Source organism: Marmota monax, unplaced genomic scaffold, assembly GCF_021218885.2.
Source record: "Marmota monax isolate L192 unplaced genomic scaffold, Marmota_monax_Labrador192_F-V1.1 WCK01_AAM20220418_F8-fsc00201, whole genome shotgun sequence".
In the NCBI taxonomy this organism is placed as follows: Eukaryota; Metazoa; Chordata; class Mammalia; order Rodentia; family Sciuridae; genus Marmota; species Marmota monax.
Genome location: NW_026695150.1, coordinates 1753239 through 1809372, shown reverse-complemented (window position 1 = coordinate 1809372; position 56134 = coordinate 1753239). Strand labels below are relative to the sequence as shown.

General features: G+C 39.8%; 2 protein-coding genes across 3 annotated transcripts; both read right to left on the bottom strand.

The window, feature by feature from the left end:
• Positions 1 to 3326: 3326 nt before the first annotated feature.
• Serpinb13 (serpin family B member 13) lies at positions 3327 to 16785 on the bottom strand. Of its 2 annotated transcripts, XM_046428211.2 has the most exons (8): positions 16572 to 16785; positions 14971 to 15158; positions 14392 to 14448; positions 7999 to 8127; positions 7511 to 7628; positions 6014 to 6156; positions 5654 to 5809; positions 3327 to 4308 (listed from the first exon to the last, which is right to left on the bottom strand). In XM_046428211.2, exons 2-8 carry the CDS (start codon positions 15133 to 15135, stop codon positions 3904 to 3906), a joined length of 1173 nt encoding a protein of 390 aa, XP_046284167.1. In that variant the 5' UTR covers positions 15136 to 15158; positions 16572 to 16785; the 3' UTR covers positions 3327 to 3903. The 2 variants fall into 2 exon arrangements, with proteins under 2 accessions (XP_046284167.1, XP_046284168.1); XM_046428212.2 differs by lacking the exons at positions 7999 to 8127; positions 14392 to 14448; positions 14971 to 15158; positions 16572 to 16785 and adding an exon at positions 6274 to 6486.
• A 9274-nt stretch (positions 16786 to 26059) lies between these two features.
• Positions 26060 to 44990, bottom strand: Serpinb12 (serpin family B member 12). Its single transcript, XM_046428216.2, has 8 exons — positions 44944 to 44990; positions 39070 to 39255; positions 38134 to 38265; positions 37244 to 37384; positions 35885 to 36002; positions 31979 to 32121; positions 30863 to 31030; positions 26060 to 29925 (listed from the first exon to the last, which is right to left on the bottom strand). Exons 2-8 carry the CDS (start codon positions 39235 to 39237, stop codon positions 29521 to 29523), a joined length of 1275 nt encoding a protein of 424 aa, XP_046284172.1. The 5' UTR covers positions 39238 to 39255; positions 44944 to 44990; the 3' UTR covers positions 26060 to 29520.
• Positions 44991 to 56134: the final 11144 nt, after the last annotated feature.

Below are 56134 nucleotides of genomic sequence, written 5' to 3'. Positions count from 1 at the left end.
TTTTTTATCTCCGCAGAGCCTCCATGCCATTTTCTACAATGACTGCATCCATCTACATTCACACCAACAATAACCCATGGTCTTTAAAGACACAACCTGTTTTAACTAACCATAGGTATTTAGGTGACTGGATTGTCGCAACCTGGCTGTGAAAACCCTTTCACCTGGATTCTTCATCTTTCCAGAACCACCTGTTTTTCTTCCACAGAGCAGATTGCAAACTCCTTCTGGTTTATTTTGGTACTGGGAATTCAACTCAGGGGTGCTTTACACCTGAACTTCATCCTCAGTGCTCTTTTTTGTTATTTTTTGTTTGTTTGTTTGTTTGAGACAGAGCTTTGTTAAGTTGCTGGCACTGTCTTCAAACCTGTAATCCTACTTCCTCACCCTCCCCAGTCACTGGGATTACAGGTGTGTGCCATTTGTTTACACACCTACCTAATGCATGGAAAAGCTGTCTTTCAAAACACTCCATTCTTTGTAGTAATCACGCTGCTTGGGACCAAGGTGCTGGGGTTCATAGAGGTGCTGCTGTGGTACTGGGTAGTCACACTAGCAACAGACTGGAGAAGGTTTTTTCAGAACTCACCTTGACAGCTTTCCATGAATTCCAAATCTTCAGCCCACAAGAGACCAGAAATTTAATCATCAAAATTATCAAAAAAGATCTGGAATCAACCATAAAACAAATTCATTATTCAATTAACTGTACATAGAAATGGAAGATGCCATTTATGACAGCCAAAAGGAAAAAATGCCCAGGTATAGGCTCAAAAGGGAACATCCAAAAGCCATATGAGAAATCAGAAAACATTCCTGAAAGACATAAAAGTAGATACAGATGAAATGACGTACTATGCTCCAGGACAGAAAAACTCAAAACCAGAAATACATCTGATCTCCCTAAATTAGTTTATAAATTTAATAAATCTCTCCAGAGGCGGGGTGGGGGAGGGAGAGAGGAGAAGGAGAAGGGATAAGGGGATAAGGGAAGGAGAAGTAAGGGAAGGGGAAGAGAAGGGAAGGGAAGGGAAGGGAAGGGAAGGGGAGAAAAATATGCAGAGAAACTGGAGTGCTGATACATTGCCCTGGGGTTGTAAAATGTTGCAGCTACACTGGAAGCAATTTAGCAGCTCCTCAAAATGAAACACATAAAAATAGCATATTACCCAGCAATTCCACTCCTAAGTGTAGACATTCTTACAAAAAGTTATACACAAAGTATTCTTAGCAGTATTATTCTTAAGAGCCAAAAAGTCAAACACAAATGTTTATTAACTGATGATCAAATACACACAATCTGACATATCTGCACAAAGTATTATTAGCAACAGTAAAAAATGACATACTGGGATGGGGTTGTGGCTCAGTGGTAGAGTACTTGCCCAGCAAGTGTGAGGCACTGGGTTCGATTCTCAGCACCACATATAAATAAATGAATAAAGTAAAGGTCCATCAACATCTAAAAATTATAAAATTAAAAAAGAATGACATATTAAGTCATACTACATCTTAGATGGACTTTGAATGTATTGTGCTAAATGAAAAATTATGACATTAATATAACATGTCCAGAATAGGCAAATCCAGAGAAATAGACAGTAGAATCATGATTTCCATGAGTTGGAGCAGGGAGGAACTGGGAATCATGGTTAGTGGATATGGAGTTTCTTTGTGGAGGATTAGAAATGTTTTAAAATTAGATAACAAATGTTTCTACTGCATGACTCTGTGAATGTACCCACCACTGAATTATGCACATTAAATTAGAAATTTTGTGATATGTAAATTATATCTTTAAAAACTATTATTATTATAAATAAAAATATTATTTATATTTTTAAATAATATGAAAAATAACATTTAATTTAATTTAATTTTTTAATTTAATTTAATATTAAAACTAAAAGAAACCACAGACTGTGAAGAAATATTTATACATCATAGATTTGATAAAGGACTTATAGCCAAAGTATATAAAAATGTCTTTAATTCAATAATACAGGAAGAAGACAAATTACTTAATTTTAAAATAAACAAATGATTAGATTATAAGAAGGCATACAACTGGCCAATAACTAACATAAAAATGATGAACTTGATTAATCACGGAAATATCAATCAATACCACCTTCACCCATTAGAAGGACTGTAATCATAAAAACACTGATGTTGGTAGGGATGTAGAGACACTAGAACTTCATACATTACTGGTGGGAATGTAAAGCAATACAAACACTGGAAAACAGTTTACAGTTTCTGTAAAGCTAAACAAATTTTCATATGACCCTACAGTGACACCCTTAGGAATAGACCCAAAAGAAACAAAAACCTACATTCACACAAAGACCTGTACACAAATGTTCATAACTCATAATGGCAATGAGTGGGACCAAGCCAAAGGTTCATGAGCTGGTGTCTAGATAAATAAATGCCTCTTTTCTACAAAACAGAACAATATTCAGCAATAAAAATGCATTAAGAATCGATGCATGCCACAATGAACTCCATTATTCTGTGTAGTTAAAATGTACTAATAATTTTTAAAAGCATCAATACCTGCTCAAAAAGGATAAAACTCAAACACATTATGCAAACGAAGGAAGACACACAAAATGTACGTTGTATAGTTCCATTTATATGAAATGTAGGAAAAAATTATAAACGTAGAAAACCAATAAGTAACTGCCTAGGGCTGGGAATGGAAACAGCCATGAGGAAAGTGCTTTAGGGGTAATGGAGATCTTCCAAACCTAGATTTGGTGATGGATGCACAACTCTGGGAATTTACCAAAAATCAGTTAGCTGTAGTTTACAATGTACATGAATTTTATGGTATGTAATTTATAGTTCAACAAGACTGTTGAAAAATAAGTCAGTAAGGTGATCTAACTAAAAACTGATAAAAGTAAAACAAGCTTACAATGAAGAGCACCAGGAAAAGATTCCAAGTTTTTTTAAAAGAATCTTAAAAAAAAAAAAAAAAAAAAACATTTGTTGACCAGGGATGGAGCCCAATGGTAGAGTGTTTACCTGTTATGTAAGAGGAGCTGGATTTAGTCCCCAGAACTACAAAAAAAAAAAAAAAAACATTGGGTAATACTTATGTCTCACTAAAAATATAACAGAGATACATAAATGGGGACAGCTAGTCTTCTAAAAGTTTTTTCAAGTTTTTACTTTCCAAAACCTAAAAAAAAAAAAAAAAAATGACAATGTAGGAGTACTGATGGCTGCAACATTTATCTCCTCAATTTATTACATGCATTTCCAATATCAAAATGTTTATGGAACATAACAGTGGATTATGTTTGACTGGAAGGTGAAAACAAGGGAATCCTCTCTCTCCCTCTCTCTCTCTCTCTCTCTCTCTCTCTCTCTCTCTCTCTCTCTGGAATATTATTTCATTTTGCTCTGGCTTTTGCATTTTAATTTACCTTTCCCTAATGTGTTTCTAAGTTCCCTCCGCTGTATGCAGTTTACACAATATCTGCTGAAAAGAAACAAGGAATGCACACATTGAATGATTGTCGTATTTTACTTGTATAATATGCCAAAATACTGGAACCAAAGAGAACCCTAAAATCCCAAGAAGAATCCACTCTCTTTATCCAAGATACCCCTTCTCCCCACTGATGCACAAGACTTTACAAGAAGTTCATTTACTTCCAAAGGAAACCCCTGGGAGTATCAAGGAGTTTGGGTCTGATTCACATTCTGCAGGGCACAAACAAAAGGACTTTCACCTTCAAGGAAAGTCATAAATACACATTATTACGTCATTAAATCACCGGTTTAATGTTCGGATTGGAAGGCCAGCAGCTCAAGACACAGACGGTTTCCAGGATCCTACCGCTGCCCCAACACTGCTTCCTGATCTCCAAGGTCTTGGCCGCGACTTTCTTAGGGAGAAGAAAATCTGCCAAAGAAGAGGACACTGTCGGACCCGCGGTGCCTGATGAAGAACAGGAAGGGGTGATCGCAGTGGACTTGCTCACAGCCCCCGGCCGATGAGACCATGTAACCTATGCCGGTGGCCGCCGTGGCCTCCGCGCCTTCCTCGGTGACCTGCACGAAGGACCGGTGCAGGAACCTCTGCGCCTGCAGCCCCGAGCGCGCGCACATCCCCGAGAAGTCGGCGTCGCTCTCGCTGAAGGCCGCGCGCAGCCCCAGGGCTGCCAGGACCGGCTCCAGCTCATAACTGCCCTCCACCACCAGCCTGGGCAAGCGCAAGTTCACGTTCCTGACCTCCATAAGCTCCGGCCTGGTCCACTCTATCAATTGCTCAGGAGTGACTTGATCTGTAATCTGTTTTTTAAGAGGGGGGAGGAAAGCAGATTGGCATGATTGTAGATAAAAATTTAAAACGGCAAGGTACTGATTTGTATCAGAAATGAATAGTTTTCATAATTAAATACAGGTGAAACTTCATTTTACCCTGCTGCTGTCACTATATAGCAGGCATTTCTATTTCTCTCCTTAAATTATCTGTGTATGTGGGAAAACTCAATACCATTTATTGAATTTTTAAAGATTAAAAATAAGTCATGTCTTATTCTAGCAACTTGATACGTATTTCATTTTTTACCAATTCCTCCAGTCCTTATATGTGCACATATATTTACACAGTTACAATCACAGTGAATGTCTACTTTATGTAATTTAAGTTTTTCACTCTATTGCATATCTCCCCTAAATACCTTCAAATTACTAGAAAATATTCCCATCAAACTGATACATTTCATCTCTTCATTCACTTTACAAACATTAGTATGTACCAGGCATTATGAAAGATGCTGATACATACTGCAAATATTAAAAATGGTAGGTACTATGAATTTCTACCTGGGTATCCTAATGTATTCAATGCTGAAATTACTGATTTGACTCAGAAGGGCAATTTTTATCTTGTGAATTATTTCCTTAGGGAAATTCTCATAACTGACATTTTTAAATATGAGAATGAATACTCTTAAAGAACTCATACATATTGCCACTTGGCTCTCCCAAAATATTTCCATCTTATAATGGTACTAGCAAAGTTTCACAGCACAGACTAAATCTGGTATTTAACCATGCAGCAGCTACCATTTATTGAGTGCTTTCTATACCCTCCACCCATTCAAGGCTCCATCTCCCTAATCATACAACATTACATATTAAGCACCATGAAGCCTGATTTATGCCTGGGAAAACATTGAGATTCAAGAAAGGTAAGAAGGGTCCGTGGTCAGAAAGCTACTAAAGGAATAGGGATTTGAAAGGAAGCCTTCCTGATGTCCAGAACTCAGGACATTAGCCACATTCACGTTTTACTGCAAAGTGGGTGAAAATTTGCTGTAAATGAGTGTATGTGATTTTTTTTTCCAAGAAAAGGATCCATGTCGTGGAATCTTTAGAACTCTTACTGAATCCTAAATGTTCATTTTAGCTCACCCCCAAAAAATCTGAATACTGGTTATTCCCAGTGAGCCTGATACCATTTAGTGTTCCCCTGCAGAGCTCCACTGTGGCTGCAGAGAGGGAGAAATGATCTAGTGTACACCACCAGGCACCAGCTGCTACTCAGACACCTGCTTCCAGACTCCTGGAGCACAAGTGTTGGGAGCAAAAACTTAGGAAAGGAAAGCACAGTAGGGACCAAGGGGTTTACCTTCTCCAGACCCTCTATGTCGTTGGGTAGAAGCACAAACATGCTGAGGTCATTGTTTTTATACGGAATCCCCACGATTTTGGCCTCCAAGTCCTCCAGGAAAACGAAACTAAAAGAATGGTGCTGTTCCATCATCCACACAGACTTACTTGTATTCTGCAACAAGTTAACAGAGCATAGGATGTCAAAAGGCATTAGACAAAGGCACAGGCAACAAGCTAGCTCACTGAAGTATTCAGATAATAATGATGCTAAAGATCAGTCACAGAAGGGCATTTGCCATCAGTGTATGTTTGCTCAAATATGACTTCAGATCTTATACTCCATGTGAAAGCACATCACGTAAATAAAGAACCATACCTTATTCAGCCAAAATTCTTCTTCCTTGGTATTTTCTTTATTAAATTCCCTATCCCACTGTCCTTTAAAATAAACTGTGTTTATCAGCACCAACTTGGTAGAGCTACTAAGAGAGCCATCTGGAAACAGGTCCTTGATTTTTTCTGCAAACAGAAAAAAAAAGGAAAGATTGGTCCATCTTCCAGATCAAAGATGGTATGTGTGGCAGATAGGAAGCAGACAGCCTTGACTGATTACTGAAAATTCAGCCAGGTCAGCACCTGAAGGCCTTGCCGACATGCGTTCTCTGCAGAATCGGTGGGGAGGTTGTCACTCTGCCCATCGCCTATTTATCCCACTGGATAAATTGAGGTTGATGGTTAAGAGTCCCGGCTCTGGGGTCAGATTGCCTCTGATGGCATCCAGTTCTGCCTCTTATCAGCTGAGGAATCTTGGGCAAGTTATTTAAGCTCTCTGTGCCTCAGTTTCCACATCTGTAAAATAGGAATAAAACCTGCCTCACAGGGTTGTTGGAAGGAGTCAGTGACTTAATATGTAGAAAGCCTCAAACACTATCTGGCACATCATAAGCACTTGGTGTGCAACTGTTCTTCCCTAGTCAATATGGCTCCCACCTGAGGTTGAGAGATTGTTTATTCTATGAAAAATGGAACTGATATTTTGGGCTCTGGGTTCAGTCCATCCCACACTACATTCTGAAAACACTGTTCAGCCAATCTTTTGAAAGACCCTTATATTCTGATTATTTTAAGTTTCTTTCTTTAAATGAAGCATGAAAAAGAGGCGCATTCTGTAATAACAGCAATCTCCCTGACAAATGGAATAAAAAATGCTAAATATCAGCTATTGTTTCCCAAAGTGAATCTCCACATTAACTTTTCTTTCCAGTATTTCTCGTGTTTTTGACCCATACTAGGGAATGAGAAGGGGATAATGGGGAGAGGAATTCATCCAATTCTCTGATGTAGATGGGACTGAGCATTGTATCATCCCTGAATGATGCCCAAGTGGAGATGAGGCCCAGGTGGCCCCAGCTGTAGGTAGCAGAGACAGGTCTTGATGGAGAGCTGTGTGCTTCTCATGTAACAAAGGGAAAGGGAACTCTCTGTGACATTTGCACTTGGGGACCCAGACACAAACAGAGATGTTCTGATATGCAGGAAAGAATATACTCAAGAGAGGCAGGAGCCCAGGTCCAGGAACCCCAATGGTACTCTAATACACAGCCGTGCGCAAAGAGTCCTCCAAGGGTCTCCACACAGCCGCTTCCTACGGTCCCCTCCTTGGTTCCCCTTGAGTCTCCCCATTTGCTGTGTCCATTTCACTATCTGCAGTGTCCTCCCCTTACGCCCAGCCCTGCCTGTTCAACCCTGCAAAACCCATCTCAAGCCCCTCCCAGAGTGTCCACCTGGCTCCCATGCAGAACCAAGCCCAGGGCTTCACTCACAGAAGACAGTCAAGAAGTCTTTGTATGACCAACGACCCCCCATACTCTACCATTTGTTTGACTTTCAACCCAGGAATTAATCTTCTTTCGACTTTCATCAGCTTCATTTATAAAATCAACAGGTTCCAGAGATGCATGGTAATATTTTTCAACATAATCTAAGTATTTCTTTAGGAAAAACAGGAAAGATATAGAGAGGAGTTTAATAGTCAATTTGTCAATTACCAACAGGTCTAAATAAAAGTACCAGTTGATTAGGATGATTAAGGTTAAAAAAAAAAAAAAAAAACATTGAATTCCCTGGAAAATCACTTTAAATGCCTCCACACACAATTTTATGCAGATGCAAGAGGATTAAGGCAAAAATCATGCTCAGAATGCCAGAGTTAAAAATAAATGTCTGGGGCACAGACCATCAATGATATGGGTAAAGCCAAGCAGCCAACTTAGGAGACACACCCCCAGGACCCACAGTCCTGATGGTCACTTGGCCATTCAAACTAACACTCACAGATGTGGTGGACACAGCAAAACTTACTTGAAGGAAGAGGAATGTTTTTTCTCCAAACAGCCTGTTGGCTAAGTTCAGTTCATAATCATTAGTGAGTTTGCTTATTTCAGTCAAAACCTGTTGGAATTGGTGATGGATCTCTTCTGTATTCTCAATCTTGAAAATCAAGACAAAAACTCAATAGGTTATCTGGGCAAAGGCAAACCTAGATTCTCCTTCAAGAGGATTCAGCTACTGGGTCTTCCCCTCAGGTGGGCACCCTTGAGTGCAATCTGTGGGTTCCCTGTGGCCCCTAGATGTCAGTTAGCTTCTACATGAATCATATGATTCTGTAAGTCATGACAAGTCTCAGCTCCACAGAGAAGCGTTGTCCACCAGCCCAACACCACAGGTCTTTCTTTTCTGACTCAGGTTGCATTTTTGGTCTCAATTGTCTACTATGTTTTATACACTGTTTTTATCTGCCCATGACACTCCAGGCACCTAAGAGAAGTAGATAATTCCCACCAGATAATTCTTATCTACCAGAGTTTAGAAATTTCTGTTCTAGACAGACAGTGGATAAGATGGAATAAGTAGCCATTTTTCAGAACTACACATAGAACTAAAATGAGATTTATCACTGTCTCTGGGAGACAATCAGCTTTTCTGGACATTTCCTACAGAATCCATCCATTTTCTGATTGAGGGTTGAAGTGTGTTCCATGGCAGGGCCAGCTAACCCCGAACACATCTCTGGAACAAAGAGGAGAATGGTCTCATTGCCTGTTTAGTGATATCTGTCTGCTTAAAATCACAGTGGATGCAAAGAGAGGGCATTTTAGTTTTGAAATGGATGACCTGTTTGCACCTGGGAACAGAAAGGCCAGTAGAGTCTGCAGTAGCACAGAAAGGCAGCACAGGGCGCTCCAACTAAAAAAAACAACAAACCTCTTACAGATTATGTCACAAGGTTGAGAAGTCCCCTGAAAATATTTGAGGGTCTCTAGAATCTCTAATTGAAGGAGGTACTCCATATACTAAAGCAGACCATAGGAGAGGTGGCTAATTTTTCAAATGCCAAAAACTAACAAAAGATAGCAAGGAATACAAAAAACAAGAGAGAAAAACTCAATCAATGAAACAATCTCCAAAAACTGACCTAGAAGATATAGAGATAGATGGGACTGGGGTTGTGGCTCAGGGGTAGAATACTTGCCTCGCCCGCATGAGTCCCTGGGTTCAATCCTCAGCACCACATATGAATAAACAAATAAAATAAAGGGATTATGTTCATCTACAACTGAAAAAAAAAGTTTTTTTTTAAGAAAAAGTTAGATGAATTACCTGACAGAATTTTCAAAATAACCAGCAGGAGGACACTCAATAAATTAGAACAGAGCACAGAGAGGCCACTAAACACAGTCAGGAAAACAGTGCATGGACCAAATGATAATATTGACAAAAAGATGGAAATGATGAAGAAAAACCAAACAAATGCTGGAACTGAAGAATACCAAAGCTGAATTGAAGAAAATCACTAGGGAAACTCAACAGCAGCCTTGACCAGGCAGAATAAAGAGCCTGTGAGCTGAAAGTCAGGTCATTCAAAATCACCAGTACAGAGGAGAGGTAGGGAAAATGAAGAAAAGTGAAGAGAGCCTAAGGCATTTATGGAACTTTATTAAGTGGAACAACACACACATCATGGGAGCCAAAGAAGGAAAAAAAAGAGAAAATTCCGTCAGTCTGTTGGTAGAAATAATGGCTACAAATCTGAAGAAACAAATGGATATATGAGTATGAAACTCAAAAAATTCCCACTATGGGCTGGGGTTGTGGCTCAGTGGTGGAGTGCTTGTCTTGCATGTTTGAGGCGCTGGGTTCGATTCTCAGCACTGCATATACTTAAATGAATAAAATAAAGGTCCATCAACAACTAAAAGAAAAATTAAAAAGAAAAAAAACTAAAAACTCCAACTAGGATGAAGCTTAAGAGATCTCTACTGCAGCACAACATGACCAAACTGTCAAAAGTCACAAAGGGAGAATCTTGAAGGCAGCAAAAGAAAAGCAACTTGCAACATATAAGGAAGCTTTGATTCAATTACGAGAGGATTTTTCAGCAAAACCTTCAAGACTATTAAGAAGTGAGATAATATATTTGATATTAAAAGAAATCAACCATAGTATCTCCAGCAAAACTGTCCTTCAAAAACCAATGAGAAATTAAGACATTCCCAGATAAACAAAATCTGGGGGACTTTATCACCACCAGACTTGGCCTACAAGAAATGCAGAATGGAGTCTTTCAAGTTTAAGCAAAAGGATGATAAAGAGCAACAAACCCTATGAAAACATAAAGTTTCCTGGTAAAAGTATATATATAAATGTAAGATCCTATAGCATCAAAATATATCTGCACAAACCACTTTTAAATGTGATGTGGAATTTTTTAAGCATAAAATTAATCATAAATCTGTTGATAAATATACAATATAAAAAGAGGTAAATTGTGTCATTGATACACTAAAGGAGAAAGAGACAGAGATGTAAAGTAACAGTTTTACATGTGATTGAAGTTAAGTGGTTATCAGCTTAAAATAATAGATTGTTGTATTATGTAATTGCAATGAGAACCATAAAGAAAATATAACCAATGTGATCCAGAATCTGTACACATGGAAAAATTAAGAATTCATACCCCATTTGAATCAAATGTATGATATATGATATGTCAAGATCATTGTAATGTTTTGAGCAACTAATAAAAAAAGAAACAATGCAAATATACATTAACGAATGAATGAATAAAGAAATGTGGTGTATCCATACAATAAAATATTACCCTTTAAAAAAAAGAAAATATCTATAAAATGCACAAAAAGAAAAATGAGAAGGGAATCAAAATATGTCTGATTAAAGAAATTCTCTAATTAAAAAAAAAACTAGGCCAAAGAGTTTTAATTCAAATTCTACCCAAGAAATTAGATGAATTTCTGAATTATATAATTTTTTTCAGAGAACAGAAAAAGAGGAAATAATCCACATTTTAAGAATCTAGTGTTACTTTGATACCAAAACTGAACAAGAACAATACAATAAAAATGTTGCCAAATGATGTCATTTATAAACTCCTAACAAAATGTTAGCAAGTTCAATCCAACAATGTATAATTTTTAAAATACCATGACCAAGTTGGTTATTTCACAACTGAACAAATGTCTTACCATTAGAAATTCTATTGATATAATTCACTTAATTAACAAAGCAAACGTCATATGAACACCAGTAGAGACAGATAATATAGATATATGTTACAGATGACTGGGAATTGTAAAGTCAGGAGGATTTTAAGTCACAATCGTATAAAATGAACTTGTATACCCTGCTGAGGAGTATAAGTATGGTACAATCCCCTTGGCAAACAATTTAGTAATATTTAATAAAACTAAACACTGTGCTGCTCAGGTTCACATTATATTCAATAGAAATATAGGGTAAGCCACAAAAGTGAGACACATATATGATCTTAAATTCTCTAGTAACCATGTTTTTGAAAGTAAGAAGAAACAGATGAATGGATAAATAATACACGGTATATATACACAGTGAAATAATATTAAGCCATAAAAAGAATGAAATTCTGTCACTCATGACAATATGAAAGAACCTGGAGACTATTATGTGAAATAAGACAAACACAGAAAGACAAATGCTGCATGATCTCACTCATATGTGGAATTCAAAAATGTTGCTCTCACAGAAGTAGAGAGTAGAATGGCTTAGGTGTTTAAGGGGAGGAAAGGAAAGAGGGATGTTGGCCAAAGGATATGTAATTATAGTTAGAGAGGAGGAATGTAAAAAAACAGAAAAAAGGAAAAAAAAAATGTCCTGAATAAGCAAATGTTTGAACACTGAAAGTAGATTAGTGACTGCCCAGGGTGGAGATTAGGTGATGGGGTGGGGGACCCATGGAGAACAACTACTCATGGTTTGGGCATTTCTTTCCTAGGTGACAAAAATGTTCCAAAACAGTACAAAATATCAATTACATATTGATTAATATATAATTACTAATTGTATATCAATTGCATATTGTCAATTACATGTAATTAATTATATGAAATTAATTGCATATTAATATATGATAAATATCATATGTTACTTTCAGATGATACATATATAAAATAATAATTCATTTCTCATACTAAGCTCTTCAAATCCCACATGTATTTTACACCTAGAGTTCATCTCAATTCAAACTAAATGCATTTCAAGTGTTCAACAGCCACTTGAATGGCCCCACTTCGGCTTAGCTTAGGACTAGACAAACCCTCACTCTGGCAAACTAGGGAGCTGACAAGGGTCACTTCAGCATCGTTTATAGTAAGAAGGAGGAAGGAAAGAAGGAAGGAAGGAAGTCAGTCCCCATCAGTAGAACAAATCAGTAAAGACCTGTGAAAATGAATCAACTGGGGCTACAAATATCCACCTAATATAGTCGAATCTTGTAAACATAATGCTGAATACAAAACAAGTTATTCAAAAGAATAATGAACAAAAAAGTCTACACGCAATGAAATCGCTAGTATATGGGAATGATGAACACCTAATTCAAGGCAGCAGAACTCCCCTCTCAGGAGACCAGGGGCTGTGCTCGGAGAAGGTACTTAGGAGGCACCAGGGAATTTAGTAATAGTATGTTTTTTATACTGGGAGGTGGAATTAGAGGGTGTTACTTGGATTATTCCCTATGCCTTTGTAAATATGTCTTCAGATTTTATCATCAGTGTTTAAAAGCAAGGTTCAGAATACTCTGACTTCACGTGGTAATCAAATGGTACACGTCAAGCCTGTCTCTGGGCAAATCACTTTGCTTATCTGTTTCTCCATCTATTCATGAGATCAGAGTCCATGGCCCCTACTATGTGTTCCTGTCTTAATATCCTTTTGATCAGCAATTCCACTCTTCCACATACCTCTGTGGCTCCCGAAATAATCCTGGAGAAGGGACAGAGCTGCCTCACAGGGTCGTATGGGTTGTGTCCACACAAACCTGGGATTCGACTCCCACCCGGCCACCAAGCCCTTCACCATGGAGAGGGGCATCTCTCAAGGCAACGTGTCTTTGCCTAATTGACATAAAGGTTCTCCAGGGACTGTGGTGCTTGGGAGGGAATGTGCTCTGGAAACAACTGCATGCCTCAGCTGAGTGCACAGCCTATCAGCCGCCTGACCTAACCCTATTGAGCAAACCCTGGAAGGAAGCCTGACTCTCCGTCCTTGCAAATGAGCCACACAATCAACCTACCTTTTGAGATTATGAAATGAACAGCTCATAGTGCTACTGATTTGAGTGGATTTTCCGAAGGCAGGGGGCTGGACTACCGACTGCCATCAGAGCAGTCGTGCCCTTCCTGATAGCTCTGATCATCCCTGACCTAATGGCCATCATCCTTCCCCATACTTGGGCAGACTGGGCAAGGCATGCTAGAATACTGAAGCTGGGGAGACTCCAGGAGATCAATGGTCCTGTGCTAATATTTTTTTTAAATAAGTTCCAAAACATGAATGAAATTCAGTGATAGTCTCACCTGCTACTACCACCACCACCGGTGAGTTCGCAGTGTTTTCCAGATCCTCTACTGCTACTACACAGAGGGCCAAAGAAGATAAATGACTCGTTCAAAGTAGCATAGTTCTTAAGTGCCTGAGCCAGCACTTGAACCCAAACGTGTTTAATTCCAAAACCCATCCATTCTGCTCTGAGGGCTCTTCAGCCCAATAGCGCTCACAGAGGTCATTGTTCATTAATGCTTCTTCTTAATATTAAGTGTTTATTGTTGTTGTATAATCTAGTGCTGGCTCTGAAGTGGTTTGTCCCCTAGGAGTTCACGAGCTGGAGGCTTAGTCCCCAGTGCAGTGATATTAAGAGGTGGTGGAACACTAAAGAGACCCAGTGAGAAGTGGTTAGACTGCTTGAGGCACTGCCCTCAGAAAAGATCAATGCTAGTCTCACAAAGCGAATTAGTACTCTTGAGAGTGGGTTGGTTATGAAGCAAGGTCAGCCTGCAAACTTGGTCCTTTCTGCATGCAACAGTTTCTATTCTCCTTATCCACCTCATTGTAATGCATAGAAGGGGTTATCACTAGAAGCCAAACAGATGGAGCCACCCAATGTGGATTTTCAGCTTCTAAAATTGTGAGCTAAATAAAGAAATTCCTTTCTTTATAACTTATTCAGCCTCAGTTATTTTGTTATAACCACAAAAAAATGGATGAATACAGCCAGCAACATCATTTACCTACAGTGATTATTATTGCTTGATAATAGTAAGTGTGAGATGTTTCCTCTTTCATGCTTTTCCCACGCCTTTTCCCCAGTGATCCCACACCTAATAAGTAACCAAACTGACGATTATAAAGCATGTGTCCCACCTCTTTTTCTTCAACCTCTTTTCTGGAGATTTCTGTGTCTTTTTCAGAATAAAATACCTGATGGGGAGAAAATATTGCAGTGGTCAGAACAGAGAAAACCTCACAAACAATCAGTCAGGGGAAAGTGGATGCTTGTTTAAAAGACCTCCATGGATACAGGTGACATTTATCCCCTTGCTAAGGTCATAAGAAGGTCTAGGTTGCCCCTGACCCCTTCAGAGCAGCCTTTGCACGTATTCGTTCATGCATTCGTCTTTGGTGTCATTTATGTCAGGTGATGATGATGTCACTTCTCCCAATAGTTTTTTGCTTTTCAGGTTCTATCTTGAATTATGAGAGTAGTGACTTGGACAGGCCACTCACGCAGCCCCCACCCAAAGGAATGTCAAGCATCAAGGAGCAGATGGCGTGATGGCATTTGGAGAGGGCAGAGAACTTCCCTGATGGACCTGAAATTCCTCCCTGTCTTCACGGGCTTTGCTCCTGGCTTACAGGTAGAGATGAGCGTGTTTTCAAGGTGATTCTCGAAGGCTGGTCCCCAGACACAACCTGTGCGTGGAAAGCAAAGGCAGCCCCTACCTTCTGTAACTGGGAGGCTGTGGCTCCTCGTGTCCCCAGGAGGAGCATGCCAATGGCAGTTGAGATGCCCACGGGGGAAAAGAAGATGTTGCCATCGTTTGTTTTCCTCATTTCTTTGAGAAGATCAAGCCCCAGATGAATGTTTGCGGCACTGAGCGACTCCATGGCGGTTTTGGTTTCCGTGAGATCTAGAACAGCAACAGCAGTCAGTGGACTGAACTGCTGGGTGCCACGGGAACTCTCCCTGCATTGACCCAGAAAATGGGGATTCTCACCCTCTGGGTCCAGGTCATGGCTGGCTACCTCTTACCCTTCTGTTGGCCTCTCCTGATGGAAGACGTGAGTCACCTGGAGTCTGACACCATCTAGTAGCTCGCAGTTAACGCCTTAATGGTTTAATTCTCTCTTGTTCTCTGTCAGAACCTGCCTGCTCTGCCCCCCACCGCCTCCTCCTCCTCCTCCCTCCTCCTGCTTGGCTTCTCCAGGCAAACCCAGCTCTGTCCTCCCAGGCCCAGCCTGTGCAGCAACACAGGGTCCAGGAGGCAGAGGAATCCCCACTGGCCTCAAGTCCAAGCAGCCTGGACCACAACGAAGCCAGGACTCCTGCCTGTAGCTGGTGCTGTCTGTCTCTCAACTGAGCCAGAATCCAGCCCAGAGAACAGCGACCTCTTAAACTCCAACCCCAGCTCCAGGAAAACTTGACTCTGGGTAAAATTTTCACGGAAGGTCAATGAAACATCTCTAGGAGTGGATTATTAGGTGGAGCGGGGAGGTTTTCTTTTTTTATTTGATTTTTTTCTGTATAGTTTCAGGCTTGTTTGGTAAATATTACTTTTGTTATCTCACTTATTTTTTTCAGAACTGGGGATTGAATCCTAGGGTACTCTGCCCTTTTTATTTTTATTTTGAGACAAGGTCTTGCTAAGTTTCCCAGCCTGGGCTCAAACTTGGGATCCTCCTGCCTCAGCCTCCTGAGTATAGGATTATGCATGTACCTCCATGCCCAGCACAAAAAATAATAAAAATTTCTAAAGATCAACTAATATTTCTCTAACAGAAAAGTAGAACATGCTTTTTTTTTTACATTTCTTAATCACCAGCAACTTTATAACTATTTAACAAAGGCTTTAAGAAGAATCCGAAAACAAGAATAAAATAAATGCAAAATAAATTAATGCACATATTTTGGGAAGCTGGGAGGTTTATCTCTGCTAAGACATCCTATGAAAACTGTTATGTCTTCAATATCAACCTCAGGTTTCCTATAGGAATTCCTCATAGGTTTTACTCAGAAATAAAATGAATTAATTTAGGTTAAACAAGATGAAGAGGGCTGGGATTGTGGTTCAGCAGTACAGCACTTGTCTAGCATGGTGAGGCCCTGGGTTCAATCCTCAGCACCACATAAAAATAAATAAATAAAATAAAAGTATTGTTAAAAAAAATAAGATGAAGATACATTGTTATGGTCATGCAGGCCAGAATTAAATAAAGCCGCCTAAAGAAAAGTCTATGCACAATAAAAAGTACTTCTTTCAAATTGATAAACATTCATATTCTCAAAACACAGAAGTCTTAAGTTAGCTAAAAGAAGAACTTACCTGGCTCTTGGAGAGACTGATGTGGTTGCACAAGGAACTAGGAAGCTTATGTGAAATGAGCAGCTCAGATCCTTCATTTATAGCTCTTGTCTCTGCCTCTCCCTAGTCATTACAGTTTGTATTTCCAGTGAAACAACATTTGGTTTCTCAATGATAATTTCCCTAATAAAAATATCATGCAAGGTTTATGACAAAACTGAGGATTTAATTCCTTATATCTTCATTCTTGGCCATGAAGTCATTCACTTGAAGTTGTGAGCAGCTGTGAATCAACTATAGTTCACAGAGTATGCACTTTAGACACAGAGGGAGTGAGTTGTTTAAATTCTAACTCCAAAATCCTTTAGGAAAAAAAAAAATTGGGGGAATGAGGGCAGGAGGTAGCTGGGGATTTAACCCAGTGGCCAACCTTTTTAGTTTTCATTTTGAGACAAGGTCTCACTGAGTTGTTTAGGGCCTCCTGACTCAGTTACTGAGACTGGCCTTGAACTTGCAATCTTCCTGTCTCAGCCTCCCGAGCAGCTGGGATTACAGGTAGAAGTTCTTTTTTTTGGAGCTTGAGCATAAAGAGATCCAAATTAACCACAGAACAAAACAAGAATTAAAGCAGGAGCTCGAAACCAAACAAGGACTAAGGGTAGAAATAGAATATCCAGGTCAAATGAATTATGACCCACGGGTGGAGGCTGGAGGGAGCCTTCATTCCTAGTGATACTGGGGACCCTCTGGAAATAACTGTTTAGAGCAGTCGTTTTGCACCTCGGAAGGACATTAAAATATCCCAGGGAACTTAAAAAAAAAAAAAACAGACTACCTGAGCTAGCATCTCTGGAATGGGAATATTTACAGGCATCCACATTTGTATCACCCCAGGTGACTGGGTTATGCAGCCAAGGTTGGGAACCACTGGTTTATATAGTCTGATGAAGACATGAATTAAAGGCATACTTGAGTTACCACAGATGAACAGAGTCATGTCCTGACAAGCCATTCTCCATGATAAAGCTAGTTTTTGCAGTTGCATTACTTTGGGATGCCATGTGCAAAGAAGAAAATGAAAAATGTCTTGCTAGAAAAGGACCAGAAAAAGGAGCATGTGGCTCTCATACACACACACACACACACACACACACCACACAAAACCACATTTGTTCTCATGTATTCTGTCCATTAATTTAAAACATTTATTTCAATTCATTCAATAAATATTTATTGAGTCTAGATGCACCACACCCTGTGTTACGTACCAATAATGTGTAAATATCCAAAAACCTCCCTAATTTTAGGAAAAGAATATTACTAAAGAACAAAACTTCACAGGAAATTACACCTCCAGATTCCAGTTTTTCCTGCCAACCCTGGGGCATCCCCACTGGCTCTGCTAGTTCATTAAAAGAAACAGCATTTGGATTAGTCTAGATCTCAGTAGGGTGTGAAGATTTATCATTGTTGCTAAACAACAAAAGCAAGGGCATCTCGCTCCCCCGTTGCCTGAAGAAGAGCAGCCTTAGGGGTGGATCCTGCTGGTGCCGCTCTCCATACTCAGTTTCCTTTCATTTTTTTTAGTAAACTCAATGCAGTATACAATTAGCTTTGTGGGGTTTTCTAGTTGTCACTAAGAAATATGCAAATTGAGTAAGGTGTAGAAAGAGTTAACACTTAGCTATAAAATAAACCCTGGATGCCAATGAAATAGAGACCTTAGTTTTATAAAACGGCATGAAATCCTTGCGTTGACAATAATGCTCCGTATTTTAACATTCCTATCAGTCTGTGTCTTCCCTGTCCTTTCTCTGTGGCCCTCTCTGTCTCATTGCATAGCTCTGTCCAGGCGCCCTCTGTTCTTTTCTGAAGCCTTTCCTCCTGGCCCTTTCTCACAGACAAACCTGGCCTTCCCCTGAGGACAACTATGTCCCACAAAGTCTTCTCTGGGAACAGCCACCACTACCTTGGGATGGGGAAGCAAGGTCCCCTTTCCTTGTCTGCCCCCTGCTCTTGCTTTTCCAAGCCTTTCTTCCTTGCATTGCCTCCATGTCCCCTTGGAGAGTTACACTTGTATTGCCCCTTCCCGAACTATAGGGCCAAGGGTGCTCCGCACCCGGCCTCCCTGTCCACCCTGAGTGCCACCAGCACCAGCCATGTGGATGGCCTCTCGCTTCCCTGACCTGGCCTTGCCTCTCCTGTGGCAGCCCACTCCAGGGGTCGTGCACTAGCTATTTTCATCACCAGGACCTGCTCCATCCTGCTGGGCACTGAAGCCCCTCCAGCCCGTCCCAGACCCCTTCCATATGCTCTCTGAGTCTAACTGTCAGAATCTTCACAACCCCAATCTTGGGCTCCCACTACCCTTCTATTTTATCTGTCTCTTCTTTCTGGTTGTAAAACTGCCCCAGTTGAAGAAAATATTAAATGCCTGAGGTGTCCCCTGGTTGAGGGGAGGAGTGGTGCGTGATTAAAACCATAAAAATAGTTCCTGTGCTTCTGAGTAAGGAAAGGAGATAGTCCCGGAAGCAGAGTTCTGACGATTTCCCCCCTGCCCCATAACTCCCTGTCCTGGTGCAACCTCTGCATGTCCGTTACTGATGCTGATTGTAGCATTTACTTCTTCAAGCCGGTAATGTGGTGTGTGTGTCTTTCCCAGCCCTGCACCTATCACCCTGCATCTGCCACCGTTGCTATTTAGGCTGATAGTACAGAGCTTCCTTTTCTGGGCCCAATGACTCTCAGCTAAAGGGACTTACCTGTCTGGAAGCCACGCACCACTCCTCCCCTCAACCAGGGGACACCTCAGGCACCACTGGTTGGCATGAGGGTATGAAAAGACCCCCTCACAGCAGGTGTGACTTGGTAGTGCAAAGTCTGCTCCCATGGGATCAGCCAGAAGCCGACTTCCAGCTGAAATCCCATGATCCATTCACATTTTTCCCTTGCCCTGTCCTGTTTTTCTCCAAGAAACATCTCCTCCTCCTAGAAAAATTATCTGAATAAAAACCATTGTCTTTGCTTTGTTTCTAGGGCACCTGACCTCAGGTAAAGCGTTTGGACATCTGGCCCAAGCCCCTCATTGTTTCTTGCTTTCCAAAATTCCTCCACAGTTCTTGTAATTATCCTCCCTTAGGTATACTTTTTCATGGCTTGTCAAGATCTTTGGACTTAAATTGTAGCCTTTTAGAATTAACCCATTAAGTGGGAAGATTGTTATTTTTATATATTGAACAAGAAACATATCATCTTATGCATCCTTAAATAGAGTTTATAAATAGAAATGAAGAGAGAAAAAAACTACTTTTCTCTTTGTGATCAAAAACATAGAGTCTGAGGATGTAGCTCAGTGGTAAAATGCCCAGGGTTCAATTCCCAATACTAAAAAAAAAAAAAAAAAAAAAATTAAAATTAAATATGAGTTTAAGAATTTCTGGAATGTAAGTTTATATGCATTAATTTTAATTGTATATGCAAATCTTGATCAAAATAAAATCTTGATTACAGTAATATTTTACTTCAAATAATTTAAAGTTAATACATTGAATCCAAAAGAAAGAATTGCAATCTTGGTTCGATTTTTGGCTGATAAATATTAATACACACATACAAAAAACAATATGCCCACTATTACTGCCTTCATTCAGAATTGAAGCAGGCATCCTAGCAAGCAAAATAAGGCAAATAATTAATTAAATAATTAGTTAATTCCCTAAAGACCTAGAAAGAGCATGCTACAGGGACACTGCTACATCGATGTTCATAGCAGCACAATTCACAATAGCTAGACTGTGGAACCAACCTAGATGCCCTTCAATGGATGAATGGATAAAAAAAATGTGGCATTTATACACAATGGAGTATTACTCTGCATTAAAAAATGACAAAATCATAGAATTTACAGGGAAATGGATGGCATTAGAGCAGATTATGCTAAGTGAAGCTAGCCAATCCCTAAAAAACAAATGCCAAATGTCTTCTTTGATATAAGGAGAGTAACTAAGAACAGAGTAGGGATGAAGAGCATGAGAAGAAGATTAACATTAAACAGGGATGAGAGGTGGGAGGGAAAGGGAGAGAGAAGGGAAAGTGCATGGAAATGGAAGGAGACCCTCAGGGTTATACAAAAGTACATACAAGAGGAATTGAGGGGAAAGGGAAAAATAATATAAGGGGGACAAACGAATGTCAGTAGAGGGGGCAGAGAGAGAAGAGGGGAGGGGAGGGGAGGGGAGGGGAGGGGAGGGGAGGGGGGATAGTAGAGGATAGGAAAGGCAGCAGAACACAACAGACACTAGTATGGCAATATGTAAATCAATGGATGTGTAACTGATGTGATTCTGCAATCTGTATATGGGGTAAAAATGGGAGCTCATAACCCATTTGAATCAAATTGTGAAATATGATATATCAAGAACTATGTAATGTTTTGAACAGCCAACAATAAAAAATTTAAAAAAATAAAAAAAAATAATTAGTTAATTGTTTAAAAGATAAAAGGATTCAAAAGGAAAAAGCAGACTATCATTCACAAAAGAATTGAGACATTTAGAGTTAAAAAGCCAGTTTAACAATATTATTTAATGCAAGATCAAAATAAAAATCAGATATTTTAATAAACTAGCAATATGTTTTAGAATTTTTAAAAATATACAATTTAAAAGTATCAAAAAGTTATATAAGATAATGTATGTGTTAATTAGCTATAATTAGTTATTACACACACACACACACTCACTCACAATCATGCTGTACCAAATAAATACATACAATTTAACGTGTCAATTTAAAACATAAAAAAAAAATCACATACTCTTGTATGTGATTTTGGAGGAATCTATTTTGTTTTAATTATGGTTTAGAAGATTCAATACTATAAAGATATCCATCTTCTCAAAATCACTCAATCTAAATCACAGGTTTCATTTTTCAAAAATTTAGCCACTGACTTCAAATTAATAAGAAATATTCAAAGGCCAGGAGTTACCAAGACACTTCTGAAGGAGGAGGAGGCGGAGGTAAGACCTGTTCTCTCAGATAGCAAGAGTTATTATTAAATAATTAAGTCAGTCTGGTTTTGACAAAGGATAGGCCAGAACAGAGACCCAGAAAAGCATCAGTACAGATGTGAATACTTGTTTAAAAAGAAAGAAAACAAGTGTTGCTACAGAACAACGAGAAAGGAGTGGCCTTTACACTAAATTGTGCTGATCCCATTGGACATCCACAGGAGAAAAAAGAAATCTGGACTCCTACTCTGCACCATAAATTTGCTAAATGGATTGAAGAGATAAATGGAATATATGAAAGCATTTGCAGTAACAGTAGAGATTAACAAATAGTACTACATAAAATTTATACACATTCACTAATCAAAAGACACTATCAAAATCGAAGATATATATACCGATGACCTGGTAATTCCACCTGAGGTATACACCCAAAGTAAATGTGAGCTCAGGGCCCCCAGAGGCATGTACACAAAGGTTTATAGCAGCATTATTCATGATAGCCCAACCCCAGAACCCAAATGTGCAGCAACGGTAAATGCAAATAAATTATGGAATGTTCACGTAGTTAAAACTCTACATAGCGATGACAACAAAACAGAAGAATTTTACAAACAAAATTGGAAAAAAAGAAGACAATTAGAAAAGAATACATACAGTATGGTTATACTTACAGAAATTTGGAAAGTGGGCATAACTAAATGAAAGGATTACAAGTCAGCATGCTGGTTACACTTTGAAGAGAAGGAAGAAAGTGATAATTAGAAAGGGACACAAGGTGGGTACTTTTGAGTGATGATAATATTCTCTTTCTTTATTTGTGAGGTGGTTGCAGTATATTCACTTCATGACAGTTTAGTAAACATATGTTCATATTTTAATATTTCCCTTTTAGCGTTATTCCAAAAATTTCTCACTAGGTTTGTTCATAGACATTTTATAGTTTTGGTGCTTCTGTGAATATGGGTTTGGGTTTTTCCACTCATTTACTTATTCAACAAATATTTTTTAAATATCTACTCTGAATCAGATGCTAGTTTAAGTAATGAAGTACATTCATGAATATGATAAAAGATTCTTATTTCTCTTTAAATATTCATTCTATTAGGGAGATGCTTACAATAAGTAAATAACAAGGTAACATTCAACAGAATTAAATGCTATAAATTAAAAAAATTATTTCATCTGTCAGTAGTTATTACTGAGCATTGGGGGTCAGATCTAGATAACCATGGTAAAGAATATTCTTTGGGTAAATTTTCTGCTAATCACTTGGATTTTCTAAAGATGATCCTAAAATCTCTGAACAGTGTCAGTATATTTTTACCAATATTTATTCCTTTGATAGAACTTTGCCAGAGTGTCACAGAAGCCACTTAATTTCAAACCTGTGAACACACAGATCAACAAGATAGCAAGTAAGGCACCATTTTTTTTAATTTCCCTGTGTAAGATCATATATATATATATTTTTTTCACCCATATTGTCACATGAAGATTTTTATGAATATTTATATTTCTCCATATTAATCTTTTTTGATTGTTTTTTAAAAATTTCTTGGTTTTTATTACATTTTTAAAATTTATTTTAATTAGGTATGTATGACAGTAGAATGTATTTTGATTCATTGTACACAACTGCAGCACAACTTTACATTTCTATGGTTGTACATGATGTAGCATCGCACCATAAGTGCAGTCATAAATGTACCTAGGGTAATGATGTCCATCTCATTTCACCATCTTTCCTACCCCTATGCCCCCTCCTCACCCCACCCTCCCCTTTGTCCCATCAAAGTTCCTCCATTTTTCCCATGCCCCCCCCCTTTATGGATCAGCATCCACTTATCAGAGAGATCATTCGGCCTTTGGTTTTTTGGGATTGGCTTACTTTACTCAGCATGATATTCTCCAACTCCAGCATTTACCTGCAAATGCCATAATTTTATTCTCTTTTAATGCTGAGTAATATTCCATGGTTTCTTTATTCATTCATCTATTGAAGGGCATCTAGTTTGCTTCCACAGTTTATCTATTGTGAACTGAGCTGCTATAAACAGGATTTGGGGGAAAAGGCACACTCATTTATTGCTGGTGGGACTGCGAATTGGTGTAACCAGTCTAGAAAGCAGTATTGAGATTCCTTAGAAAACTTGCACTGGAACCACCATTTGACCCAGCTATCCCATTCCTTGGTCTAAACCCAAAGGACTTAAAATCAGCACACTATGGTAACGCAGCTACATCCATGTTTATAGTACCATTTATTTTTTAAACTGCACTTAACTATTCCAACAGAAGAGGGCAATCTTGAACCAAGTAAACAAAAGGAGGCACAGAAAGTACCTTCACACAGCTGCCAGTCATTTTTAGTCGGGAAATGCTTTGTATGCACAGGAAAAATAAGTGCCAAAAAATATTCCCAATTACTATGAAAAGAAAACAGTGGAGCAACACCTTTCAGCTGAAGGAAATACTCCCCAATAAATCAATCATGAGGGGGCAAAGCTGCAACATAACACTACCCCATGGACTAAATATCATTTAAAAAGCAGCTATGACCCTGAAGAATACCACAAATCATAATTTCAGAGTGGACATAAATAGCACTCCCCCAAACACACACACACACACACACACACACACACACACACCACAATGGAATAACACCATTGGCTGCCCAGTCTTGGAGACTTGGAGTCATGCTCATATCAGGAGTCACACCACCACACACACACACACACACACACACACACACACACACACCTGCACTCACCTGGTGGTGCACTCACCTGGTGGTTAGCCTTCCGTCTTAGCCTGGACTATGCCACAGGCGGCTGTCCTGACTATCCAGCTGGCAGACGGCCATTGCTGGAACTTCTTAGCCTCCATAGTCACACATGGCAGTCCCTCATGAATTCTCTCTCTCTCTCTCTCTCTCTCTCTCTCTCTCTCTCTCTCTCTCTCTCTCTCTCTCCATCATTGCTAGCCATATCCCAGATTTTCTTCACCACTTCATTTTTAGGTTTTTTTGGACTGGAACTTCCAGACATTCCTTTAGGTTAAAGGTGACAGGTAGGAAACTTGAAGTCCTTGTTCATGCAAGTTGCTCTCACACTTGAATACCCACAACTTGTATGGGAAAGACAGTTGACTTTCATAATGTTTTCCTCAGAACTTTAAAATAAGGTTCTTTCTTCTTGTAGGACCAAAGAGAAACCAGAGCTCAATCTGATTCTCATTCCATTTTATAAATTCTATTTCTTGTAACTCACGAGCTTTTAGAATACTTTCTTTTTTCTTTGATCCTCTATAATTTTGCCAGGGTGGAAATATGATTGTTTTTAATTTCGTACGTATTAAGGAACTTCATTCCCTCAATTCTTTCTCTTCTTATCTCTGAAATGTCCATTAATGAATGTTGGAACTTCATATACTACTTCAAATGGCTCTTAACCTTTTTAAGTACTTTCTATTGCTTTACCTTTTTATTCTTTTTTTTCCCAGAACTCCAAAACTCAATCTTCCAGCTGACCTTCAGCTGTGTGCACTCTGATACTCAGTCTATTTACCGATCATTTGTAATAACTAAGTTAATCCCAGAAGCTATAAATGAATCTCTTAATTCCCTGGCCTTATTTGATGGATGTTATTAATCTTATTATTTACATGTTTAAAGTCTCTTGTTTGACCTAGTAACTCAGCTGAGGTTGATTTCCTCACTATGTTGTATTCTTCACTCATTTGGAAGGCTTATTTTTTCATTCAATCTCCTCATTAGGGGGCCAGTGCATGCCCTTTAGGGGTTTTCCACGGCTGGCCTTCACAGTTTGGGAATGGGAGAGACTGGGTGTGCTCTTAGACAAGTGGACCATGGCTTCAAACCTTGCATGGAAACTTCTCTCTAATATTGCCTGGCTGCTGCTATTGCCACCTTATAAACAGCAGCTTCCTGAGTCCTCTATCCACAATCTTTAAGAACCAGCATTCTCTAAGACTCTACTCCACCACCCAGAACTTTACCTTGAATAAGTTTTTAGCTTCACAGTTCGCATATGTAGAATTAAAAAAAAAAATGGAAGCAAATAATCCTTTGTGTTCTTTACTTCTATTTGGAAAGATAAAGTAGTGGTTATCTCTCAACTGTAAGACATCCAGCCAGACAGCCTGGTTCAAATCCAGGGTTAACTATTTGCTTCCTGTGTGACTTTAAGGCAATTACTTATCATCAGTTCACCGTGAACAATAATAAAAACTTACTTCTCCGAATAACTGAGAGGATTAAATGTGTTATTGCCTATGAAGGTCTTTGACCAATTTTGGCACTCAACAAGACCATAGCATTAGGTGTTACCACTGTTCCAACTCAGAGATTTCAGGGCTGGAGTTTATTCAGAGTATTGAAACTCATCCCATGCCTGGATCCAACATTAAAAAAGAAAGAAAGAAAGAAAGAAAGAAAATCAGTGCTAACAGAAAGAGTTACCGCTTCCAAAAAATTTTAGGCATAGTGAGAATTTTAAATAAGAAATTTATCTTTTTTTACTTTGATTATAAACTGAGGTCATATTTTTACTGAAGGGATTTTGATGCTGGATTTTTGAGTCTTGGCTGTATTAGATTCACTCAAAGCAACATGCATTTAATTTTAGTTTCTGTGATGTTTCCAGCATGGTGCCAGGTATTGGGAATTTAAATATAACAACACTCACACAGAGAAGTATGTCTGAAAACAATTTTCTTTTGTATTTTCACACAGACCAATTTGACCAATATGAAATTGTTTAATCATGTATTTTCCCTTCATACCTGTAGACTAGGTTTCATTGTGTTCAGAAACTTAACCAAAAACAAAAACAAAAAAGTGTTTGAGTTCTATCTGCTATTTTTTTATCCTTTACACATAAACTATTTTCTTTTCTCCTTAGGTACTGATAGGATTATTTTCTCAATCATTTGTTTTACAATTTTCTTGGCATGTCCATTTTTTATTACTTTTCTTGGAAATCAATAGGTGTAATCAGACAACCAAGAAGGTTTTCTTACATTATGTCTTTGATTATTGAATCCATGCCAGTAATCCGCTTTCTTCCTCAGAAATACCATAATTCTTGGGTTTACTTTCTATTCTTTCTTTGTGTCTACAAACTTCCCTCCTGTTATTTCTTGTATGTTCTAAGAACTTGAATGTGCCCTATTCATCACTAAATTTTCCAGTGAGCCAGTTTTGCTCCTTGACTGCCTTTAAAACCTATTTAAATTCTTCTTGTGTTTTTGATTCCCCTGGCAGTCTTCTAATATTTCAAGAGCATTTATCTAATCTAATCCCATAGATGCCTGGTCTATTGAAATACTATTAAGCATGCCAAAAATTTTTCTAAAATTTTATTCTGCTTCTTGCTATAAATCATTCTTATGAAGTCTCCTTTTTGTGTCTATATCATAATGTATTTTTTCTTACCACTATTTTTTTTTCATAATCCTATATTTTTCCCCATATTTTTCAACTGGATTATGAGATGATCTACTCAGAATGTTTGTGTGTCAATAATGGGTATATGGATTTCTCTCAACACCACTGTTGTTCATCTGAATGCTTTTGAAATCTTTTTTACCCGTCTGTAGCTAAAACTTTGATGCACATGATAGATAACGTTACTTAGAAGGAAAACCTGTTGTATTAGAATGTGACAACTTGCAAATTGAGTCTATAGATTTAATATCCTCAGTTAGAAATATGCATGTATGGGAATTTATTTTGTTATTTTTATTGAGTAAGAAGAAAAAGATTTGGATTATTTAGATTGAGTGCAAAGACTAGGATAAGAAAATGGACTTGGGGAACCAAAAGCCTAACATGAAGAATGAGGATGAAGAATTCACGTGGAATTCATCTTCATTCTTCATGGAGCAAAGAATCCACTGAGACAGCTGCACAGATTCCTCGTTCTGCTGTCCCAGTTGGACCTCTGTTTCATGTTAATGATGTTGTGATTTTGAAGATTCCATGCATGCAAAAGAAGTAAACAGCAATTAGGAATGGAGCAACATGTTCTGGCTTGCCCCAGCTCAAGGGAAAAAGTGGGGAGGAGTTTGAGGGGAGAATATTTATTCAACAGTGTAGGAAATCACAAGGAGGACTTGGGTCAAGATAAAAGAGAACACAGAGTCTGTTTACTGGGATTTTAGGGATTCTGGTCTGTTTGCACAGTGTCAGTGGGCCTGTGGGGGCCTATCCACCCATGGTCCCCTTCCCAGAATAGTCATAGCAATAAGAAAGCGATAGTTTTGTCATCTTCATTACCTTGTTTGTTTTATCAGTCAACATTGCTGGACGGAGGGGACCTTAAACTGAAAAGCAGAGGAGTTTGTCCACCTCATGATTTTCATCTAGTGGGTTTTCTAGCAATCACAGCAACCTACCAACTTGGTGCTCTTTCTGCCTCCAGCTGCCGTATTGCAAGGTCAATCTTGCTAGCACAAAAAAAGCAAAGAAAAGAAGTTCCTTCCTGCCTCGCACCGCCCCACATCACCAGTGACAGATTGTTCTACTCCATCATTAAGTTTCCACAAAGAGAACACTGCAGGGAGAGAATGGAGTTTGTCTCTCAGAGCACAAAGAAGTCCCAAGGTGCCTCAGTCTGGCTGGGCAAATAACTGGGAGGTGACAAGCAACTTGTCAGCATCGGGTCATGTAAAGGTGATCTTCCTGCTCCTAAGTTAACTGCCACAGCCACCCTTAACCAGCACAGGGGCAGCTGGGAGCAGGAGAGTCACAGGCACAGAAGTAAAACTGGACCACAACCCAAATCACAAAAGAGATTGACAAATCACTAGAGTTGCACATGGCAGTGGTCATTCAGGGCCTTTCGCTAAGGGATATCATGAACTCAGAGAGCTCTTCAGAAGAACAGAGCTGGGGGGTCTGGGGTCTGAACACTCAGGTGTCATACTTCCAGTGATCTAGACCTCAGTACGAAGCCACCAGACATCCTGGGAAGGATTCCACATGTGTCAGCCCAGTCACTGGACTTTTCCTACCAGTAGCATCACCAGGCATAAGGCCCCCTGGAAGGGCAAATAGGTCCCTACTGCCAGAGAGCAGGGAGTGGGGAGCCCAGCTGCCCACTACAACACACTGGGCATTTGGCAGCAATGAGCAACAGATGGGAATTCTCTAAGGAAGGGCACAAAGAAGAGACAGGGGAAGTGCTTCATGATACTCCAGCAGTTTTGATAAGAAAAACTGAGACCAAACTTTCAAAATCCTCTTATCACTTTCCTGGGTCAGTGTCAAATTCACAATACAAATATTCTCCCACTATATGCAGAGTGAATGCTGGCTGGGGATTCACACATCCTTGAACTATGGTTTAAATACACCCCCAGATGCCATTTTCTCCCAAGTGAAAAGACCTTCCAGGACATCTTCCATGCAGTGGAAGAAGTAAGAGGAGGAGGCAGGGCCTCTTGCCCAGCAAGGGCCAGGACCATAACTGCTCTAGAACAGAGCTGAGTTTCCCAAACACATTCCAAATGTTTACTCTTGCTATCCCCATGTTGAAGTGGCTTCTGAGTTTTCCATCTCTGAAAGGTACTCTGTCAATGAGCTTTCAGAATTCCTTCATAAGGAGGTAGGTATCTTACATAAAATTAATACCATTCGAAACTGCATTGACCAGGTCACAGAGGGTGAATTTATATGCTTGAAAGTTGCAGGTAGAAGGGGAGAGGGAGGCAGCAAGGGCCCTTCATTAGGAATAAACAGATGAAAATCAGCTTCAGGGTGAAAAAGATCAGGACAAACTTCGGCTGATGGCTGGGGGAGGCAGCTCGGGGCTGGAACAGGATGCAATCAGCTCTGGATAGCAGCAAATGCACAGGTGCCCTCATTACACAGGGGAAGGAAGACCACTGCCACTTTCCTCCCACACCCCAGTGCTGGACAGTGGGTCCCTTCAAGGACTGCAGACCCTGCCACAAAAAAGAATGGTCTGGGTTTTGTTGTGTCTGATGAAAAAGAGAAAAGGCCTGTTGGCGTTGAACTCCACCCAGGACGGCAGTGACTTTTCCATGCCAACCACCCCACTGGCTGCAGCAGCCTGGGTGCCATTTTCATCCACCTCCACGAAGGTCTTGTGCACAATCTTGGACAAGTACAGATTGGTGCTGGGAGAGATTCCCGAGAGGTCAGCCTTCGTCTCATCAAAGATATCCGTAATACCCATGTCTTGCAGAATGGAGTTGAGGTCATAGCTGTCTTCCAGGGTGAACTGGGGGAAGGAGATGGCTACCTTTGCTTCTGACATGTTTTCTGAGCTAGTCCAGGCCCTGAGTTTTTCATAACTTATTTTCCTTTCAAGCTACAAGAGTAAAAAAATAACGTTAAGGATCAGCCTGTAAACCTGCAAAGAATACCCCAATTACTTCAAAGTGCCTAAGACCATTTGACAGTCAGTTACATACAAACTTCAAGGTCTTTCTATAACCCTCAAATGGTCTGATTTCATTTAAAACTCCTCCAAGGAAACCTCTTTCCTCTCTAAAAGTTACAGGACAATTTGGGTTCCACTGTGCTCTGGTGCTTGACAGACTCATGTTCAAAGACCAGCAAAGCTCAGCTGGGTGAGCCTGAGCAAGCCCTAACATTTCAAAGTTAAATTTCTTCTTCTATAAAACAGAGATAAGACATTTATGCTCTCTCAAGGATTGAGCAAAATAACATATGTGAAGTATTTAACAAAGTGCTGGCACATAGTAAATTCTGAATAATCATTGTTACTGTTATTGTGATTACTATAGTGGTATTTCTCTCTCACCTTTTCCCTCATCTATCTTTTTACCCCAGGATAGCCTCCCCAGCCTGCATTAATTCCTTCCTTAAAGTATTTTTGTCAAAGTGTTTGCATTCAAAAACACAATGCAGTTAGAGAGTCTTTAGTTGAACTACAGCAAAGTAGTCTAAGGAAGAGACCAGAAGTCAGCATACTCAGTGAAAAACGGAAAGCTATTTCATTTGTAACAATTCTCAAGTGACTCAGCACTCAGATTCCTTGGTCAGGAAAAATGATTGCAGAAGGCTATGAATTAAGAGATGACACTTCTATTTCAATAGTTTCGGTATGCATTCTTTTGGCTTAAACAAATAAGAAAAGTTATCTAATCTAATTCAAATTGTTGTAAGTCTTCAATATCTCTGGTAGCTAAGATACCATTCTTTCTGAGGTTGGTGGATAATAACAGTATTGTTCTCCAAGGATCTGCAGGTGAACTCAGTACAGACATGAAATGAAGACTCACCTCTTTCAGGCCCTTCCTGTTGTCTGCGGAGCGAGGTGGCAGCAGGACGAACATGCTGACCTTCCCCGTGGTGTACTTCATCTCCAGGACCTGTGCCTGCAGCTCCTCTATGAAGCCGATTCTAAACGTGCCCTTTTGCTTCATCATCTTTACAGTCTTCTCTTCATTCTGTGGGTGACGAGGCAGGAAGTCACAGTTGGCCATGTGAGCTCACAAACCCCATGGTCCCAACTTCCCTGAGAACACGGCTTCTTCAAGATGAGAAGAGTCTGTGCCAGAAGTCCCAAACCATGGTAGCAGCCCCTCCTAGGAGAGCCTCTGTCCATTGAGCAGTCAGTCTTTCCTCCGCCAACAAGGTCTTCCTGTGTTTTTAGTCAGTTCTCAAGACTTTTGTTGGTAGGCTTCCTATCCAGACACCTCCCACAGCCTCGTCAGCCAAAGCAAGCCCAGCAAGCTCCCCTTCTCCTAGGCCTGCTCCAACCCAGTCCCTTGGTCTCGTGCCACCATCTCCTCTGGCCTGGTCGACCCCTCCACGGCACCCAGAGGACCCATGGCTAAATGGTAATCACCCACATATTAAATAACAGCCCCAGGTCCATAGTTTCCTTCAGAAGAAAGGGCACTACCCAGAGCACCCGAGCCTCCCAATAACCTTGAGGTGGGGAAGTCAGCAATCTAGGACACAGAGGGGAAAAAACTGTCCCCAATAACAAAGCAAAACAGCTTACCGGTGGCCGGCTGCCTAGTCTCATCCCAGTGGCTTAGAACATGGGTTTGGGGGTAAACACAGAAGTAACTCCTAATGCATGGCTGAGTAACTTGGCCTTTGCATTTTTCCTTCAACTCCTACATTGTAATAATAGCATCCACTTCATAACGTCATTTTGGAGGACAGAAAAAATGATGAACAGAAAGCAGACAGTGCAGCACCTGGCACAGAATGCCCAAGGAACTTCAGGTGCTGACTTTGGCTCAGCCCTAAGTGCTAGGATCGTAAATGTGAGCTGCAACTCCGAGACCTGCAAACCATTGTTAGGGGACCACATACTGCAAACCATTGTCAGGGGAAAATCACGAATGGAATATCTAATAATCTACAGGCTGTCGTACAAGTACCTCATTCAGAAAGAAAGGTTCATCAACTGTGTTGTCACAGTCAAAACGTTGTTCCCATTTGGCCTTGAAGTACACGGCGTTCACCAACACCAGCACAGTCTTGTCATTGATGGTGTCCTTGCTGAAGAGTTCCTTGATTTTACCTAATAGAGATGCACCGGAGAATATCCTGAGTGTGAATTATGTCATAAGTCTTCATCAAGTCAAGGATTTTTTAATGCATCTTAACATCCCCAGAGTTAGAGTGTCTCGTTTAAGAGCTGACAAGAAAACAAAGTGAGGGTGCTGCAGGTGGAGAAGCAATACAGGTAAAGGGGGGTGAAGAGGAGAGGAACCCCCACTTTGCCCTGAAGGAGGATCCAATCAGACACTGGAACTAAGGGACTCTCCTCCAACTCTCCACTCCACTTTTAATTGGGATTGTCATCAGGTAGCTAGTACCATGGTTCATCTTTCAAGTTAGAGATCCGACCACCTGACTATTTTGGAGTCTCCTTGAGAAAATAGCTATGGTATTAACTGCCTCTTTCAAGCTCTCGTCGTGGCGCAGTATATACAGTCACACACAAACAAATACACACAAAAACGAACTAGGCCTTGATATAAAGCCTCTTTTGTGGGGACTTTCACAAGCCTTCTTTCAGTTCACCCCACATAAGCCATGAGAGGCAGGTACCATTGTCTCTTCTTTATGGAACACAGACTGCGGCAATGAGAGGTGATGCCCAACAGCCAAGAAGCAGCAAGGCCACCTAGGCTCAGCCCTGACGTCTTCCCTCTATTGACCCACAGTACACAGCACTGGGGATGACCAGAAAAGCCCCACATTATCAGGAGCAGCCCCCCCGGGGTGCATCCTTCCACCCCGGTGTACCAAATGACCACTTACTAGAACACAGGCTGAGGTTTGAGAAGGGAAGACCCTTCTACCTCAGGAAGCTTGGGACTTAAATCCCTGAGAAATACCAGAGGTAAGCTGGGCCTGGGGCTGCGTGAGGAAGACTAGAGACAGGAAGCAGAAGCCTGCTGATGGAAGAGAGGGGCACAGGGCATTGCATCAGGTAACAAAGACAACTGAAATAAGTCCACTGCTGTTCCCAGGCTGCGGTCACTAAGAATGTGGGCAGATGCCCAGGGTTACCATCTTACTGTGAAGGCAGAAGTAGCCCTCTACCTTTATCTCAGGTATATGAACATTTTCCTCAACCCCACATGGGCAAGCAAAAAAATGCCTTGGTCTGTGTTCAGCAGTTTGCCTCGGCCCTGTATGCTAAAACCCTTTTGGCCTGAGGGGTTGAGTTCCTTGGGCTTTGCAACCCCGGGGTGCACTGGAAGAAGGGAGCACTGTCTAGGCCGCACCTAGAGCAACATGGGGCTGGTCTCCAGCCTCCTTTCCCAGGGACTGCCAATAAGACCTCAGACTGCTTCCCTGTGGGAGGTTTGAGTCTCTGACCTGGGGCTAGTGGGGGATAAATCTAGGAGGAAATGGAGTGGAGAGACAAGACCACTGTAAGTAACCAAGAAATAGGAAAAAAGACCTGGAGAAGTTGAGTCCTCTCAATGCTGCTGAGTCCAGAAGCAAGTTCACAATGAAGTGAACTTTACCTTTTATAAATGTACTTTTTAATTGGTGATTAATAATTGTACATATTTATCATGTACCATATAACATTTTAAAATATGTAGACATTACAGAATGGCTAAATCAATCCAGCGAACATATATACACATTATGAACAAAACTAATCTTTAAATAGTAATGACTACAATAAATAAGACCTCAAACCTAAGAACATAAACTGTTGGTGAATATTTTATCATTTTGAGGGGGTACTAGGTATTGAATTCAAGGGTACTTTACACTAAGGTACATCTTCAGTTCTTTTTAATTTTTATTTTGAGACAGGGTCTTGCTGGGTTGCTAAGGCTGACCTTGAACTTGCATACTTCCTGCCTCAGCCTCCCAAATGACTGGGATTACAGATATAATTACATGTACAGATTGCATTCCACGATGCCCTTAAAAACAATTTTTAAAAAACAAGATCATGGATAGGGCATATTTCCCTATAGTAAAATCCTTAATTTTTTGAAAATTTTCATTAAAATAATGGACACATGTTATAGGACACATGAATAGGGTGGCAGTTAGGCAATTTCTTCATTTGGGTATATTAAAATATTCAGATCAGAGCATTATGAGTCACTCTCTAGCTCTTACCAAACAATCCTTCACCTACCTAAGTGGTTGATAAAAATCCTTCTGCTCCACCTCATAGTACTTCTCCAATCCATCCTCCTCTTGCCACCTCCTCTGCCACCAACTGGTCCCAGCCACCAGCTCCTCTTCTTCTGTCTTTGTGCCCTGACCATCTACATTCACATCTCCTTCTGTCCACTTCTGATCTGTTCTCCATTCCACAATCAGAGTCGTCTTTTAAAAACACACCCCTGCCTTAAACCCTTTCTAGCTCACTTTTACTCTTAGTTCATCATGTAAAACAAAACAAAATACTGAAAATTTCTATGCTTGGGTGGATCCTTATTAAGTCAATGCAAACTTATGTATTAATTATAAGTAAATATTAGATACTATAAACATTTCTGTAACTTTGAAATACTCAGTAGCTCAAAGAATATTTTTAAATGTGCCATATTATTTTTGTTATGTGATGTTGTAAGCCCAAGAAATGGAGCTCTCAGTAATGCTAATATAACAGATAAACTTCTATCTCAATGGATACCTTACGGGGAAGATTATGGGTAAATGAACATTCAGTGCTGAGGACACTGGTATGATTCCAAAAGTGCTAGAGACCCATATATACCAGCAGAGGGAAACTCCATAATAAAGCAGTAGAAGCATCAAAAAATATATATATAATGACAGCCTATAGAACTGATTTAGAATATGAGACTATGGTTCTACTTACTAAAGAAACATCATTTTTAGAGAATCATGGATTTTAAGGAAGCAAGAGACCTTCCAGTTTTTACCCTACAGCCACGGCCACTGAGAACCAGCATGGTGGTCAACACTAATTTAGCTGCTTTCAGACATAGTTTCATTTTGTTTTGTTTCTAATGCAATTATCTCTAGAATGAAGAACATCTTACTCAAGAAAAGTATAAGTATTCCACAAAGGATGATATTATTTCAAAGCAGCACTATTTATGTGCTTCTTGGAATAGCCACATATCTGAGTGACTTTAAGAAAATTTGTCAGGAGGACAGTTAAAAGAGCAGGACATAGTAGATAAGTGTCCTTGGTGGGAGGCTCCATGATGGATACACGTGGCGGCCTGGAAAGTGTGGTTGATACATGGGTTTGTGAGTAAGGACACTGGGGCATATTTTAAACATGACTGGGAGGAATGGCCAGTTTAGACGCTCTGCATTCCTACAGACTCTCTTCCACTTAAAGACCTCCATTTGGCTGGGAGCTGGGCAGGAAGAGTTCTATAACAGAAGAGCCTCCCATTTACACGGGCCTCAAAGTGTCAACACTTGTCACTGTCTCTACATTCTCCTTCACTCAGGAAACATTTTTACACATAGTGAAAAGGTGATAAGTACAAGGGTTTTATTATTTCCATGTCCCTCTGAATAACTTCATAATCTTAACTTTTTACTAATTCATGGAAAGAGTTGACCTCCTGCCAGCCCTAGGCTTGGTTGACAGGCATTTCATCTTTATTTATGTTCAAGCAAAAGAGCAATAACAAGTAACCAAAATATCTAAGCATTTGAAACATTTGATGCTCATTCCAAACAAGTTTTGAACACAGTCTACAATAGTGAGCATCTGTCCCCAAAAGGTCAACAATCTGAAAAGCTGGGCTTGCCAATGAGTCTTCTCTGAAACAGAAAGGAATAGCAGCTACGTTGCGTTTGGTCCTCCTTACCTTGGCATTGAGATTCAACCCAGAAGTTGATCTTTTGTCTGGACTGTTCAGTGTCTTTCCGGAAATCAACACTTTCAATCGTCGTGTGGTAAAACTGAATCACACCATCTAAGTACTCCTGTGCAATTGGAATAGAGGGGAAAGAGCACAATAAAAACATGTGGAGATGCCAGGAGTTTAGAGCGAAGCAGTCACGGGAAGTCTAAGGGGAAAGATGTCCTCCTCGTCACCTAACACTGGGGGAGCAGGCCTGTCGGGCTCTCTCTACCCCAGTCTTGGCTAGCCACCATGGCAGAACAGGACACAACGCTCATGAAGCTGTCTGAAGTTACAATGGCAGACGGCTTTCCTGCCAGACAGTGTTTTATCAGAACAATCCACATGTGGAGACATCACAAAGTAAATATAGAGTAACTTAAGAGGCTTAGCTGTAAAATGCTTCTGTTTTTAAGAATTAAAGTCCTCCTTAATGCCTACAGAGTTTTCATTTGGGGTAATAAAAAAGTTCCCCAAGTCTATAGGGTAATGGCTACACAACACTGTGAATGGAACTAAGGCCACTGAATGATGCACTTAAAAATGGTTAAAATGGCAAATTTTGTGTTATGTGTATTTTTACTGTGATTTTTAAATGAACAATGTAATATACCAAAACTGTTGATTTGTATACTTTTAATAGATGAATTGTATCATATCTGAATTTATATCCCCAAAATTTATTTTTTAAGGAATAATCGGTCATTCCCACTGTAAAAGAAAGCACTTATTTTGGTCAAAAGTAGGCTCTCTCCTTCCCCCTATAGTCCAGCTCTAAACAGCTGTGACACATATGTGCCACTGGTCACACCCCTCATGTCTGTGCTTAGTATGTGGCTCCTCCTGGAGACTGGAGGGCGACCAGAGCCCGAGTTGAGATACATTCTGCCAGGTAGAAGCTGCTGAGTCACAGAGACCAGATCTACGTCTCTGGCTCCCAGAACGCCACTTCCACTGGGACTGCCTGATCATGGCACCAAAGGGGACTTTAGAGAAGTGCCTTGAAGGCAGCCCAAATCTACCAGGGCTCTGGATTGGGAAAGAAGGTCACTAGAATGTCATTACCAAGCCCACGCACACTCCCAAGGCGGCTGTGCACATGACCCTTTCGCCACCCACTCTGCACACTTACAACAGAACTTGTAAACTTGAGTTGAGAGGTGGGTGTGGGACAGGAGGTGGTGGACCTGGACACCCACCAGTCCACAGCACATCCTCCCTTGAAAGAACTCTGTATGCCCGGTGGCAGGTGAACTATCCAGCTTCTTGCTTTTGAAGTAGCACACTCTGTGATGGCTTTTGTCCCCATCACGCTCTACTCACCGGGCAGATTGGGTATTCCTGCTCTCCATAGAGCCTGTTGGCCATACTCATGGTGTAGTGAACTTTGACCCTGCCTAACTTGGAGAGAAGATTTCCAAAGTAGCAGCTGAGCAGCTCGTTCTTACCACTGGAGGACTTGGCCTAACAAAAGAAGAGACAAATCACGACCTCAAACAGGACTATCAGAAGAGCTAAACACCCCTGAAGGACAGGTATTTTTCACAGAGACCAGTCAGAGTTGCTGGGTGTTCTCTGAGGTGAAGAAGAGAGAAAGGAGGTGAGAGGGGTCCCTGGGAAACCATGGCTCCCACAGTGGAGTCAAGACCACTCAGGAAAAGTGTGTCTAGGACCCAGCGATGCACAGGGGCACCCTGGCTTCCTCAGTATTCAAAAGGACACAAAAAAATTCAATTGTCTTCCACCTCCTAAATTTCGAGGGAGGGAGAGCCTGGAGAATGTCCTTCCTACCCCTGGGCTGAGCTGAGCACGGCAGCGTTGTGTGTCAGGGCATCTCTCAGCACCAAACAGAGCTGCAGAGGTGGAGGGAGGCAGATTCCACTGCACCTTGACCCCTGGCTCCCCTTCACCTTCAACCACACTCCATCCTGGGAGCCTGTGGTCTGCGGAGGCAGGCGAGTAATGGAGATGTAGGCTAAGTGATTTTTTTTTTTAATCCTGAGCAGAAGATACCAGGTCTTACTCATTAAGAAACTAACTCAGGGCCAAGGATGTATAAAAAGCATAATTACAAAGGAATCATAGGTCACATGAGGTTATTGCTGTTCACAGCAGCCAGGACCAAATGTCTGGGGATGAGTAACCCTCTCCAGTTGCAGTCGAGAACCAGCAGTCTGCAAAGAAGAGGGCAGGAGTTCAGGGCGACAGCTCACCTGCACATCCAGAGGCTCCGTGGTTTCTTTCTGCCCTTCCAGAGAACTGTCAACCTCTACGGCTTTTTTGCTTTTCAAACAGGGGTCAGGTTCTTTGCTTTCACTCTGGGAAAGTTCATTGAAGTGTAGTACCTGCGTGATGAGGGGGGAGGGTCTTTCAGACAATATGAACAGGAGGAAGCATCAAGAGAGAGCTTCAGTCACATTTTTATAATGTAACAATGATTATGCAGTCGAACGAAGTAATCAACCATCATTCACAGAAATAAAGGCTTCTTTCCTTAGATCTGGGGTTGAATGCAGAGGAAGTAACTGAATGTTTCCTCTGTCCAGGATAGCATTTAGGGACTTAAAAGGCTCTCGGGCTGCTGTGTTGAGAAGAGATGGCCGATGGGAACAGCTTCAGGAGACTGTCCATAGTGCCATGTTAGAAGAGATTGTAAGGTTCAGGCCTCAGGGAGATGGCAAGAAGCATCTGGATTCTGGTTATATTTGGAAAGAAAAGTGATCAGAATCTTCCGACCCACATGGTGTGAAGTGAGAGAGAAAAAGAAGGGTTAAGGAGGACACTGAGAACTTAGCTGCTGGACAAATACCTGGGCTTAATAAATATTTAGTTAATGGAATAAGCAAGAGACAAAGCACGCATATTAAAAATCACCAGCTAATACTGTTACCAATAATTATAGAGAGACAGACTTGTAGACAGAGATAGAGACAAAGAAGATGAGTGGGAAAAGCTGTCTGCTGGGGGGAGGCTGGGGAGGCTCCATAAGGAGATGGAGTTAGAACCTTGAAGACGGGTAGAATTGAAAAGAAGGTGAGGACTCAAGCAATCCCACCGTGCAGTGGATCAGCTCAGCAGAGGATCAGCATCTGACTTTGAATGTGCACCCGGAGTCCAGGACCCCATGCAGCACCTTCATGGATACACACCTCATCAATCTGACGAGCACTGTCATTTCTAGCCCCCAGGCGGACCATGCCCAGGGCAGCTGAGAGGCTCAGAGGAGAGTAAAAGATATTTTTTTGACTCTCATCTTTGGTTATCTCTCGGAAAAGATCCAAAGAAAATTTGGTATTTGCTTCAATCAGAGACTCCATTGTAAAACTGACAACTGCCTAAAACAAAAAAAAAAAAAGAGAGAGAGAGAGAGAAAAAAAGTGGTGATTGGAGAACATTGGCAAATAGACAAACAAATCATTCTTATTTTTAATACTCAAGATAAAATCATAGACAATTATTCAATGTGTGATTAATAATAAATAATTAATAAACTGGAAAACTAAGGTCACCCAACATTATATATCCAAACAATGGTGTCAGTATTATACCCATAGAGAAAGAAATCTATTTTTGTTCAGTGGTATGAATTAGTTTCCCAGAGCTGCCTTACAAGTTACCACAAACTGAGTGCCTTAAACAGCAGGAATTTATTCTCCTGCAGTTCTGGCAGATAGATGTCCAAAATCAAGGTGTTGGCAGAATCAGTTCTTTCTAGAGGCTCTCAGGGAACATCTTCTCTTCCAGCTTCTGGTGGCTGCCAGCAATCTTGACATTTCTTGGCTTATAGACACATCACTCCACTCTCTGCCTCCATCTGCACATGATGCCCATGACTATATGTGTGTGTGTGTGTGTGAGTGCGTGAGTGTGTGCCCAAATTTCCCCTTTATAGACACCAGTCATTGAATTAGAGGCCTAAATCAGTATAACCTCATTTAATTTAGTCCTCCATGACCCTGTTTTATTAAGTTCACATTCACAGCTGCAGAGATTAGGACTTAAACAGATCTTTTGGTGACACAACAATGCTACTCATTTCTTTGGGGAGCCTCCTTTATTCAGGTACAGTATGGTCAAAGGTTGCCATTCCCCACAATCAAATCAGCAGCCAAGAAAACCTCGTGCTACCTCCTCCTCTTCCTCCACAGGCTGTGCCTGTTTCTGCTTAAGTCTTTTGCCTTCTCCCCTCAGTGGTCTGTGCCTGAGGATTTGCCCAGCAAACAGTCCCAGGTCATGACCCTGGCCAGCATTCTTACCTCCATTGACTCATTGCATATGCAGCCTCCAGAACTTGAAGCACTTGAGCAGTCATTAATATTGTTCAAGAGGAAACAGATCTTCAAAGGTCATGAGTGTATAGAAGTCAATTCTTTCAACATCCTTTTCAAGAGAGTGACTTTCCTAAGAATAGATTTCTGGTCCCTGACCCCAAGCTACTCTAGAAGAAGCAAGAAAGTTCCCTGGAGATCTTACCTTGGACCTGTGGCTTGCAAATTAAATGTCTTTTCTTTGGTCTCTTTGCTTATGGATAGTGCATATTTCCAAGATGAAAACATATGCCCCTTTATTTGCAGTTTTGTCATTAGGTATGTGCCACACAGTAAGCATGAAATAAGTTAGTTTACTGAGCTGAACAGTACACTTTGACGTTAGCATCTTTCCAGTTTAATACACGTTTTTATAACTAATAAATTCTAATTTAAAAACATAATCTTAGACAACTTTTTTAAAAATTTATACCTGATATGATCTGAATAGTTTACATATATTAGCTTTAACCCCACATTTCTGCAGGGTAGATATTATAGCTCCCCTTTCACAAGATGAGAAAACTGAAGAATCAAATCACATATATACTTAATTCCAAACTAACTACTCTTCCTACTATATCCACTATGGCTACAATACCTGCTCTCAACTCAGGATAAGCTGGTCCTACATACCCCACACCTAGTCACATTTTCCCTCCTTGTTCAGTTTCGTTTATTTTTATCCTTAAATTCTTTCTACCAGATGTGTACTTGCTTTGAATTTCCAATTTTGTGCCTGGGAAGCTAGATTTGAGATATGCTCTGTATTTTAAAACAATCTGTGGGTAATTATAGGTCATCTTTTTCCAGGAGCCATCTGCCCTAATAGGTGGGTGGTTTTCAGGTAATGTGCATCCTGGGTGCGTCTGGCAATTCAGTTTGCTTCTTACACTGGAAAGTCACCTTTGCGTTTGTTGGGAAATACTTCACATCCAACACATTTTCTCTACAGCATGGTTCACATGGCCCACTTAGTAGCACAGGTCTACCAAGGAAGTAAAGAAAACAAATACATTAAAGACAGCCATGGGTGAGGGGATTCCACAGGCTTTGGTTTTCATAAAACTTTATAGAAAAGGCAGTCTAATATTTTTAAAGCTGTGGTTGTAGGACAGAGGCTGATATTTGATGAAAATCTTCAGCATCAAGAGAGGAGAAGGTAAGGGCCACCCTGGCTATTTGTCCAGAGGCTGGCAATTTTGAAGGAAAGAAGGGTGTGCATGCAAAGACAGAATGGTCCTGACCGGCGTCCGTAAGCTCCAGCTCAACTTTGCCTTCGCTCCTTTCTGTGGATGTGCCCCTGGCACAGAGGGGAGGGTGTTTCTCTCTGGCACGAGTGCCTCCAGAACAGAGTGACCCGCATCTCATGTACTTCAGAAAGGCGTGGCTGCTTGTGGGCCTACTCCCTTCTTCTCAAGATACACAACACTGAAGCCAGGTGAAGTGAAGTGATTTGCACACCATCCTGCGGCAGGCCAGAAGAAAGCTAAGATCTCTCGGTGCCTGGCCTGCTCTCCTGGTTTAGGCACTTGTTTCTAATTCTTGCAGTACCCTTACTCACTCTGAGAGCCGCAGAACACCTCCAAATTCTGCACGTTTCTACCTAAAACTTCTTCAAATTTGTAAACTACTTTTCATGAGTCTCCTGAGATGGACTGCAATTACTATGATGTTGTCACCGCAGCCAAGTCTCCTTTTCTGAGAGTCACCTGGTTACACACCACAGACCAGCTCTAAGCTTCCATTATAGGTCTGTGCTGCCTTCACGCTGCCTGACTCACCAAAAAAGAGGTGAGAAAGACAGTTGGTAGAAAAATGACTGAAAGAAACTACCTGAAGGTTGCAGTAACTATTACCTGACTGGATGTGCACACGTATAGTAGCAAGATCCTTCCTGGCTTCATACAAAGTTTAAAAGGTGGGAAGTGGGGAGATCATTTAATAACTTGATTAAAATATCATCTAATAACCATCTTCTGATGGATTGTTTGTTTGTCTTGGGGACTGGTTTTTAAATTAGGAACTGTCTAAATCTTACAGCAACCCAACTCTTGAATGATCATGCATAAAATTCTCTCACTGGGTCAGTCCCTGTGTAAAAAAAGGATAAGCGGATGAGATGCGGTTTCTGACTTTAAGAAATCCATGATCTAACAAAGCAGGAAAAGTCCCAGAATTGGCAAAACTCATCTGCAGCCTTGGAAGTCAGGAGGGTGGTTGTCATTGGGGGTGGTTAGCCACATAAGAACAGTGAGGGACTATTAATAAACTGACTCCCTAAAAATAACAAACAAACAAACAAAAACCATGACTTCTAGAGCTTGCCATTTCCAAGGTGTAAATATTGTCACTATGGTCAATTTCAACTAGCAGATAAGCAGACAAAACATAAGACCTATAAAACATCCCCTTATCCATAGTTGGGAAAAGATGAACAGAATCTGCCCTGGTGGGCCTGCAGGGGCCAACTCAAGGACATCAGGCCTGAGCACGTGTCCTGTCTGGGTCTGGGCCACACAGGAAACATACACTTGTGTCCGATGCACTTGTGTGTGCCCAGGTGATCACTTGGTTTCACTTCAGATGTGCCTTCCTGTTTGTCCTTTTAATGCCTATACAATTAGATGGCTCTATCTAAATTTTTAAACTGATATCTTCTTGTTGGGCATTTTTATTAGTTTCTGATTTTCCCTATTGTGAATTGTACAATGAACATCTTAATAAGTACAGACAGCTTCTATCTTCATTCGCATTATTTCTTCAGGATATCGTCAATGTGGAATTTCTGGGTTAAATATTAAAAGACTGGTTGACTTGCACACTCTGAAGCCAAGCTTACACATGAAGCAGCTGCTTCATTGTCTCACCATCTTCAGGTAATGTCATTATTATTTTTGATAATTTAAAAGTAAGAAAAAAAAGTTGTAGTATTTTTTAATTTGCATTTCATTGATACTCACTAACATTTGAACATTTGGCCATGTATTCTTTTCTGTTTATATATTCTGTTAAGTGTCCCTCATTATACTCCTTTTTAAAAATTATCTATTAGAGTTATGATCATTTACTTATTAACTTTTCATGTTATATACACATTTTGTTTCTAAGGATTGTTTTACACATATTATCCCTAGATGCTGTAGCTTCTTTGTTTCCTAGTGTTGTTTTAGAATTATTTTTACTTTTATTTACTTAAAATTGTCAATATTTTTGGTTTTACCCTCCATCACTTCAAAACTTTGAAAACAAAGTGTTTTGATTTTAATATTAAAATTCCATCTAGTTCCAATTTTTATAAGAAAAGTTAGAAAGTGTTATCTAAAGTTCCTAGTTTTAAAAATTTCTAATATTAGTTATCTTAAATTTGTAACAGTTTTCCTTTATTTTTTTCTTTTTGATGTTTTGTCCATTTATCTGCTAGTTTTTTTGCAGTGCTGGGGTTTTACAGGGCCTGGAGCATGTTGGGAAAGCTCTCTACCACTGAACCACACCCCCAGCCCATTTTAATGGGTTCTAAGGAATCCACACACATTCTCCTTTGGTTGATTCTTTGTTTTCTGGCTTAATTACTCATGTGAGACCCTCTTTGACTTTTCTCCACTTTTTCCTCCCACCACTATGTATTTAATAACCACACTACATTTATGTTTCTCTTTCTTTCCTTATTATACTGTAATGTACCTGTTTTTTATGTTTCTTTCTTTACTTATAAAACATAATGCTTGAGTGTAAGTTCAATTTTTTTATTCATCTTTGTATCTCATCAGTAAATAAAACAATGGCAGCACATAGGAGCATTTCTTTAGTATTTAAGGATTGATTTACTATTACTACCCCTTTTTTATTGTAGAAAATCTAATGTCATATTAGATGATATTATTCAAACATTATACATTCTGCAGGCAGCTGTAATAGAGATGTTGCATGGTGGAATTAGTTTTTGATTAATTTTCTACTCTATTAGAATAGTTCTTTTAATTAAAATATTATTTCCTTTATAGTGAAAATTAAAAGTTTAGACTAGATAGATGTTCTAACAACCAAATATATTCTAGGTGAAATTGTTCTTTCTATATGCAGCAGGAAGAAAAACTTTTATATTCCAAAAATATTTCTGGGCTTATAATTTCCACAAAACTACTAATAATCCAAGAATGAAATTCCAATTTTACCCAGGTAAAATTCCAATTTTACCCATGCTGTTCTACTGGAATAAATATAACCAGATTATAACAAATTAAATAATAAACAATATCTAAAAACAAGGAAATACTTATGACAGATGCAATCTAAAGTGTTTTCCAAACAGTAGGAAAGAGGCATCTAAACTCACATTACTTACAATATGGATAACCTAAATACCATTCCATTTTATATTGCAGAAATAATTCATTAAAAGATGAAATACAATCTGTCAAGTATATGAAGGCAAAAAAAAGTTATTCAAACATTCATATTGTTTTAAAAAGTTAATCAGATACATCGACTGTCTGACCAGATGGTTGGAGGCTGAGAAAGATGATTGATCATCCAGTGAGTATTGCCACACCTGCAGAAAATTCAAACCATCATAACATAAACTTTTTTAAAGGCTTAATAAAAATAACCTATCATTCAACTTTAATCATATCTCCTTTTGGTTTCTATTATTTTAGACAATCTTCCAATGCAGTGTTCATATTGAAAACCATACCAGGCAATGTGAGAATTTACCTTCTTGCCTTCGGAGTTGCTGCTGACAACTGGCCAGGTAAGTTTCCATCCACACCCTGTCAGGGATGGGAATTTATCAGCTCAGCTCCTCCCACAGTGGCACTTTCCATGTGTCATTAATCTAGGGTAAATTTGTAATTGATTGATTAAAGGGAAAAGAAAATTGTGGCAGGTACTTTTAAAAACAAATTTGTATTCTTGATTCTTTCAATTAAATTAAATATTTAACCTATTATGCTTATATTTTCTTTGCTCTTTCCAAGTGGGTCTTTTCATAGAGCCCTCAATGTAGTGCTCCATCCACATTTTTCTTCCCAAATCTCTATTCTAGATTTTAAAAATGAAGACGAATGGAGATCTATTTTACTTCATATACTTATTGTCATGGATGATCTCTTATATTTGAATGTTTATTATTCTAAAATTTTTATGTACAACTTCTATAATAGGGACTTGAAAATGTGTTTTCAGCTATTTTCAGTTGTTGCTGTGGTTGTTGTTTTCCCTGAAGCAGTGCTGGTGTGGCGGAGGGGATTACTATCCATCTACCAGAATAACTGGATACCAATCAAAGCACAGAAACTATCTCAATAAAAACCAAAAAACTGGTCTAGATGTCTCTAGAAAAGATGCCCAATTTAGCCTCCTGAGGCCTATGGCCTGCCTACCTATTTTTCTTATTTGTTTCATCAAGAGTTTTAAGGCCCAAGACACCCCAACTTTTTTTTTCTTAAACTTCTGAAAAACCTTTCATAGGAGAAACATGTTCAGCCATTGGGGGAGGGGGAGTTTTTAAACAAAGCCAAATAAGATTCTGATGTTATCTGTTGTCCTAACCCACCAAGATTCTGACATGCCTGAGCATTTGGGGTCAGTTACAAAGGCTATAACAACTTGGAGGTATATCTGAGGAGAGCCAGAACTCTGGGAATTTATTGATATGAGGATTCCTCCCTGGCTTGATGTCCTCTCTAACCCATGCATATTTCTTTTCTAACTTATTGTCACATAACAATGACATCTGAGTGTAGTCCCACAATACGAGGATATTAGATATAAGGAAATTCAAAAGCAAAAAACTCTACAAAAGGAATGTTGCCTTTATGGAGAATAAAAATGACTTAAGTAACTAAATCACAAATGAATAAGTTAAAAACTTATTTTTTATAAAATAAGATATTGACCAATGGAAATTAGTGCCTAGACATCAAGAGGTTTTCTCAAATCTCAACAGTAAGCAAAGAAAACAACTGTGCTATTCGTTGTCTTCACTCCATGACCACTGGGAAACCCTTGTGTGTTTTTACTCTAAACGCTTCCACAAAATTCTAAACACCAGTCTCGCCATTGGTCACAATTTGCAAAATGTTAGAAAATTTCAGATGCAAAGCAGTCAGTTCCTCATGCCAGTTGCTCACTAACTACTTCATGCAGTCATGGCCTATCATAGCCTTTCTGAAAAGGGTGCTATTTACAGGTAGAGCAGGATGATTTTGCCTGGCCACCTGGATTTACAATTGTCACATTTGTTATTGCTGGCTGTTGATATAACAAATTGCACTGGGTACCTGAGCAGATTCAAAGCCTGTCTGATTATCTTTAATCTAGGATTGCGTCTGATTATCCTCTCAATCCAACCAAGATCTAACTATGGATGACTGTGCCCTACAATCCTAAAAATTTGGCGTGGTGTGATTGCTCAACCAATGATGGTAATATCTGCCACTCCATGTAACTACATGTGAAGGAAACTTGATAAATCACTAAAGAGGGAATGAGCACTTATTAAGCACTCCATATACCAACCACCATTTGGAACTTAGGACATAAAATCTCATTCAAGGTTGGTGAATGAAAGTCAATCTCTTCAATGTTGGTGACTTCAGGGAATTACACTTCAGTTTGAAGACATTTTGGAGGTCAACCAGCCTGACAGTGCTAGCCAAGATAGTCTGGAAAATGCTCCTGTGTCAATAGACCATAAAAATGGTGTCTGTTCAACCAAGTGTAGACTTATATGATTCCTCCTAGATGTTACAACTCATCGTGAGTTATAGGCAATCAATTAGCCTTTCAGTGACTAGACTTTTTCTACCTGGAATAAAACAATCCAGCAATGCCAGAATGACTCACCAGCCAACATCTTTGCCAGCTTCTGATACAACACCATGTGATTAAAAGACTCCTGTTGGTAAAAGCAGTATTTTTTAAATATTGTGAAGAAAATCTTTACAACTAATTTTACAATCTCAATACTGAAGAAACAAAATGTTTATAAGAAAAACATCAGCACACTTTTTATCTAGTGAAAATGTATCTTTATCTGAAATAGATGGTTTACTGACATCCATGATTTTATACTCCAAACTTCAAAGCCTGATTACAAAAAAAATCCAAAATTAGAGGGAAAAAATCCATTAAGACAACAAATAGCAATAATAAAGACAGTAAGCAAAGAAAACAAGTGTGCTATTCGTTATCTTCATTCCATGACCACTCGGAAACGCTTGTGTGTTTTTACACACAAAATACACACACAAAAAAAAACTTGTTTTAAAACTTATAGTCACCCTTGAGATATCACCCTTCATGTAAAAGCCCTCAGTTCTTTCAGAACAACACTAAAGCTTCCAAGATTGAAAATAATGCCAACTGCCAACTCGAATATGACAGAGGCATGGGACACAGAGACAGGCAGAGCAATAAGACAGCAGAGGACACACCACAGGAAGAACAGAACATGGACAACCAGGGACCCAGATCTCGAGTCCCTCTAGCCTGAGACCTAAAGCAATTGTCTCATTCATTAAAAAATAAATAGAAATAATAATAGCTGTTTCTGCTCTGTATTGAAATATAACTGCATAGAATTTGTACTGTATTAACTTTTGTTTCCTACCCATCTTTGTGAAATATATTTCTTTCTCAAATTGTAAATCAGGCTTCATCCTTCAAAAAAGTGTTCATGAATTAGAGCTGCTGGGGCCAAATTTAACCCATTGCCTGTTTTCTTCAATAAAGTTTTATTGGAAAGCAGCATATTGTTCACCTGCTGCTGCCTGTGGCTGCTTTGGCTCTACAACGAGAGTTCAACGGTTGTGAAGAAACATGGCCGACAGAGCAGAAAACACTCCTTGGTCCTCTGCTGAAGTTTGCGGATCCATGCTTTAAGTGATGAAACATCATGATTTTTAAGGACTATGAAGTTGTTATATCCTTAAATATACAACCATTCCTTACACAAAACTAATGTGTGATACACTGATAAGAAATACACTAAGACATTTTTAATTTCTTAAACTAAAATATGTGCTTTGGTTTTATGTTAACCCAAGATTCTAATCCCCTACTGTATTGCAACAAAATTGTGGAACACCCATTCATCAGGTGCTCACTCTGGGTGCACAGTGAACAAAAGCACACGTTGTCCCCCACATTCATGACATCTAGTGCAATAGGAGTTTGCAATCCAGGCTCTATTACCTGCATCTAGATATAATAAGCATTTATTGGGGACCAAATATGTGCAGGCCCTTTCAAACCTATTATCTCATTCAGTAGTGAGGCAGAAAGGGAGACATCATTATTCCAGTGTAATTAATGAGAAAACTAGGATTCAGAGAAGCAGGGTTGTTCAGTTGTGACCCTAGAAAGCAACAGAATGATCAATAATTTGATCAACCCCTCCCCTAACTCTCTGATCCGAATAATAAAGATGTGCAACACCTAGGGCTTCAAGAACAGGATAACTGACTCCAAAAGCCCTGGCCATCCACAGTAGCTTGTCCATCTCTCAGCACACACCAAAAAGCCAGAGAGTGCAGTCCCAGCTAAGGTCTGAACTCTGATGCAGCCAAGGAGGAAACAGCCAACAGTAAGGAGAGGTGCTGAGCAAGTTCTGTGGCATTAAAGTTCATGAATCAGGATCTTTTCAAGCCGACCTGCTGCTACTTATTTTCAGGATGCCACAGATGAGGAGCTAGAGCCTTCAATAAGCAGCTGCTAAGAAGCCTGAGCTGTGCATCTCTTTTCCTTGTTCTCCCTAAACAACTTACAGAGCCCTTCAAGCGCTGAGCTATACCATGAGTTCATCATCTGTAAATGGAATACATGGCATTCGGGAGGAGGGTTTTCATGTCCCTTCCCTATGCACCAACCGTGAATGAACAGAGCAGGGACAGGGCTGTGGGTTCTGGGCCAAGCATGAGACTGCACTTCCCAGGCACAGTGGACTTGTCCCCCAGTTTCTGTTCCCTGCTCATCATGGCCACAGCTCCACGGCAACCAGGACAATTCCCTAAGCATCCTCACCGTCCATTCTTATCCTTCTAGCATCTCAGTCTTTACTAACAAATACAGCACATCTCCCCCTCCTTCCCTGCTCTCCTGGTTCCTTCTCTTCATCTTGGTCTTCCTCAGCTCCGCCATGCCCTACCCCTGGGATCCAGTACATCCCTTTCTCCCCTGTCTCTCCCTCCCTCGGCAAGGCCATTTCAGATGGACTGACTCACCTGCATAGCTTACCAGATGTTAGCCATCATCGTGAAACATCAGCTCTTTTCCAAAACATGGTGAATGTTGTGTTAAGGAAAATAACACATCCTCTAAGGGGGGGGGAGCTATTGAGAGGTCCTTCAGTGTGATTTGCAGTCTTGGAGCAAAGCTCCACCTTTGGATTTTTACAAAAGGCTCTTCCTCATTAACTAATTTCAGCACAGCTCTCTCCAGGTATCTGGAAACGCATCCTAGACCATGACCCAGTGAGGATTGTCCTCTGGGAAGCACACACTGTAGTTATATTAAAAAATTCAGACCATACTCCATTCCATGAGAAAACTCATGGGTCTATGGGGTGTTCAAGTTGTAACTGCCTAACCTAGACGATCCAAAAGCACATGGAGTATCATGTGACTTGCAAATAAGGAATGGCGTTCCAACCAGCCAGATTTAATCCATAGAATAATAATATGATTTAGAGTATAACTGTGAAAGCAATAAGAATTTTGAATGAAGGAGATGGTAGACAAATTGGAGATAGTAGAGCATAAATGAATTCTAAATAAATTGTGTCATTTGAGAAAATTTAAAATATTGAGAAATGTAAAAAAAAAGATAATTTATAGGCCCATCAAAAGCTATGATATCCTTTTTTTCTATGTGCTTTTTTACATAGTGAAGCTCGTAATGAATTTGCAATTTTAAACCTTTCTCTTTCTATGGTAATGAATTTGCAATTTTAAACCCTTCTCTTTCTATGTAGTACTTTGACTTATCTCTCTCTCTCTCTCTCTCTCTCTCTCTCTCTATATATATATATATATATATATATATATATATATATATATGTCTATAAATAAGTATTACTTTTAAGCTGGGTGTGGTGGTGCACATCTGTAATCCCAGGGTCTCAGGGTGTCTGAGGCAGGAAGGTAGTGTGTTCAAAGCCAGCCTCAGCAACTTATTAGGGCCCTAAATAATTCATTGAGACCCTGCCTCTAAATAAAATATATTTAAAAAGGGGGCTGGAGATGTGGTTCGGTGGTCAAGTGCCCCTGATTTCAATCCCTGGTACCAAAAATAAATAAAAAAGTATTACTTTTAATGTCTATGTAAACATGCCATCAATTACCCATGCTCTTATTAAACATTTAGGTGGTTTCCAATTTATATAAATAGTGCTATGTCAAATCTTTTAACCTTTTAATCTGAATCTCAAATGTTCTTCTCAACATAGACATCCAGGTACTGGATAAAATGCATGAACATATTTAATTTTGAATTTATCATATCAAATTGGACTCCAGAAAAACCCTGCCAGCAGAGCCTGGAAGGGGCTGCCTTTCCAGGGTGGCTTTTTTAACCAGTTTTTTTCCTCTTCTAAATCTGGCAGCAGCCTTCTGTCTCCTGAGGGAGCTCCCTGAGAAAGGAAGGAAAACCACAGCTGCCTTCAACTCCTTCCACCCAACGCCTGCCCTGCACAGGCAGACAAGAGAACACCGAGCTCTTCCATGACTCTTTCAAGTCGGATTGTGAGCATCTAGAAACTAGTCTGTCACCCTGGGGTGGGGACAGGGTGTAACCACCTAATTTTCTGAGTATTCTTAAGGGAACACCAAAGCTACGCTGGAGCCTCCCTTGATTCTTTCACCCGGGAGCGATTCTCAACTGCCGCATCCTGAGCTTCTTCAGGGGACCCCCTCATGACTTCTGCAAGGACTGCCAGGGAAACACCGAGGAGATGTGATTTATCTGCTCTTTTTAGCTGGATGAGAAAAAGAAACGGCATTCACGAAGGTGCTTGTGTGGCAAGTGACCTGGCGGATGCCCAACTGGCTGTTCCTTTCACCCTGAGGGTTTCCAGGAGAGCGATCACCCCACCACACCTCCCCCCAGGGTGCTTGGGGAATGTAACTCAGACACAGGTGACACAGAATAGCAAGACGTAATACATTCCATTGTCATTTATATTTTTAAAAAATCAATAATAAAATTTTTTTAAAAGGCTTTGCTGGCCTTTATTTATAAATGGAGTGGAGTAGGGCATCTGGCAGGCAGAGGGGTATTGGCTGAGAGGACCTTGTTTCCTGACACAGGCCGATGAGAAAGCAGGGCCCCTTAGAGCTGTCCTCTGCTCTCTCACCTCCTAGAACCTCCTTCTCCCTGCTTCTAAAGATAATAGTGACAAAACCATTGTGACAGGCTGGCCACACCTCCTGGTGCTTACTCAGTCTGTTGGAGAAGTCTGAAAAGTTTGTACATACGTTTTATTTTTTCCTTTTTTTAATTCTTTTTTTATTTTTTTAATTAATTAATTTTTTTATTAATTCTTATATACATCACAATAGAGGAGTGCATTACATTCATAATTTTTTGCATTGCAGTTCTTAATACACCTTTATACAGCTGCTGATGAGAATTACAGGAGCCCTTGAAAGTGTCAAGGTCATAAAGAGAACCAGATGGTAGGAAGGAGAAAATGGTCCTGGTGAGTGGGAAGGCTCAGTTCTCTTCTCAAAGATGGAACCGAGGTGGATGTCACCTTTATATAAGGGCCAGAAACAAAGGGGGAGCTTTCAGAGAATTTATTCCTATGAAATTTATTCGAGTTACCTTGGCATTTTAAGGAAAGAGTAATTAATTGTACATCAAGTCAGGGATTTGCCTCATTTTATTTGTCTCAGGTGACTGTCCTCACTTTAAATAGGGTGATACCCAAAGGCAACACCCAGGAAACCTAAGGCTGCATGCTTATGCACAAAACCTCAAGGACAAAGAAAACCAGATGTGTGTATACATGTGTGCACCAGTTGTCTGACAATCATCTTCAGACTTCAGGGAAGCGCTGTCAAATTCTGACAGACTTATAATTGCCTGACATTGCCCCAGTCACCAAATCTGTTTCTTCATCACAACTTGCTGACCCCTCCGCCTTCTTCAAGCCAAGACATAAAGCAAGTGTACAATGTAGGCACTCAAACATGAAACCTCCAAGTTCAGGTTCTGTCAATCAACAGGAAGTCACAGTGGCCAAAAAAAAAAAAAAAAAAAAAGACACAAATCAAATTGGTGGCTCTCTTGCTTTGAGACATATGATGAGAACGCTTGGCAGGTCTCCTTGCCAAAGCCACAACATATTTTGTCCTCTGTTCAATAATTCAAGAAATCTTATCACAAAAAGAAATTAGATTCATTTGGCCTGACTTGTTCTTGGTAAATTCCAGGTAATGCAACGACCCACCACTTCCTTCTCTAACGAATGCTGTGACCATCTTCTGTACTTTTCCTGTGAAGCACATCAGCTTCCTTCCTCTGTCATTTATTCAAGCTCTGCTCTGTTCCGACGTTGGACACCTGGAATTTTTCATCTAGGCCTGTGCACCATTCACCCCTGGTTTCAGACGCAGCCTTCTCTCTGTTTTGCCTGCTGCTTTCAAACCTGATCAACAAGCTCTTTGGTAGCCTATGTTTTTCTTTAAACATTGTTTTTTTTCCCCTTTCATTAGTTTTCCTGTATGTTGGAAGAAGAATTTTAAGTCTTCTTGAGTCATAATCCCTTTAAATGTCTCAAGACAAAGGATAAGCCATTTTTTAAGTTTTTTGAAATGTATTATAGAAGGTGTATTGGGCACACCTCAGTTGTCCCTGCACCCTTCACCTCTGAACTCTGGCCTTTGTCTTCACAGTACCCAGGGCTTCCCCCGCCAATTATCTTCCCCCGCCAATTATCTTCCCCCATTGGTCAAAACTAAATCCAGAGTATTGATTGTACTTTTATTCACTTAGGTATAACATTATCAGTAATATTATCAGACCCCAGAAATGAAGATTTTACAATTTATCCTTCAAAGAGTTTATTCTAAAAGATTAATTAATTTGTCCTAAAGATAAATAATATCCCAGAGTTTTCTGTTGAAAAGCCATTCTTCCCCCCATTGAATGGTGTTGGCACCTATGTTAAAAATCGATTGACCATAGATGTAAGGACTGATTTCTGAATTCTTAACTCTATTCCATGGATCTATACATAAAGCCGAATGCCAGCACTAAAACACATTTATTAATGCATTATAGTTATACATGCCAGTGTGGTTCTTTGCTCCATAATCATACATACGTGGAATGTAATCTGCTCCATGTAAGTCCCCAGTACCTCCTTTTCCCTCTCCTTCTCTCACCCCTGTTCTCCTTCCTCTACCCTACTGGTCTTCCTGCCATTTATTTATTATATTTGTAGTTGGTGCTTTCTAAGTACATACAAAGATGGAACTCACTGTGGTATATTCACATATGTACGTAGCATAGCTTGGCCAATTTCATTCCACAGTTCATTCTTATCCTGTCCCTCCACTTCCTCACTCAATCCCCTTCTCAAAACTAAGATATTCTTTGAAGAAAATATAGAAGTAAACCTTCGTGAACTTGGGTTAGGCAATGATATCTAAGATGTGATACTATAAATGTGCCACCAAAGGAAACAGTAAATAAACTGTAATTCATCAGAATTAAAAACTTTGTTTTGTAAAAGATGCCATCAAGAAATTGAAAAGAACAAATTCGTAGCGATGCACGCCTGTAATCCCAGCTTCTTGGGAGGCTGAGACAGGAAGATTGAAAGTTCAAAGCCAGCCTCAGCAACAGGAAGGTGCTAAGTAACTCAGTGAGACCCTATCTCTAAATAAAATACATGTGGCTCAGTAGTGGTCCAGTGCCCCTGAGTTTAATCCCCCATACCAAAAAAAAAAAAAAAAAGATAGCTGAAGATATTTTCAAGCTATATCTTTGATTTTAAAAAAGACTTGTATCCAGGGTTGGGGTTGTAGCTCAGTGGTAACGCGCTTGCCTAGCATGGGTGAGGCACTGGGTTCGATTCTCAGCACCACATACAAATAAATAAAATAAAGGTCCATCAACAACTAAAAAATATTTTTAAAAAAGACTTGTATCCAAATTATACAAAGAACTCTTAAACTCAATAATAAAAAAGAGAAATTACCCAATTTGAAAATGAGCAAACTCAATAAAAAATTTTTCGGAAGGAGATAGACAAAGGACCAATAGCTGCATTTTAAAATTTTCAACATCATGAATTGTTAGGGAAATGAAGTCAAAACCACAAAAAGGGATCACTTCATGCCCCCTGAAACTTTTATAATAAAAAAGACATAATAGCAAGTGTAGGCAGAGATGTGGGAATATTGGATCCTCATACTTAATGTTTTGGAATATACGGTGAAGACACTTTGGAAAACAGCCTGGCAGTTTCTCACAATCCTAAACACAGAATTACTCTATGACCCAGCAATTCCATGCCTAGGGATATATGCCCAAGAGAATGAAAATACATACCTATATTAAAACTTGTATGTGAATGTTCATAGCACTACTATTCACAATAGCCAAAAAGTAGAAACAACTCAAATGTCCATGAATTGATAAACAAAACGTGGTATGTCTATCTACCCAGCAGAACATGATTCAGCCTTTTAAAAAAATGTCATGTGTTTGCCACAACATGGATGAGCCATGAAAACATTATGCTAAGAGAAAGAAGCAAGTCACAAAAGGCTACCTGGTGTCTCTTCCATTCACAGGAATGTCCAGAATAGGCAATAGCCACAGAAAGCAGCTTAGAGGTTTCCAGGACTATAGGAAGGTAGAGATGGGGGTTGCCAATGAGCACCCAGTTTCTTTTGGGGGTGATGAAAATGTTCTAAAATTTGTTGTGAATTTAGGTGCACAACTCTATTGGTATAATAAAAACCACTGCATTGTACACTTTTAAACAGTGAATTTTGTTGCATGGGGATTGTATCTCAATAAAGCAGTTTTCTTTAAAAGAATGAAAGTGTTAGAAATGCTGCTTTCAACATGTTTCTTCCACCAGAAGTCCAAGTGCTTGAGATCCATCCATACTTCTGTATCTTGTTTCCATGTCGCTTTTATATGAACATAAAAGATTATTGAATATCAATTATATAATAAGCTGGATGCTCCCAGAAATTAATAAGACAAACGAAAAGTTAGGATCAGCAGAATTCCCATGACATATCTGGAAAGCATCAACCATTGCCCCCAAGTCACCAGTTTCAAACCCATCCTCTTTCCCTATCCACTCACCCAAATATGTTTCCTTGTGCTCTAAACCTATTATTTAAGTGCAAAGACTTTATAATATTTTAAGATAATAGTAGCAGAATACTTATAAATATTAGTCATTAAATATAAATTAATAATATAATCTATCTTGTGAAGATTATGTTTAATATGTATTTAATACTTGAGTATTTTTAATACCAGTCACAAGGAGGGCTTTGTGATGACCTTTGATTCACATAATGTTATAATTTGATTGTCTGTAGTTGCCTCCCTAGAAAATCAGAATTCTACTGATTTGTTTTAATTTACCAAGCTTCCAATAACAATTTATTGGGCACAAAAGAGTAATCATACAATTCATTCACATTCAAAGTGAATTTAGAAATATGGGTGTAGGCATCAGTCAATCAAATTATCTTTCAAGCATTAAACTGTCCTAGCTCTATCATTAACCACATCACATCATCGGTCAAATAAGCCTATTGTGCCTTTCTATTATTCTCCTTTGGTCACACCCGAATGCCATTTTTCATGTTCTCAGTCTATCAAAACAGAGAACAGAATGCACCAGGTGAATTAGGTACAAGACACCAGT

What these genes read in the sequence shown, in the direction of transcription:
- Serpinb13 (XM_046428211.2), bottom strand. Translation starts at nt 15,135, where the DNA reads ATGGAGTCGCTCAGTGCCGCAAACATTCATCTGGGGCTTGATCTTCTC. An exon ending in AAGAGGTTGAAGAAAAAGAG is followed by an intron (nt 8,128 to 14,391) that starts GTGGGACACATG and finishes TTGATTTTCAAG; the next exon opens with ATTGAGAATACAGAAGAGAT. An exon ending in ACATAGAGGGTCTGGAGAAG is followed by an intron (nt 4,309 to 5,653) that starts GTAAACCCCTTG and finishes CTTAAAAAACAG; the next exon opens with ATTACAGATCAAGTCACTCC.
- Serpinb12 (XM_046428216.2), bottom strand. Translation starts at nt 39,237, where the DNA reads ATGGAGTCTCTGATTGAAGCAAATACCAAATTTTCTTTGGATCTTTTC. An exon ending in CGGAGCCTCTGGATGTGCAG is followed by an intron (nt 37,385 to 38,133) that starts GTGAGCTGTCGC and finishes TTCTTTTGTTAG; the next exon opens with GCCAAGTCCTCCAGTGGTAA. An exon ending in GGTTGAATCTCAATGCCAAG is followed by an intron (nt 32,122 to 35,884) that starts GTAAGGAGGACC and finishes CATCTCTATTAG; the next exon opens with GTAAAATCAAGGAACTCTTC.